The following is a 72,089-nucleotide window of genomic DNA, read 5'->3' on the forward strand; positions in this document are numbered from 1 at the left end:
ATGAATTCTTAAATGTAAGTATGTGAACTTTTGACATAGGTATAAAAATGATCGCATTACTCGGTTTTTCCCTAAGAGGAGCTCGTGGATGATAGTGGTACACCATATTTCTAACTTTTACGTACTCTTGCATTGCGCTTTTTATGTATTGGAATCGAAATGCCAAGTCTCTCCATTTACAGTTATTGGGATTCGCGGTACGCCCGTAAAAGAACTCTTTAACTCTCTTCCAAAACATTGAATAGATTTCATTCGGACGTTCACGGAATGTATTAGCAAACGATTTAACCGGATACAAATTTTCAAACGGTTCTCATTCCATTTTATAGGCTAAGTATGTGATGTGGGAGTGGCTCAAAGAGGTTGTCCTTATGTAGAAGAAGGCTCAACGGCTATTTTTTGTTGAATTCAATCACACAATCGGATTTAGAGACGACAACACAGACCGATTTTGTCCTTACAAAATCATATAAAATATGCCTCTCATCAATCGGGCTTTTGTAATGCACATGTAATCCGATTCTTGGGAAAAAAAAAGTTACAGAACTGTTTTTCATAACAATGGGATTATATATATGTACATGAAAACCAATTCTTAGAAGAAAAAAAGTTACAAAACTTTTCTTCATAATAATCGGATTTCATAAAGATACTTGTAAACCGATTCTGAAACTGAACCTTTGGGAAACTGTCAGAATCGGTTTACATATAGGTACATGAACGTACATAGTTTGGCAGATTCGATCTTATTTGGCTGCTTCATGCTCACACACTTTATGTGGCCGGCAAAACGCACGTTTGGCTGCTTCATGCTCGCAAACTTTTCTGATTTTTAAAATTTTGTAACCTCGCTTTACTGGATCACAAATTAATCAGTACTTTTTTCTTTAAAAATTAAACATTTTACGACAGTTTCGTGAAATCTGAATATGGATTTATAGTTATAGACCAAAACTAAAATACTAGGCGACTACGAAACTGAACTTATTAAAGCACAGTTAAACTGAATGCACCGATATGGCAGTTTCTGGTTTGACCTCGCCCATGCAGACAATTTTTGTTGTACTGTTACGCGTAAAATGAACGTAAGCCACTAAATTAAATGCCTTTCTTATCTTTCATGGTTTCTTGTTTGTGTTTCCTTCTTAAGGTTCGTTGAAAACTTAAGACTCCTATTCGGTTTTTGATAGGCAGACTTGTAGTAACCTTCTTTGTCTGATAACTAACAATCTCATTTTCGAAGTAGTTGCAATGCGTCTATAGACTATAGTTTTCATAGATTAATAAATTTCTTGTGCAAAACTAGCGTTGGTCATGAATACGAGAATTATCTTACTTACAAAAAAAGAAAAAAAGGTCATGAATACGACTTTTCTTGTCATCTTTGTATATTAATGGTGTACACAGATATATTTCGTAGAGATACTAGCTACTAAAGGAAATTCCGTATAAATTTAAAGCTTACATACATATTATATCTTGACATGATACCTAATTTTTGGGACGCAATTGTAAGAAAAAAACGGAACTGGTCATATAACATAGTTAATTATGAGATGTTGGAAAAAATATTGTAACAAATTAATGAAATACACGTTATCATATGTTAATAGTGTTTGAAAATTTTGATCTTTCTTTCTAGTCTCTACTAATGAGTCATAATGACTAGACTATTGACCACATATATTCATTGTTTAATTTCTCAGTAAATCGGATGATATGTACAGAAAAAAAAGGGAGGCGCCACCTCTCAGTGAGAAAAAAACAACCAATTACATCTTCTTCCTAGGATCTAGTCCATTTAGAGGCTAAATTCGAGCAACGATCTTAATTTTTTTGCGTTTTAATTGTAAAATAACAAGATTTTTTCCTATTTGTGTTTTAATTTTGCTTTGTTTGTCGGCTACGGCTTCTTTTCTTCACCTTCACGGTGATTTTTGCCTTCACCTTTTGCAGATTACTCCTATATCATCGGAGTATTCATCAGGAAAACGATTTATCAAATGGTCCATAAATATTATGAAGTCCATCTTCTCTTCGATTCAATCCGTTCTTGCGTACTTGTATTGGGTTAGTATTTGGAAGTCCTTCTTTTTCGTTGTTGGAATTTTCAATCTTGTACTGCTACAAGCATGTTGTTTCTTGTTACTTTTTGAAATTGATGTACTCGAGATCCATGTAATTATGTTTCCATTGTTAAAAATTGAAGAAAAAATTGGATAATGTAACCACACCCAATTAGACAAAGGGTGGCTATAACTGTACAATAAAAAAAAAAAAGGAATACGAAAACCTTACTCATTTTACGTATAAAATGTATTCAAAATAACATGAAATTTTGATTAATTTTTGATCGCTATAACTAGATATAGAAGAATAATATTAAGACTAGTATAAAATTAGTAGAATAAAGAAACGAAAAAGAGAAACAAGGACATTTCCTAGCAACCCAAATGTGGGAACCTCCTCTACTTGTCAATCCACTTCTTAAAGATATAAATGTATTTTTCTACATGTTTCCTTCGAAAATTTTCCTTTTAGATAGTTTTCTTTCTCCGAAATTAAATCGGAAATATATTAATTTCTTTTTCAAGTTTTGGAGAAGTAGAAATGCGAAACCTAGATTAAACAAGATAATGTAATCATATGTAACAAGAAAAAGCTATAAAACGAACATTTCAATTTAATATAACCTTTTTTTTCGAGAATAAAGGTTATATTAAAAGAAAAGCAAATCCAGTGAAATAGAAATTAGGATCAGTTCTCTCAGCATCATGAGAATGGACTGCAGCGCCATAATCAATGGTTACAAACTGACTAGACTGCAAAACAGTTCAGACTGACTAAACTGCAAATAGAACTGCTGCAGTAAACAAAACTGCACAGTGGCACAAAAACAAGCTTACTGCACCACTCTGCATAAGAGAGTAACCAAGACTGCCAAGTCTGCAGACAGGTGAGCAACGGAAACTGCACACTGTAGACCCAAAACTAGCACTGCAGACGAAAACATAGTTCTGTTTTTGAAATTCTTCAAACAGGAGACCGTATACTGCACAACCAAGATGAAAACAAGTCCACCCATTTCAGAAACAAAACGCCACACTGTTAACAACAGAAGTCCTCCGTCTAACAAAACGCCAAGCACTGCAGTTCAGAGATTGCAAGCAGGTCCACCATTCCATCAGCTGCAAACTTGAAAAGACACTTTGGACACTTTGTAAATTAGCTTCTTCCTTCGCACATGAGGTCCTCCCAACTACTCCATACAAGATTTGGGTCTATATACTTAAATATTTTATTATCACATGACCACAAAACAATAAGAAGTTTAACATGATCAATTAGTTCAGCTACAGTTTTCTTTCTCCCTCCGAAAACCCTTCCATTTCTCTCGTTCCAAAATATCCAACATATTGAATAATGTGTAATCCTCCAAACCATTTTATCTTTCACGCGCAATACGTTCGTAGACCATGCTTCAAACAATTGAAATAGGGTTCTCGGTATAGGCCATGACATTTTGAAATATTTAATGAAGTAATCACATATCTCGAAAGAAAAGGAGCAATGCATAAATATATGATCAGCTGTTTCTCTTTCCGTATTACAGAGAAAACATTGATCACTTTCAACTCAATGCCTCTATGATTTAGCACATCCCTCGCGGGTAAAGAGTTATGGAAAGTTGCCCAAATAATGAAATTAACCTTGTGAGGAATGTTGCTCTTCCGCAAATATTTCTCTAAATTGCATGAAGGGAAGTCCCCTGCTAAAATCTAATAGCATTTTTGTGTGATGAAATGTTCCATAATCCTCATCTCATCGTCTTCATTCACCAAAGTCGGGACATCACTAAGTTCCCTTCTTAGTAAGTCCCATTCAAGTTCCTCATTCGCATTCAAAGCTTTCTTGAAAGCGCAATTCTACATGTTGTCCTGTATCATATCAGCAATTGTTGCATCTTTCTCTTTAGCGACCTTAGACACCACCGGAAAAAGATATTTCAAATACCCTCTATTGAGCCATTTGTCCTTTCAAAATCTTATTCCTTTGTCATTTTTTACGGTAAACTGGGAAATGTTTTGAACAGCTAGAACCAAATTCACGACTTTCTTCCATAAACTCCTACATTGGGGTTGATTTTCTACATTAGGAATTAACACTTCTCTATTTGTTTTTGAACTTTTAGTGCATAATTGTTCTTGTTCTTCGAGTATCTCCAAATCTATTTAACCAGTAAAGCTTTATTTGTTTTCCTTAAACTTCTCACCCAGGCCATCTATCCTATTTAGGCATGCATATCTTCAACCAAGAAACTCACACTAACTTCTTCCTTCCTTCATCGAACCCCACAAAAAATTCCTCATGATCGTTATCAATTTCTTCTGAATACTCATTGGAAGATGAAATAAGGATAAGTAATATATAGGTATGCTACCAAGACAACTATTAATAAGAGTTATTCTACTAGCTGGCCAATATTCTTTTCTTCCACGTAGCTAACATTTGCTCCATTCTCAGTAACACATGCTCGCAAATTGAAGTACTTCTCCAGTGCGCACCAATTGGCATTCCAAGATAAGAAAAAAGTAAGTTTTATGTCTCACATCCAATTTCCGTAGCTAGAAAATCGATGACATCATCGGCTCATACACTAATCATAGTGTTTTTATCCAAGTTTAACTTCATACTAGTAATAGTTTCAAAGACTGCCAAAATAATTAACAACTTTCGAACTTCTTCCACACTTGCATCAATGAAAATTAAATTGTCATCTGCAAATTGGAGATGGGAAATCATAGTTCCACTTTCCACCACTTGGGAACCGGAAAGTTGACCTATAACTACTGCATCATTGATCAGTTTAGAGAGAATTTTCACAACCAATAAGAAAAGATAAGGAGACAAAAAATCACCCTGTCTTAACCCCTTGCTTGGCTTGAATTTCTTTGTAGAACTCTCATTCACCAGGATGAACATATGAGAAGTAGAAACACACCACCTTATCGAGGAAATCCATTTGTTACTAAATCATGCTTATGCAAGATGGTGAACAAGAATTACCAATTAACATTGTCAAGAGCTTTCTCCATATCAATCTTACATAGGATTCCAAGCTTCTTCGCTTTGAACCTACTATCCGCCCACTCATTAGCTATACGAACTTCATCAAGGATTTGTTTGTTGTGAATAAAATCTCCTTGAGAGTCGGAAAAAAGATCAGGCATCACCTTCTTCAATCACTCTGCAAGTAACTTTGGAAGAATCTTGCACACCGCCAATAAGACTTAGAGGTCTAAAGTCTTTAGGAGTACAAGAATTTTCCTTTTTCTGAATTAGAGTAATAAAAGAACAATTGAGTCTCCAATCAACAGATACTAACCTACGAAAATCTCTAAAAAGATTCATGAGATCATCTTTTAGAGTGTTCCAATATCGTCTGGAAAATTCTGTAGTGAACCCATCAGGCCCTCGTGCCTTGTTGCTACCCAGCTTCTTTATAACATCCCAAACTTCCTCTTCTATGAACTCTCTCTCAAGCCAAAGTTTATCCTCCTCCTTTAATTTAAGAAAGTAAAGGTTGTCCATTTGAGAGTTAACCTCATCTCTTTTATACTAAGGTTATACTAAGTTAGAGTATACCCTATTAGTATAACCATGTATAACGTTCCCTCGTAGTCATACTTCTGATCTTACTTTTTTTTTTTTCTCGAAATGAGAAAATTACATTGAAAAGGATAAAAGGTCAGACAAAGCCTGTTATAGGAGTTACATGAAATGGGCTTGCTATCCCATTCTGATTTCCAGCACCAAAGTTATAATTTTTCACCGTTTCCCAACTATGAAGCACACCTGACGATTATTACCCCCTAATTATGGGCGGCTATCAATCGACATAAGACAAATGAATCATTACCATTGGATGTCTCATTGGATATCCCCTGGTAGCCCTGTTGACAGGGCAAAAATCATTTTTTAAGTGATAAATTCATGAAATACGATAAGTTTTCACCTCCCTGTACCAATAAACAAAAAAGAGAATAATAACTAGATGACCATATCCAAGTCAAATGTCAAAGGTTTTATAGATATTATAAGGCTTCTTATTCTATTGGTTTTATATTTAAAATTTGAAGATACTCCTAATCTTCGAATCTGTTAGGGAAAAAGAAAAAAAAAAAGAAAAAAAAGATCTTACTCGGGTTAGGAAATCTTCAACACTATTTGTTTGATTCCGTTTGCATTTGGAAAAATGATTCAACTCTATTACGAAACCATTACCAGTCCCCGTTTGGTGGTAAAAAAAGGTCTAGCTGAGCTTGAGCTTCACTTCATAGTAATGAGAAACATTTTATCATCTTTACAGCATGCACAAATTCCAGCCTCTGAAGTTAATTAAAGGTACAATGAAAACACAACAAAAGGACGTAGTAAAAGTAATGCGCGTCATTTAGCCATTAGTTGTACGTGACGTCCGTTTGTGTGGAATCTACCATTCACCGTCTTATTTCTTACAGCAGCCATTTCAGTCCTCTGTTTTACCATAGCCAACGGTAACATCAAACAAAATCCCTAGAGATTTGCTACACTTTTTTGTGTATTATTATAAACGTTTAACGTTTTCTTATGAATGATGAGCAAGAAGAAAGTCAATATTCAACTTGATTGTAAATTTGTAACTCCCACTTGTCATGTGTCCCTTGGAGCCTGCAATCTTTATATAATCCCATCCACAACTCTCCAATCTCAGAAAAAATTAAAAAACTCGTAACCAAACAATTTCTTGCTCTCATCAATCCGAATAATAACTGTTCTTATCAGTCAGCAACGCTTATCATCAATTTGTAACTCTTTCTAGCTATTACTTTTCAGTTTTTGATCTCATTTAGTAACGCTTTAATTTGTTCCCAACTAAAACTGATATAATCATGAAGCAGACTAACAGAAACAAAGGAGGATTCAGAAATATATTTTCTTCACATTCAACATCTCCTGACAATTCAATATCAAGATCATCAGCACACTCAATTTCATCATCATCACCACCACAATCACGTCCATCAACACCACTCCACACATTCTCCGAATCAATGATGGAAGAAAACATTGATAACGCAGAGCTATTAATCACCAAATGGAATCTAGAAACTAGCACCGGTTTTGCTGCTTCCTCTTCTTTGTTTTACGATGATCGGAAAGAAGCTAAGGATTTCATTTCATGTGTGAAAGATTTACAGAGAGCTATGAGATTCTTTATTTTACCAGAGAACTCAAATTCAGTTTTACTAGTCAAATCACAGAACCTGATGGAGATCGCAATGAAAAGACTAGAGAAAGAGTTTTATCAGATTTTATCAGCTAACCGTGACCGTCTTGATCCTGAATCAATCTCCGGTCATGGTTCGGAGAGATCAAGAGGTAGTACTTCTGATGATTACGATGAAGAAGTTGATCAAACATCTGATGAAGATGAGATACAAAGAGTGAGTAATTCTATCAATGAAGTCGAACAAGTTGGAACAGTGGCTATGAATGATCTGAAAATGATATCAAACTGTATGATTTCATCTGGTTATGGTAAAGAAATTGTTAGCATATATAAAATTATCCGAAAATCGATTGTCGATGAAGGTTTATATAAATTAGGTGTAGAGAGATTGACTGCCGCACAAATCAATAAGATGGACTGGGAATTGCTTGATTTCAAGATCAAGACATGGGTTTACGCGGTCAAAATTTCCGTGAGAACTCTGTTTCATGGCGAACGGATTCTCTGCGATTACGTGTTGACGTCGGAGATGAGCAGAGAATCTTGTTTTACGGCGATTACGAAGGATAGTGCTTTGGAGCTGTTTCAGTTCCCTGAGTTGGTTGCTAAAGGGAAGAAATCACCTGAGAAAATGTTTCGGATTTTAGACCTTTACGATGCGATTTCGGAGCTATGGCCTGAGATTGAGTCAATTTTTTCTTATCAATCGATGTCAAATGTTCGAGCACAAGCTGTGTCGTCGTTGCTTAAACTCGGCGAAACGGTTCGAGCAATGTTGACGGATTTTGAAGCGGCGATTCAAAAGGATTCTTCAAAAGCTCTTGTTCCTGGTGGTGGAATTCATCCACTGACTAGATATGTTATGAACTACGTTTCTTTTCTTTCCGATTACACGGTAAGTCTTTCAGATATTGTTGCGGATTGGCCGTTGCCGGAGCATACTGCACTACCGGAATCTTTCTTTGACAATTCACTGGATACAGATGACGAAGGTACGTCGTCGATAGTTGTGAGATTCGCTTGGTTAGTACTTGTTCTTCTATGCAAACTCGACGGCAAGGCGGCGCTTTACAAAGATGTTCCGCTGTCATATCTCTTCCTGGCGAATAATCTAAACTACGTCGTCTCGAAAGTTCGGGGTTCAAATCTTCGGTTTTTACTCGGTGAAGAATGGATTAGCAAACATGAACTGAAAGTAAAACAGTACTCGATAAACTATGAGAGAATGGGGTGGAGTAAAGTTTTATCATCTTTGCCGACGAATCCGACGGCCAGCATGTCCCTGGACGCTACGAAAGAATGTCTTTCTAGTTTCAATACTGCATTCGAAACAGCGTACCGGACGCAGTCCTCATGGGTCGTGACGGATTCGAAACTTAGAGACGAGATTAAAGTTTCGATTTGTAAGAAAGTTGTGCCGGTTTACCAGGAGTTTTATGATACCAATCGAGCTACATTGAGCGGAGAAAGAAATGTTGAGGCGTTGGTGAGATACTCGCCGGATGATTTGATGAATTATTTGTCCGATTTGTTTTACGGGATCAAAGTATCGGGTTCGGGTACTTCAACTGCTAATTCTTCCCGTCATTCGCATTAAAAATAATGGTATATATTTTTAGAAAAACAAAACAAAAGGCTAATAGTAGTATTTATGCACGAGTGATATTTTTATATCCATGGGATAATTGTGTTTATTTTGGATTTTGCTCCAAGTGATCTTTGTTGAAGCTAAATCATAGCGTACATGCTATAGTTGAATGTTAAAAAAACTAGAATAAATCCTATCATAGAGGCTCCAAAGGATTTGAGTTTGAGGGCTCATATAGATTCAACTATCATAAATGTGGAAGAGAAGGACTTATTTTACTATCAAAAATGTAAAAAGAAAAATCTTACCCGGATTAGTTTTGAGACAGTCCTAACTTGACGCTAGGCTTGTGAACTAGCCTAACAAGAGGCTAGGTTTGAGAACCTGCATGGTACAATCGACTCATCATGGGAGTTAGTGACTGACTTATGAGAAAGCTAATCCGAGGTTTAGCTCCGGTCACCCTCCCCGTCCACAAACCTAATTTTTCCCGTTTTGACCAAAGTTTATGTTAATCATGTGTATTAGTCCGGATCTAAAATGAAAAATACGGATCCGTCATTGTTTAGCATCATGCTCGTCCTCAGATATAGTTCGTGAAAAAAAGGAAAACCAACAACAAGATTACTAGATTGGGTATCAATGAATTTATTCAGCCTCTCGTGGTCCTTGGTTTTGTTTTATAATCCTTGCGGTCCTATTGAATAGCAAATAGGGAAGAAAAAAGATTGGTGCCAAAACAAAGAATCCAATGCTAATATATATATATATAATATAAAGACAAGTCTCAGTATATTGATTCTTTGATATTAAAAGAAATTCATGTTAGGTTTGATTGAAAAATCAGAGGTAGATGTAGTTCTAATTTTCAATCATAATCATATACATATTTTGTGGCAAAATTGTACTAACGAAAATAACAAGTGACAGGGACAAGTAGTTAGTTGATTTTAGCTTTGGCGTTTTCCCAACTAACAAGAGAGGAGAAAGGATTAGTTGCTTGAGAGTTAGGTTGGATGTATGTCAAATGGTGTTTGACAGTTTTCTTCTAGGAGTCATATTATTGGTTTCATATTTCTTGTGACTAAGGTATTTGTGACAGGAGCACAGTCAGGTATGGACAAAAGATGACAGTTGTCCCCATTTTTTAATGGGCTTTCGGTGGGTATTTATGTATATTTTCATAAAAGCTTTTCAAAAAAGTTGTCTTTTAATTCACTGTTTGTTGTGTCCAGTGAAATTTTTGCTTTTGACCCTTTTTCCTGAGGCAGACTCAGGTCCGGCCTAACTTGGTCCCAGCCGTCTTTGAAGCCCAAAATACTAATACTTTCACTATTTATTTTAAAGAACGGTATTTTGTGAACCATGGCTTTTCTGGGGACTATGATTTTATTTTGGATGAGGCATTTTGAAGTAAACTAATCCACCCTTTAACCAAATATTTATGCTAATACCACTATTACTCTTCCTATTTAAGTTTGTATAATGATTAGTTAGTGTACTTATTAGTTAATACAGTGATTAGTTGAATGTTTAAGTTAAATTAATCAGTGATTAGTGAGGATAAATTAATAAATTGATTTTTTTATAAGAAGAAGAATTACTGAGAGAGTAAAGTAGAAGAAGAATAAGAGGAAGAATATGGGAAAAAAAAAGACATTTTTTTTTTGAAATGGGTGAATAAGAATTGAGTGATTACAGTGATGATAGTTGTTGATATATGAAAATAATTATCTTTCAACAGAGCTAGGGGGTTCCCAAAAGAGAGGGTAAGCCCATTAGGAAAATGGAGACTTGGGGACTAAAACCCAAGTCCAATAGAGTATGTCGATGTAGTAGCAAGGATAAGGAGGAGATTAATGAGAAACTAGAGGTCAGATTAAGAAGAGTGACAACAATAAAAATAAGAGGGTTCCACTGACATGTGGCATGATGGCATGAAAAAAAGGGATTTTGTGAAAAATCTATTAAATGAGAAATATAATTAGAAAGGGAGCTCCTTCTCTCTCTCTTGCTATTCTATGAAAAGGTGTAGTCATTGTTGTGACTAGGACGTGCAAGACTTAAATCGTCTTTACCCTTCAATAATATCTCCCTCGAATCAGAACCTTCATCTCCTAGACTATTTGTTAATATTGCTTGAACTGGCCGAAACTTCCCTAAAAATGAAATTTTTTAAAGTAGATTTTGGCTAGGTCAACCAAGTTCGCCTACAATATATGAAGAATAGGTAGCCGAACATATCTGGAAATGCAGTTCGGAAAATGTTTCCGGAGACGCGGGTAGCAGAAATTTACTCTAATGGAGTTTTTGCTTTGTTCGATTATCGGGTTCCGAGACATATGGCCGAACATTATTCTAGAGTATACAAAGTAATGTTTGGATTTCAAGGTAATTTTTTCGGCTAAACCTAACTCAACTCAAGAGTTCTTAGAGTGAAGTTTGATTAGGAGAAAAAATTGTTGAATATAGCGAACTCAGTATATGTGTTTGCAGAGTAGAGTTTGGTTAGGGAGAAAATTTTCCAACTAACCTAACCAAACGAACTCGACATATTGGTTTTCAGAGAAGCGTTCGGTTAGAAAAAAGGAAATTTGTGGGCCAACTTAACTCAACAGTTGTTGTTCTATACAAGAGTTCGGTTAGGAAAAAAAATTTCCTACTAACCTAACCAACCAAACACAACATATTGGTTTTCCGAGAGAAGTTAGGTTAGAATTCTTTTTTGGGAGTCAATCAACTTGCCATTTATTGTTCTACACAAGAGTTTGGTTAGGAAAAAGAGTTCATAATAGCCGAAGTGTTCTTCATTTTTGGTTTCAGAATGTTCGGTCAGCAATCTAGGGTTTTGTTTAACTACTCCGGACCGAACAAGCGACTGTAACTTCCAATTAAATCATATTTTGATGATTTCTACTCACTTTTTTTAATCAAAAAATTAATTAAAAGCGATGGGTTTTTCAATCAGATGAGGGGCGTCACGAGAATAGGGTAAAAAAGAGAAAAAAAATTCAAAACTAAGATTTCTGGTTTCTCTCATTTCTTTCACGTTTTTTAAATTTAGGTGGTTATTAAGTTAGTTATAATTTAGATTAGAGTAAAGGGTAAATTAGTATTTCCTTACCTTTAAGACACCCCTTATAAGCATACGGAAGTTAATCCAATCAAATCATGATCCCCAAAAAAAAATATGGTCCCAAAAAATCGTTCACTTTAAAATGGGACATCAATGAAATGTGTGAATTTTAGGTTTCAATTATGGATGAGTATTTGACCCGTAATTCGTGGATTTAACCGAGACCAACTGTGTTTTTATGGATTGATGCCGGGACCGTTCGCTAATAGATTAGATGCGGACGGGTTTTTTGAAATCCGACGGATTACGGATTGGGTCCGGATGCAACCATGAAAATCCGTTGGACATCCATACCCGTTAGATTAAGGACATTTATATAATTTTAGAACACACACATATATATAATAGTTTAGGAATTCTTAAGGTGTTTGTTTGGAGTGTTGCTCATGACACTTTTATATTTTAGATACATATATAAAATGTGTAGTAACGATAAGAAATCATCTATGTTGGCTTTATTTCTTCATTATAAATTTTAACTAAACCAAATCCATTGAATTATCCGTATCCAATCTGTTCATCCGTGCATCTATTGGATACAAATTTATTGAATGTTTGATTGGATTCGGGTACTAAATTGGAAATCCGTAATGTATTGGATTGGATACGGATAAAGTAAAAATCGGATAGATAAGCCCATCTCATGTTGATTTTCTAGTTCAGCCACCGCCCCTCCGATCTCTATTCTTGACTCCGGTACTGCTATTCTTAACTCCGGTACTGTTTTTTACTGCCCAGCAATTCTTTTTTGCTTCATGATAATAATATCAGAAATTGGTTCCACTTTTTACGCCACTTGTACAAAATTCTTGAGTGGATTATTACAACAATGGGAAAGTAGTGGACCGTGCAGCCTGTAGAAATATTTGGATCCACTGACATTGGATCCAATGGGAAAGTAGTGGGCCAAGAGGCATATCTCTTTCAATTTTAGAATAATACCCATTTGCATGTTACAAGTTACAACGATAGCATGATAACAAAATGATGATGTTGATCGAAGAAAGTAAAGAAAAGACATCACTTTTCACAAATATCTTCATGCACCATTTGTATCCCAATGGTCAGGGTAATTGCCGTTCAACTCCCGGCAAACACATTTTTCAATATTCATAGTAACATTACAAGAATTTTCTATGGAAAAAGATAAAAGCTGTTATAGGCCAACTTGGTCCGGTGGGTTAGGTATTATGGGAACATACTAAAAATTCCAAGTGATGGCTGAAAAAAACACGACGAAACCGGAGACAGGAGGCTACCACCACTTAAGGCATCAATAAAAAGCTTTGTGGTCCTGTTGAAAGGTGGAGAACAGAGGAAAATAAACGCGTTCTTTTGTTCAGACACAGAAGGAATTTAATGGATAGTTAAGTATGGTGGTGGAAACATCTGGAAAACCAAAATGAAAAGGGGACTAAAGCTGCTTTTCCTTCTAGTCATCATCATTATTTTAGTATGAACATGTTTCTCAAATATTTGACTATTTGATGGATAGTTATTAGATAATGTGTTTGTGGTTAGTCAAATTAACCTTAGCTGACTTGACCTGTCTTTGTATTGTGAGTGTGTGAGGAGTCCGTGTGTTTGTAATAACAACATTGGTTGTGTCATTAAATAACCAATCATCACTCCTGTAATAGTTATCTAAAATCAATACAAGTTTTATCAACTTCTCATGGTATCATTCGGTTCGATCCGGAGGCCATAATCTTCATCTGCAACACAACTTTTTCATCAATAATTTTTCATAGCAGAATCTTTGAATCTTTTAAACAATTTTTCATACAATTTTTTGATTCAGCATCAATTTTTCACATACATCAAATTTAGGTCAAGATTTACAGTCAAGAACATCATCTCAGTTCTTGGTTTCAGTTCATCATTCTTTTTGAAGAATTTCTTTCATGAACTTGATTGTTTACACAAGAAGACGCGATATGGCATCCACTTCCGCTGCTTCTGATGGTAATTTTACTTTGCCTTCTCTAATATTGGAAATTTTGTTTCATCAAAACTCGATTCAACAAATTTTCTTTTATAGAGCGGTCAATTTGAGTCGATTTTATATTCTACATCATTGTTTGGGTATGTTAATGGAGAAGAAGTAGAGCCACCAAAACAAATTTTTATTAATGGAGTACTTAGTCCTAATACAAAGTGGGTTTACTGGAAGAAGGTTGATTCTTTTGTTATGAGTTGTTTGAAGGATACTCTTACTCCTTATGTTGCTGGAGATTTGATGGGGTTTGACGACTGCACATCAGATATGGTCTTATCTTGAAGTTAGCTTCAAGAATCAATTCATGGCTAGACAAGGGATGTTGAGAAATCAGTTACATGGTTGCAAGAAAGGTAATTCATCTGTTCTTGTTTATCTTCAAAATTTAAAGTCAATTGCTGATTCTTTGGCTGCCATTGGAGAGAAATTTTGTCAATCAGATTTAGTCATGTATGTTCTGAATGGCTTAGGAAGGGAGTATGATAATTTTGTGATTTCTGCACAAAATCGTGAAGTTCCTTTCACTTTTGCTGAGCTTAAGCCTAGATTACTAAATCATGAGCAGTGGCTTATTGATCAACAAAAGAACTCTGGCTTAGTTTTTGATGCTCAAAATCCCACTGGATTTTATTCTAAGAATGGTAATTATGGGAATGGTAATGGTAAAGGAAGAGGAAAGAATTCAGGGAGCTACAACAACAATAACAAGATTAATGGAAATGGAAATTCTAGGTCAAATGGTTCTTCTTTTGATAGTCAATCTGATGCTGGGAATATGAGAAGAGATTTTTCACAGGTAGAGTGTCAGATTTGTCGAAAGAAAGGTCACTTTGCTAGACGGTGCCATTTCAGATATTATCCCCCACAATTTGCTTCAAGTTCTAATTCAGCTCATGGGTCAGCTAATGTGGCACAACAACAATCTGCTTTTAATTCAATGGGTGGAGATATACTTTTTTCTGGTGCATCTACTTCTGAGGATCCTCCTCAATGGCTTACTGATTCTGGTGATACTGCACATATGACAGGGGATGAAACTCTACTTAAAAATACTTCTGGTTATAGAGGCAAGGAGCAGGTGCAAGTAGGAAATGGTAAGTCTCTTACCATTACTTACACTGGAACTTCTACTATTCAGACACCTAAAACTAGTTTTAGGCTAAACACAGTATTACTTGTTCCTGATATGAAGCATAATTTGCTATCCATAGCTAAATTCACAAGGGATAACCACTGTTATTTTAAGCTCACTCCTACTGGCTATGAAATTAGGGATTTAAGGTCTCACGTTTTGCTTGCTAGAGGTACTGTAGTTAATAATCTATATCCTATTCATAATTATGTTTTACCATCTTCTGCTTTTTGCTTGTCTGCTGTTGTTTCTGCTCCTTCTCATATATGGTATAGTAGACTAGGTCACCCTTCAAATCAAATAGTCCAGAAGTTGTGTTCAACAAAACAGATTTTGCTAAGAATAAAAGATTTCCTTTCCAGTTATTTGATTCCCATGAACATAAACCATTATCCCTCATTCATTGTGATGTGTGGGGACCAACTATTCCTTTTTTGAATGGTTATATATATTGTATTTTCTTTATAGATGACTATAGTAGATTTAATTGGATTTATCCAATGGAGTTAAAGTCAGATGCTTCTCAGTGCTTTACTCATTTTAAAACTCATACTGAAAATGTGTTTTCTACAAAAATCATATATTTTCAAGTAGATGGTGTTGCTGAGTTGGTTAAGGGGCAGTTTAAAGTTATTCTTGAGCAGAGTGGTATTCATATTAGGATTTCTTATCCACAAACCCCACAACAAAATGGTCTGGCTGAACGGAAGCATAGACATATTGTTGAAATGGGGAATACTTTGTTGCTTAATTCTTTTTTTCCCAAAGATTTTTGGTATGATGCCTTTCTAACAACAACTTATCTCATTAGTAGGACTCATACAAAGATTTTAAACTTTAAGTCTCCTTTTGAGGTTTTGTTTGGCTCTGCTCCAGATTATGCTTTTCTTAAAGTCTTTGTTTCTATTTGTTATCCTCATTAGCTCATGCTAGAAGTGATAAACTCTCTCCTAAAACTGTCAAATGTGTTTTTATAGGTTATAGCACCTTACATAAGGGTTATAAATGCTATAATCCTATTGCTAAAAAGTCTTATATCTCAAGAAATGTAGTTTTTGATGAGTCTCAGTTTTACTTCCATGATTCTTCTTGTTCTGTATCTAACTCCAATGTTTTGCCTGTTGAAATTTCATCTACTCCTGATACTGTTGTTTCCTCTTCTATTATGGTTACTAGAGCTCAAGAACGTATTTCAAAACCTAAACTATTTACAAATCATGTTTCTGTGAAATATCATATTTCTACTGCTTATGATTCCTTATTAACTACAGTTACTGAACCTAAAACCTTTAAGCAAGCAATGTAAAATCCTAAGTGGCAAGTGTCAATGAAAGATGAGTATGTAGCGTTAAGAAATAATGATACTTGGGAATATGTAGCTCCATAACCACATATGAATATTTTGGTTTCAAATGGGTTTATAAGGTTAAACAGAAGCCAGATGGAACTATTGAAAGGTTAAAGTCTAGATTGGTAGCAAAAGGGTACAATCAACAGGATGTCATTGATTATAATGAGACATTTAGTCCTGTAGTCAAATTCACTACGGTTAGAGTTGTTCTACAGTTACTTAGTGGATAGATAATGTGTTTGTGGTTATGCTGTCTTTAGTTTCTGTTTCAGTATTTCTTCAGTTCTTCTGCCAGACTATGCTTATAACTGTTACATCTACTTTTTTAGATAATATGTTTGTGTCAAACTGTTCAGTTTTTAGCTTATGCACAGTTTGAGGGGGTGTATTAGATAATGTGTTTGTGGTTAGTCAAGTCAACCTTAATTGACTTGACCTGTCTTTGTATTGTGAGTGTGTGAAGAGTCTTTTTTTTTGTAATAACAGCATTGGTTGTCATTAAACAACCAATCATCAATCCTGTAATAGTTATCTAAAATCAATACAAGTTTTATCAACTTCTCAATAGTTAAGTATGGTGGTGGAGAAGAAGGGTTCCTATCTCTCATTTCAGCTAGTCTTTTTCTTTTGAAAAGTACAAGTTTTTCTTGAAGAGGTCTATTATACCTCTTTAATCTCTTCTACAGAGACTTCTACTGTTGAAAGAGCCCTTAAGAAAACATGCCTTTGAATTTTCCAAAGGTACTTTTTGAAAACCATGGTATCCCCCGCAAAAATACTAACGGCACACATTTATCATCTTTGTACCTTTTCTAAATTTATCTTTGACCATAAAAGTTAGGCCCATTTCACCATTCATTGATCCTTAAGCCTCAAAACACTCCACACCGCTGCCATGAAACCATTTTCCCTATATTTTCTCTAAATTTCTTGTACCAAATTTTCTCTGGATCAGCCATTTTCAATTCTTTGGATTCCTTTGTTTTCTGTCAGCAACTTCTACCTTCAATTCTGGTTCCGCCTCTTCCAGGATGTATCTAAAGTTTCCAATAAGGAAGGTGCTGTGATGTTAGTGACTATTTTCATTGTTTCTTTCTTGGTTTGAATGAAGTTTCAATGGGGAACGAGAAGATACGGTTAGAAAGAGTTAGAGTTGAATTCCAGGTCTCCATGCATTGCAAAGCATGCGAGAGAACAGTCGCTAGAGCAGTATCAAAATGCAAAGGCGTGGAGACATTTTCCACTAACATGGCAAACCATAGGGTCATTGTCAAAGGCAGAGTTAATCCGATTAATATACAAAAAAAGTTGAAGAAGAAAACTGGTAAAAAAGTAGAGATTATAGTTCCTAATAAAGAAGTTGTTGCGAAACCTAATGAAGAAGATGATTCTACAAACGGTAGACAAAATTCAACCACCTTGATTTGTGACGATTGGGATGAAGGTCAAATACTTACAATGTTTAGCGACGAAAATCCTAATGCATGTTCTATAATGTAGTTTTAGAAACCCATGAATGCATCTTTCAACTCCCAGAAAAGATCTTTCAGTTATATGCATTAGTTGTATAATAGTCATCGTTGATAGAAATCAAATCATGTACAGTGCCAAACTTCTCTTTGTATAACGATGAAAATGATTCATACAGCCAAGGTCCCTTGTAAGATGAATCCCCGGAGCAGGGCGTAAAACATACTTGGATAGGCATATCTGCCTCTCATACAACTAAGCGTTTGTAGTCCAACGGTTAGGATAATTGCCTTCCAAGCAATAGACCCGGGTTCGACTCCCGGCAGACGCATAATTATGTTTATTTGTTTTTCCACTAGGTTGAGAAAAAAATAAAACAATTAGGATTCGCCCAGCTTCGAACTTGGGACCTACTACGAGTGAGGAAGACGTGATAACCAACTACACCAGGAAGCCTTTTTTGTCTTTTCTGACAGAATAATTTCTATTTAACGAGAATCTAGTTTTACATATATAACCACAGATGAGGCCAGCTTATCTTTTACATATCTTTTGAAGCATCAGCTGCCACAATAATAGGGTTGGCTGCCACCAAATACAAATCCCCCTTGAGTTTTCAACATTGGGAAAATGTGCAAGCATGTTGTAATAGGCCTATGAGTTGGAAAACAACAATCTAGAGGTGAAGGAACAGAAGTTCCTTCGTTATGAGAACCCCTAAGCGTTAGATTTGATCGAGTGAATCTATGTTTTTATCTGCTTTTATAATCGATGGATTTTGATTCCAATAACAACTCAATTGAAAAAACCACAAGTATAGCAGATTCAGATTCAGTAATAAAACACAATTGTCACAGTTAAGACCATAACAACGTGTAGATACTAGTCACAGAAAGTAAAACCGAAAAAGCAAAAACCATATCAATCAAAACAAAAATTTAAAGCAGCAAATTAATGTCTCTCATCATAAAAATGGAACCTAGTAAGCAACAGCAGCTACAACTGCAAGAACGACGAAAGCAAACTTTCCGATGAGACCCTTAGAAATAGTCACAGCACTGCTTTTCTTTGGTGAAGGAGCTGGTGCAGATGGTGAAGGTCCTGAAGAAGGTGTAGGAGCGGAAGGAGAAGAAGATGTTGGTGTTGAAGGTGGAGTTTGAGTTACATGAGTAACAACCCTGATATCAACTTTCTGTCCCATAGCACAGTGGCCGGGAATTCCACAAATGTACCAGTAGTGTCCCTTGCGGTTGATTGGGATTGTATCTTTGCCGGAGGTGAAGGTTCTGATTGGTGATGCAGCGTTGCAGTTCTTGTAGTCTGTGTAGTTTACTTGGACCACGTTGTGGATCTGTGGTGGGTACTCGAAAACTATACAAAAAAAAACAATTCATATTAAAATCATCAAAGAACAAAATCATCAAAGATTATGAATCTTTAAAACTGTCATTAATACGGATCTTAAATTGCAAAAACATCGGTCGAGTTTAAACGTGCACAACTCGATCATGCACGGTACAACAACAAGAAGGCGGCATATGATCCATAAACAGAAAACTTAAAGATTGAAGAAATGAAAGAATAGAGAGAATTAAACATACCGATGGAGTCACCAACTTTGAAGGCTTTAGAAGAAGACCATTTTTGGTAATCAGGAATGGGGGTAAGAGTAGTCCATCCCTTATCATCACCAACCTTGTAAACTTCAGCAGTTGAAGAAGCAACACATAAAACAGCCAAAGCCATGAAAAACATAACTCTCTCAACTAAACCCATGACCAAAATTCTTAAGTGATTACAAGATCTGCAAACAAACTTAGAGTGAGAAGAACAAAAGACTGACTAGTGGTTTTAAAGAGAGAAAAGGAGTAGAAGACAAAGGAATTTCAGAGTTTTTTCTGACAAATAGGTTGTAACGCAAATGCTATTTGGTGTGGTAAGTCAGGTTATTAGCCTGCCTTATATAATCTTTGTAGAGTGCATATATGGAAAAAAAATGAATTTGAAAATATTTGAATCTTAATTACTGGATAGTAATTAATTAAAATCGTTCACAAATCCAAGAAATTATTACTTTCCAAGTTTGAACGATTTCCTTGATTTCATCGACGTTATGCCGATACTTTTTAGTCAACATACTATTTAATGTTTTTTCTGGTAGATGGATTTTGATTTGGGAACCCACTACTGCAGTGGGATTGTGTATGCAAATTGTGATATGTTTGCACGATCATCTTGCTGGAAATCAATATTTCTAACGTGGGTGCGGGTACTAGTAACATTTTTGGCTCTTCTTTCTCACGAAGTTTAACATTTTAGCCAGGGATAGGTCTATGGTGATGCCTTTCATTGTTACATTTTAGCCTAATAAGGTCACCTATCGTACATCTGTCCGAAGGAAAAGAAAAGTCATCTATCTAATAATAGTATCTGTTATTGGTTACAGTTCATGCCTAAAGTAATTCAAACATAGAATTGATTGTTTATAATATCAATGTTTCTCCAAAGGGTGTTTGGGTACCCTTTTTGTTGATAATATCAATGTTTGGATACCGCATTAAACATAAATCAATCCCAAAAACCAGAAATATAAAAAAAGAAATCTCAAAAGCCAGAAATTAAAAAAAAATAAAATAAATAATAATAATGAAGAAAACAGAAGTTTTCCAAAAGTTAACAATTTTTGTTTATAGAAATCATTTTCAAATTTCACTATTTGGCTTTCAATGTCAGAAAAAATTACTTAATTACTTAAACGCGGTGCAAGTATTTTTTTGACAAAAAATTGTTGATATCACCTAAGGCCGCAACCATGTCACTGCAAGGGCCAAGTATCTCTTTAACTTTTTAGAAAATTTTCTACAGTTGAAGCTAACTACCCCAAAACATAGGAGGGAAAAGCTCCTAACATAGATTTTTTTTTTTTTTTAAGTTGTTACCCTCAAAGTTGAGAATAAGTTAGGATCTTGACAGTGATGAACAGAGCAGATAAGACTAAGGAATTAGTCAAGTAGGAACAGCTTTTTAATGTTCTATTATCGCCAAACACTAGAACTGTTCAACCATGATATTTGCAGATATCATATGCTTGAGAAAAAAAAAATTGGTTACTCAAAATTTTACTTCCTGCAACACATCAAAACTGCCAGTTCCCATTTTTACAGGCAAACCTAGGCATATCCTTGCTGAAGCCGACTCTAAACTATCCACCTCACCATGATACGCGGCATCGACTATGAACTTCGCTGCAGTCTCAAAAGTCATTTTGCTAAATGGGGATATAGATCCTGCCAGTCCATACCTGCTAAAAGGTCGTATGCCCCCCTCGTGAGTCATGTAATTGGCAATCAGAGATAAGTGTCGAATGTCAACAGCAATACTGTATGCCTTAAAGACACCTTTCACTTCATTTAGAAGGGTAGCCCTAGCGGCCTCCACCCCACATGTTCGAAGAAGTGCCTGTATATCATTTGTGACAATGCGATTGACATCAATATCATCTACTAAATTCCAGAAAGCACTGAAATCCACTCCAACTGGTTGAAGTGCAGGTTCTCCTTGATAGTCTTTTTCATTTGCATAGACAGGATCCTTGTATTCAAACGCGGAACATTTCTGTATGGTTCCAGGTCTCCTGATGTAGACATTCTTAGCTGCCTTCTTGGCAATTTGTACAAACATTCGCAGCAACATTTAAGTTAAGATATCTTTTTATCCGTGGAAGTTAACAACAATAAATAATACAGTAATAACAAGGTAAGATGCAATCCGCATCTAAAAACACATCACATGCCTGTCACAAATATGATTGATCAAGAATACATACCTGAGACAGTAGAATATGAGGTTCTTTTGGAGAAAATTTTAAACGGACCTCAAAGTCCAATCCCGTTGCTTCGGTGAAAATGTTTCTGTCAAAGTTCTTTCATACCCCCCTAGCTTTGGCCACCTTTTTGGGGTTGCCATCTGGTTTTGCCCTCTTTTCATCTGTTTTTGACTTTTTTGGTATGGGTATAGACTTTTGTTCATCTTTGGCATCAGAAGCCAGAGCTTCACCAACCGAACTATGCTCTTCTCCTTTGTCCCTATCACTTTCGGTGTCTAGATTTTCAACAACTGAAGCCTCTGGTTCCATGCCATCCTCATCATACTCAATCTCATCTGTAGCTTGCTGTTTTCTTTTCTGTGCATCACCATCAAGATCTTCTGTTTCTAAATCATCATCATCCTCTCCATTGTCGTCATTATCTTCCCCTACTTGCTGTGATTTCTCACCTGACTCATCCTCATCTTCCTTTAACTCTGTTTCAGTAACAAATCCAGATTCACCACCATCTATCTCATGAATGCCACTAATTCTGGATAACAGTTTCAGATGACTTTGTATCATGTCTTCCAACTCTCTAACATACAGAACGTCTATGGTCTGCATGCAGTCCTCTAGCTTTATATCCATATAAGGAGGAAAATCTTCAGGTTGATGGACCTTAATCTTCAGCTTATAAAGAGTTGAAACTTGATCATTATGAGTAAAACATGGAACAACATGGACATCCATACTCTCTATTATATCTTCCACGGTGACCTTCTTGAACTTCGCAGCCAGGCTCTGAACCTCCACACTGTTTATAATGTTCCCCACAGTGGGAATCTCATTTGACGCTGCTGCCAGCTGATGAGTAATATATCTGAAACATGTTCCAAAAATTTTATAAGCATAAAACATTACAGTGTTTCCCCGGGAAATCATATTCTTAAAGAACCACCCCAAGCTCTGAACCTCTTCATAACACGCCATGGAAGTACAGACTACAGAATGTGAACTTACTCTGTCTTTTCCTTTTGCAAGGGGCAGATCATAGCCGGAGACAAAAATTTCGCTGAAGCCCTCATCAAAATTTCTTGCAACCGAGGAACACCTAGTGTGACATTCATGTCACCTCGCCCAGCATGATGGAAAGTATTAAGACTGAAAAAGGAAAATTTACGAATGAGTACCCATTGGCATAGTAGATAACACATTACAACTTTTTTTTCGATTCCCAAGTAATTTTTTATTCATTAAGAGTGTTGTCTTTCAAATCATACCACAAAAGTTGCCCATACATCTGGCAAATCTAACAGTAATTGGATGGATGCCAACTGGAACAAATATGTACTGAGCTCATGCCGATCCTCAGTGAAGGGCCTCCCTCTAAATAAGCCCACATGTGAACACTTATATACTACACATTTATTAGTACTCTTGAGTCTTGACATTATTCCTAGAGCTGTGAAGATTAATAAGTTTGTAATTAAATGAGAAGGGAAAAGAAAAAGTAACTCACGTCATTTGGGTTGATGGTTCTCCAATTGACGGAGCAGCAATGACACCAACAGGTTCCCCGGGCTGAGCAAGACTAGAGAGGTATTTGAGCTTCATTAACTTCAAAAACTCTTTTCTTTTTATAACCTGTGAAGAATCCCGCTGCTCTCCTTTTTTGAAATCAGATATAAAATCATTTGTTTTCGCTTTAAGTGCCGTCGGCATGTCCTTGGCATAGTCACCACATTCCATTAGTTGTGAATCTTCAAACTCACCACCAATGTTTTCTAATACAGCCTTCTGATTCTGAATATACAAAAAACCCCGGAAAAAAAAATATCAGAAAACAGAGTTCATACTTCAGATTTTGAAGCAGATAGACAAAAAGAGCATAGGAATAAGAAAGGGGAAGGAAAATACTTCGGCAATTATGTTAAATTCAGAAATGAAGCTAGTCTTGTGGGTATCAACACCATCTTCACCGTAGCAAAATTGGATAACAGATCCATCTGCATCACGTACGGTGAGATCATAGCAGACTTTCAGAGACTCCAGACTTTTTATAAGGCATCTCTGCAGGTATCCACTACGAGATGTTTTGACTGCTGTATCAACCAATTTGGCACCAGAATTTAAGTTAGTCGGTATACACAGCCCTGAATATATTAAAAACATGGCATTTCATTGTGTGGGTGTTTTCTTGAAATCAGCAGAATCCAAACAGATAAAAAACTATGCTCCGCGTGAGTGAAGCTAGATCTTCCGCAATAAAAAGAAGATTCTTTTATGTCAGATGGTTGAAAGGAGCTATATTTACCCTTCACGACCAGCCATACAATGAAAGTAATATTCCTGAGGGCGAAGACCAGTCAGAAAACGGTCGCCAATAAAGCCTCCAGACCGTGATGCAGGATCCCATGGGTGAAAGCTAGGTAAGGTCTTCCCGGAGATCATTCTAGGAACTCGCTTGCCTTCTAGCTCTTGCTGGCCTAACAAAGAAGATATTTGCGAGAAGTTGACCTAGATAAATACAAATGAAGTCAGCCAATGAAAAATTAAACACCTTAGATCAAAAATAAATTGGAATTTCTGAAAATAACTAATTTTTTTCTCAAAAGCAGTGTTGCTACGTAATCAAGGTCAAGGAGTTATGTTTATAGTGAATGCATTAGCAAGACAAATAACCAATTTTTTTCTCAAGAGCAGTGTTGCTACGTGATCAAGGTCAGGGAGTTATGTTTATAGTGAATGCTTTAGCAAAACATATTTATTTAAAATCGTAGCTAATTTTTCTCATGTATGTTTCCATAGGTTTACCTATAGCTGGGCTGGGTAATGTTTATGAAAAAGCTACAGTAATAAAATTTTGAATGCGATGTTATTTGATCAGCCTCATGAGGCAGAAATAAAATACTTATTCAAACTCCAAAGCACCTCATTAGGATTAATATTTTGGAACAACCAAGTTTCCAATTATGTGCAACATGCTCTATATCAGGCATATCACGGAGCACATATAAAAGTGTCAACTCAGCTAGAATATATAGTAGCGAAGCCTCGTACAAATCAAATAGGACACTACACAATGAGCAGAAGCCAGCATACCGTACTTTATAAGATAAAAAGTCGACGATATATAAAGAAAAAATTGTGGATCATGTCTATGAAGTTTTCAGAGAATGGCAATCATACTGCAAGAAAAAATATACGACCAAGAGAGAGTGTTAACTACTCACCGTACTACCTTTGGCTCCCGAAATAGTCATCACTGAAAGGCAATTCTTCGGGAAGGGTTTCTGTAACCCATTGGGGAACAACATGTCGTTCACCTCAGAGGTTATCCCGTTAAGGGAACTGGACATCATTCTATCCAAGCGGGTTGTTGCAGTTTCACCATTGGTGCGTATGGTTTTCTCAATCTCCTCTTGTAATACCATCGGATCTACAAAAGAAGCATGGGTATTCACTACAAAGATCTTGGTGAAACACCTGCGAAGGTGAGTAAAAGCTATCTGTATGTGCTAGGAAGGATGAAAGGATACTAGTCATGACACCAAATAAAGACAAACATGTATCTCCATCATCTGAACCAACAAATAAGGAGTGTACTTTTTCACCCTTTGTTTCACTCTCTCCGAGTTTTTCTATCCTTTCTTTGTCCGCATTTGGTGTTACAAGAAGGTCATCAATCCCACATGTAAAGCCATGCATCTGGATCATAAAAATCGCAGTAGTATATTTATATTAACTGAAGAACTGATAAAGTAACATTCACAACAAGTGAAAAAAACATAACTGGAGATTGGAGAAAACGAAGAAACCAATCTAACCTGCAAATACAAAGTAAATAAGCGACTTAAAACCGAAAGGAAAATGCCTGCTATGTTTGAACCATATAGCTCTTGGACCATATGAACCAAACCGTATGAACCAAATTGATTCTTGTCGATCACCCCATGCAAAAACTCGTTTTTCTGAATCCGTAACTTCAGTTCTTCACTTATCTTTCTTTTTTCACTTCCCTTTCCTTCTTTACTCTCGTCCACAAAATAATTATTTGGTATTTTTACGGACTTTTCAACAGTCAAAGGAGAGAGTCCTCTGGTTTGAGTTATATGGTTAAGAATTGATGTTATAACCTGCAAAACAAGCACAAATTTGCAAACTATCACTATTCATACTACTGAAGAAAATAATAAATTAGGGCACCAGATATGTCCAAGAAGGCTTGAATTAGTAATCTAGCCCGAACCTGTTTCCCCGTCCATAGAGGCTCTGGTCTCCAAATAGCAGGTGTAATATCTTGTATCTCGTCTTCAGTGCTTATTACCGAAATTTTCTTTCGGGGTCTACCATTAATTGAGCATCGAACAGCAGCAGAAACACCAGAATCATAGAGAAGGTAGTTGAAGTCATCTCTGGTTAAAAATGTGTCCTTCTTTGTAAGAAGTACAGCGCTTACGATATGATCCTGCAAGCAATGCAGTTCAAAAAAAGAGGCTTTCATGTTCTAATACATGAAACAATTTCAGACAACAAAATAGTAATTGACTAGAGAAGCCAACTTTTTAGAAATTATCAAACCTGGATCAAACCCCTTTTAGGTTCACCACTTGTTGGAACGGTGTATTGGTTATTTGCATTCACTATATTATAAGCTTCTGCTCGGGAAATTTCGTCTCGTGGAAAGTGAACATTCATTTCATCTCCATCAAAATCAGCATTGTAAACACTGAAAAAGGAAACGTATAGTTTTAGTCTAGTAACTAAACATTATGCAATGCAATTTCGAAGTCACAACTCACAACTAATAATGAACAAAGGTGAGAGAAACCTGCAATTTGCGTAATGCATGCGAAGTGTTTTCTCCCCTTCCAAGACACGTACAATATGAGCCATTATACTTGGCTTGTGAAGTGATGGCTGTTGATGAAAATAAGAATCTTAGAATTAAAAGCTAATTGATATAGATTTCGTAAACAAGATTCCCACAGACAAATTTAAACATAGATTTCAATAAAAAACTGAACTGTCCCTCCATTTCGTTACCTAAATGCAGCATATCAACATTTGCATCATCCTGGTATATACTATAAACTACCCATTAAAACAAAACAAAATATGGTACGCAAAAAGAAAAAAGGAGAATCCTTCTCCAGCACAAAACCAAAAACAAGTACAAAAACCAACAATGGGAAGAGAATCCAACCGACAGTTTACCAGTTGAGACTTCTCTTATCTTTTTTTTCTCTGGGAAATTCGAACCCAAAACTCAGCAACGAAGACGGTATAAACTTTTTCAATTTAGCCAGGCTAAGCATTATATTAAATCAATCACATGAACAGGAAAGACGAAACAAATGATAAGATTTTTCAACATTTATCAGTACCTGTCGATTAACGAGTACAACATCTCCATCTTCCAAGTGGCGAAATACCACTTTTCCTTCAAAATCTTGGTCTGTACTCCTCCCAGATTGAGTAGCAATTCCTCTTGAGGAGGGTAACTTCCTCGCATATGGCATACGGCTTTTAACATTTTCTGGATTTGGCTTCAATCTCACAGTTCTGTCATTTTCCACGTAGTGTGTAGCATTACCATTAACAATCGCATCCCTCAGTTTGTTCACATTCCAAGGTATCACTCTCTGTAAATCAACAAGAGAAGGATGCATCAAGTTCAAGCAGGTAATGTTAAAGAAATATCACAAGTTGAGTTAATCATGTCAAATTCCTTTTCCAAGGACAGGCTAAAGAGAGAATTGAGTCAAGGGACAGTAAAAATGATCAAGAATCAAATTCCAGTATTGAGACAAAAGCATACAATTATAATATTACATGATAAAAATGATGATGTTTAGGATAAGCATTGGAAGGACATAGAAAGGCCAATCTCTTCAACCTTACCTCTGGATATGTTAACCCTTTTGCGAATGAACGAGGAATCCGAATTTCATTGACTGCTAAATAGGGATCAGGAGAGATGACTGACCGACATGTGTAGTCAACCCTCTTTCCCATCATTTGTTGGCGAACCATACCGTCCTTCTTCTCTAACAGCTGACATATTCCTTTAACCGACTTGTTTGAACCTATATTAACAGGAAAGTTCAAATCCACAATGCTCAAAAATAGAAGGAAAAAAAATGCAATATAAGATATTCCAGCAAGGTGAGACCCACATGGAGGAGAAATATACAACTGGCGTAAAGAATGGATAGAGTAATAGCATTTGAATCATGTGCCAGAAACTAAACCGTAAGTATGGAAACACTCATCTGCTATGGTCAAATGAAGAGATAAACGATTTAGAAGGGTGTATGTGAACAGGAAGAAGAGAGCGAGTTCAGGAGAAACCCATACCTCCAAGAAGGGTGACAATTTCGGGTTCTAAGCCAGATATAATTGCCTCAATTTACAACCAACTAAATATGCTAATTCTACGAAAACTAAATTCTAATGCATCCATCAAAAGATTGTACATTTTCTGGAAAAATAGGAAATATCAATAATCATTGTATGAAATTTAGAGAAAGAATAATTCAGTCAAGAAACAATGTGATCATTAGAAAGCACTATGACCCTCAAGATTGACATAGTTCTCCTGTGTGCGAGAAAAGATGAAATTATTCCCATGGTTTTTCTGACAAAGATAACATACAGAAGGTACACTACACAACGAAAGTACTTCTACGACTATTGAGCTCTGCGACATGTACGTTCACCAGTTAATTCCCAAAGATACGAAAATTTGAAAACCACTACAGTCGCGGATATTAGTTCCAAAAACCTCAATTTTAATTCAGTTAACAATAATGAAGTCCAGAATATGACATGGTTTCATCTGAAAAGCTGACGTTAACCTAGTGGGCAGCAGAATCGGAATTTATCAAGTGGGCACCATAATGACGAACAGCAATATCATACCTGCCCAACATTCTGAGAAAAAGGGACGCCAAGGTATAAAGAAATCAACGATGAGTATAAGAGAAGAAACTTTACCTTTGGGTGGCTTGCTATCAAATAAGACATTTACACTATTCTGAAGTTTCTTCCAACTTTTTGTAACATCTTCGATTAATTTTTTGTTGGTAGCATCCACTTTGTCGAGATCAGATATTAAACCTTTATTGCATTTTAAGACTTCACGTAATAATTCAGTGTGAGGATGCTCCATCTCCTAAGAGAAAGATCATACCAAAATGTGTAAGCACATTACATCATAATGGAAGCATAAGCATTTAAAGACTTAAACCCAGAAAATGTAGTTGCAACTTGCAAGTAATACGCCATGTTGTAAAGAATAAACAAACGGGCATCATTGCCCAGAAGGTAACTAGAAGAGCTGCATCACTAGAAGAGCTGATATAAAGACAAATATAAGATACAAAGGTAACTAGAAGAGCTGCATCACTGATTAATGATGTTAGCAGAATATGTTATGGACGGTGGCAATAGAGTATGGATCTAGTCTAATATATAAACGACTAGAATTACATACAGAAATAGGGGGAGAAAATAGGGACTAAAAAAACAAGAAAGGAAGGTAAGCCCTAAGCGAACAGATCAGCAATTATTGGAGTGTTATACATCGCACATTAGTGGATAGGGTCAAAGAGACCCTGTTCTAAAACTGAAAACATATTCCAGTTTGTTTCTTTCATGGAGGTGTTATATTATTGAGAGAATGTAAATATGTAATAAAATATTTAAGGTATATTTTGGGTTTGTTTGCTAGCTCATTTTCTGGTTAGCTATCTCTGTCTTGTATTGATTTTTCTTACTATATTGTTTCTTTATCTGCTTTGTCAAAAAGAAAAAAGTACATGAAAGATCAGCAGTATGAGATTCAAATATTGGTCTACCAAATTTTACAGAGTTCCTATTCTGCTTTCAAAACCAAATTAAGTTGACCTGTCTTGTGTGTCAGATCAGAACCACACTTTTAAATTATCCAAACCTATTTTAACTTATATATATATATATATAAATTACTGAGTCAACCAGTTGTGGATCTGTGACTCGCAGATAAAGCTCATATACTGCTAAGAACTCTATAAGAAGTCCCAAGGCTATGACAGCAAAACAGCTATAGGTTCAAAGTTTGCTGCAGCAGTATTTTCTACCATTGACATACGCATTTGGGACCCCTAATGTAAATGGAAAAACAATTAAGAGGCACAGAGAGTAAAAAGACGTATAACATGAGAAGAAGAAAAGAGGTGTTGGTGTACACTTTAGAATAGGTAAGTGGTAACTCACTCTACCACCATCACCCTTGGTAGGAGGACGAAACTTGACCGGAGCAACTAAAAGGGCATCTATGAAAAACATTGAGTAGCTATATTTCTTCTCAGGCGTACATAATCTCTGTTGCTGAATGTCACAAATAAGGGAGCAGATTCGACTCTCTTTTTCCCATACTTTCTTCATATGATCCTTCACCTGTTAGCATATGATGTCGCAAGGAAACATTAACATGCAATACAAAAAGAATTTGCAACAAGAGAATAGCATTTTGTAGTACACAGTTGAAGATTTACTAGATCAGGAGACTATTCCTACTGGCCAGAATGTAATACTAGGTAAGGTCTACCTGTTGTGGTGAAAGTTCTCTATTACAGGGATTCTTTTGCTTATTGTATTCAGCAGGAGGTGCAGATCCTTCTTTGCTTCAAACTGAACCCTTAGCCGAACTCGATGTTCCATTATCCACAGCTCCAGGTGATTCTTCATCATCGGACGGTGCGTCCAGCTCCATTCCAAGAATAACATTTGCTCGAATAGAATGATTTGCCATTTCCTACAGGAAAAAGAAAAGAAAAAAAGGTTACATCATCATGAGAATAAATAGAAGTCTTATACGTGAGATCTGATTATCTTCTAAGTGGTGTATGATGTACAAAAGTGCCACAAGTACTTATAACAATGTAATACATAAATATCACTCAAGAGATAAACTGAAAAAACAGCATAAATAACAATGATACAAGTATTGGTCAACTTTATGGAGCAACATCAACATTCATACATGCATAAAACAGTTCTTAGTAAGATAAGTTTCTGACCATTTCTAAGATAATAGAACGATAATAACAAACATACCGCGTGAAACAACCCAACACTGGGACAGGTGATTTTGGGATTTTTCTTTTCACACCTAGAGCATTTTCTGCTTGTCTTAGCCTTAAATAAAACATCCAATGCAGATATAGCCTCTTTATATTGCAGACACGTCCAGTTGGGTAGCTCCAAATACTGGGAGTTTAAATATCTCTCCTCGGAAAGCTTGGTGGTGCCTCCCATACTCTCAACATCACTTTCCTCTACATACATTCATCCAATCCTAGAGCTTTTGCCCCGGTAATATAACCTTTTTTGATGAGTTCCAGCTTGTCAACACACATTTGAACCTAAAAAAAAAAAGAATACATCAAAATTAAAAGAGTGAATAGATTAGATAATCGAGAAAGATCACCCATAAGAAATTCCACTTTTCAGATCGCCTTCATCAGTGTTTATGACCTTTGTTTCCTTAAAAAGAAAAAACAGTACTTAGCAACCTTTACACAGAGAAACAAATCCATTGTAGAAAATATACCTTTGCTTGTTCTACCAAAAAATGGTGGACAGAAGATGCAAGTCCCCTTCAGGAATTGAAAAAGAAATTTGCATAGCAAGGGATTGTAAACTGGCAATGGAAGTTCGATATGACCAAAATGACCAGGGCAAAGAAATGAACGCTCGCCACATGACGGACAACTGCAAGGAAAACAAAATAAGCTGTTAAGTAACTATCAACTTCATTATCACGTCACAAAAATAATCAATAATATACAATTTACCAAATATATTATTCAACTGTCTATCATTCATGACAAGCAATATAGTCAACAACTTTTGTACAAAGATAAAGAGAACTTACATTCCGGCGCCCTCTAACGGACCCATTGCAGGATCATACAATCCATTAGGTATAGCTTTACCTTTAAGATCAATACACTGGTGTTGTAATCCTCTTCACACTTTGCTTTCTAACCTCTTCAGCACTATAAAACCTAAAACTTACTGATTCTGTTGCTCCCTACAAATTAAAAAAAAAAATAAAACCTTATATAATGTAAGTATGTAACAAATACATCATCAATTACAGCATTGATTAAACATTAACTAAACTCACCTCTGTAGTTGCTCCATAGAAAAAAGTACTTCGAATAAACGATATTACAATTCTTGCTTCTACGAACCAATATCAAGCAAAAACACCGATCAGAAGGTTAATCAAACTCAATTGAACTCGTTTAACTCTTAATTTAGCAACAATTAAGAGCTACATTTAGCTTAATAGAGCTATTTTTCACTTCCGAAGCTAAATTGAGTTCAAGTTAAACCTACACTAGGCGGATTGATCCGCTGAATATCAACATTAAGAACAAAATTAGAGCTACATGATGAAGGAGATTGATGAAAACATACCGTAATTTTTCCCGTGGAAGGACAAAATTGATTTTAGCTCGAGCCGATTAGTTGGTTTTTTAGGGCTAGAAGGAAAAAAGAAAGAGAGAGGTGGAGGTTTGATCTGTTTGGTAAAACCGCCTCAAAACCCTGGAGGGAAAGCTTATACGTTTTGTACGGGTTGATGGGCACGTGTCGGTTCGGTATGCATATATCGCGGAAGCCTTGGTTTTGGCGCAGAGTAGATTCCTTCGCGAGCAACATAACAAACATTGCATTCTCGGTCCGGCGACGTGGTATAATTAGAGCGGATCTTAAATAAATTATTATGTTTGTTTCGAAAAAATAGATTTTTATTGTGCAAATCGCACATTAAACAAACCTATCTTCTTAAAATGCGGGGAGTAGTTATAAGCACTAGTGCTGAACCTAACTGGCACATAAAACCTAATTGGCACATAGATCCGGTGCAAATAATAGTTTCCTAGAATAGCAACATGGCAAGCATTTGAACCTATGGGGATTAGCCCAGTTCGTCAGGGCTCGACCTCCCAAGCTAGGGTGCTGTCTGATCAAAAAAAAAGTAAAAATAAAATAACAAACATTGCATTTTCGATCTATCCCTGTTAGCAAATCAGAATTCGGCATGCATACGAAACGGCAAACGTACGAATATATGCTTACATACTGCATAATTCGAATAAGAGATATGGCTTCGGCATACAAAATTCGCCTACATTACATTAAATGAAAAGACAATTTGATCATAAACCATATAGAAACTATGGAAAGCCAATTTGAACATAAATCATATAGAAATTAACTATGATATATTTAAGGGAAATTTAGCGTTTCCTCTCATCGTCAAGTATTCCATGCATTATTCAGTTATTTAAGTCAGCATAAACTTTCACGTGGCATTATAGGAGTGATCGATCATTTGGCCCGTAATCCACGAATTTAACCGGACCAACCGTATTTTCGTGGATGTATGCCCAAAATGTTTGCTAATATGGGTTGGATGTTGATCGAACTTTTGAAATCCTAACGAATTACAGATTGGGCACCGATGTAACCTTGAAAATATGTTCAACATCCATAACTGTTAGATTAAGGACATTTGTGGTTTTTATAGAATATGTAGATAGTTTAAGAGTTCTTAAAAGAATTCTTGTTAAATCTGATCATCGATGTCGTCATCCCATGTTATATGTTTTATATAAATTTATATATAAACGTTTTTCCAATCTTTGTTTCCTGATGTGACCATGTTCCCTTAATAAATAAAGAAGAAGAAGAAGAAGGCTATATATTGACCAACACGTGAGTGTCCATTAGATTTTCCGAGGAAAATTCTTTTGTGTCCACTACCTCTTTCTTTCTTTTGAATTCTCTTCTGAAACCTCATTCAACCCTCTTCTCGGTTCTCTTTTTCAGATTTTGATCATGTTATTCGGTGTTAATGTGTTAGAGCATTGATTGGTCAAACTCACAAGTGTTTATATATCAAGCTTGTTGTCAAATTTAGTTGTCAAAAATATATCTTGATTTCTAGTCTACAATTAGTTAATTCTTAGTATAGGATAGTGAATTTGAGAAACGAATCAGTCTCATTGCATTCTGCCGTTTGAAGACGAAGACCAACCGAATATTTTGGAGAACTTCATCAACAAAATATGTTAGAGCATATCTCGGTTGAACCCACCAAGCGTTGGTATGTCAAGTTTGGTTGTCATATTTTAGTGAATCAAAAACTCATCTAAGATTCGCTTGATTATTTAATAGAGACAACTTCGTATAGGTTAGACTAGAAAGTCTAGGAATTTTAAGACATACAAGTATTACTCGAAGACCTGAAGAACGTGAAGAAGTAACGAGCTACAACGATGACATCATCCTTCCTCTTGGGGTTAGTAATATTGACTTGAACGGCTTCATTCCTAACGTATCTTTCAAGTCGTGCTATATTGAAAACATAACTGCAAAGCTGTGAATGAATATTTTACTCTAGTAGTGAGACATGATCACATGATCATAGTATTAAGGAATTAGACTGCCAAGTATAAAGTTTATCTTTTGAACTTCGTATATATGACATCGACATAATCTTATGAATGCTGTTGTGATTATGTGAATGGGTAAAGGTGAAAATTTCATCATAGGAAACAATGTTTTACATTTGTTTAAAGGAAGTACATTTTTTTTATGAATCGAAATGGAAATCGCTAGGCTTATTGGCATTGTTATTCATTGCATATCTTTGGATTACCAATATGTGTGAGATGGTATAACCGATCGTAATCTTTTTATGTATCTTGGTACAACTAATAATAATGCCTGACTTATGATTTGGTATGACTAGTTTTGATTACTGTAACCGATCCTAAGTAATCACCTGAGATGGTATGATCGATATTTGTAATTGGTGTGACCGATCACAAAGGAATTGTGTAATAGATATTTATAATCGGTGTCACCTGTCCTAGTAATTGGTGTGACCGGTCTTGGTATATGGTAATTACTGTAATACCATGTGTATATGGTAACCGGTCATGATAATTGATGTAACCGATCCTGGTAACTGATGTAACCGGTCTTGGTAACTTGTGTGATGGATCACAAGTGTTTTATATTGAGCGTATAATTGATCCCTGTGATTGGTGGACCCATGAACCCATAGTTGTCCATGAATACATATGAACCAATTCTAAACTTGTTTGGAAGTGTGGTATAATCGATTCCAATATTGTAAATATGAAAGAGGATTTACAAAGAAAAGATATCAACATACTTTGAACACGATCAGTAACTCTTATCTTTTATTGTTCAAAGATATTCCTTATTACTCAGTGCGATCTTGTTCCGAAATAAATTAAGAATTTTTTAATTAAGGTTGTTAGTTTTATATGCTTTAATTATGAGGAATTAAATGTGATTTGAAATATTCTCGAATAACATATTACTGTTCCAGGATGTTTTCGAATGATAATCTTGAATCACTATTTTTATTGCGAACAATAAATCATTCTTAACCGAAATTCATCAAGTATGAAATGTTCATTAACACTAATCATATCTCGAGGAATAATTTCAAGAAGATCTTGACTCGAAATTCTTGATATGCTTACGATAGTCTAATTTGTTATGTGGCATCCTCTCAAATAAATAGAAATATTGATATAACTTGAGATATATGTGGTCCAATCTTAACTTACCTTTTGTTGAAGAAGTTATCCAAGAGCTTCGGTTGATCTTCGTCTTCAAACCGTAGAACGCAATGATGACTGTCGTGATGTCCATTTCTCAACTACATCTTCTATCCTAATCCGAGACTTAACTAATTGTAGACTAGAAATCAAAAAATAGTTTTGACAGCTAAATTTCACGACAAGCTTGAGATAACAACACTTGTTAGTTCGACCGACCAATGCTCTAACAATCTACCTCTTTGTCATTTTTAGTTAAGAACTATCAATACATATGGATAAAAACTAAAGTTATAAAAACTCCTCGAATCCATCATGCCTTGATTGCCTTCGTTTCTTTATCAACTCTAAATCTTCGCTTTTTCAAGTTGCAATGATTCTGAACGTGTTCAACTCAGCATCATTGTTGTAGAAGATTAATATCCATAGCTATAAAAACTTTTAAAAATAAATATTCTCAATCGTCCTTATACAGAAACATAGTATTATTATTATCTTCCTCAAATTTCAATTGTATCTCAACTTTGAAGTAATACTACGTACGGTGATATGTTTCTTCCGGCCTTAATCAATACTTACATCTTTTGCATAATAGGTGAAACCTATATATTATTGATTCACTCCCCCTTATAAAATGATCAGTGAACCATATATATGTGGTGCGAAACTACTAACTAATTCCTTCCCTTTTTGTCAACAAAAATTGGCAAATGTACGAAAATCTTGGGATTGTAACGAATACAACCAAAAGATACTTCAGGATTCAAAGGTGGTTATATATCAACTTTATTTAGATAATACCATATAGTAAGAAAATAATTAGCGCTCATCTAGGAGATTTAAGATATAAGCATCCCATGTAAATTCCAATACAATACCATGTACATTTCTATCTAACTCGCGATCTGAATCTGACTTGGATGATTCATCTGAACCAAAACTATGTGAATCGGATATAATTATGTATCTGAGTCGATGGACACATACTTGACTTGAATCAAAAATTCGTAAATTTTTAAATCAAATATAAAAAGTCAATTTATAAGTCAGATTCAAATTAATAAGTCAGATCCAGTCATCCAGATGACTCAGTTGAGTTAAAAAAAAAGAAAAAAAAGAACGCTAGTAAGCATTATAAAGTCAAAATGACGCATCCTTGAGCATGAAACGAGCAATGTGTTCGCATCATAATGCATCCTCGGGTAAGCAACATTGGTAGGCTAATGCATTCCTTCTAGTGATGCATCAAGACTACATAATATTTTTGCATCATCAAGTTCTAACATGACGCATCACTCTGATTAGTGCCGCATCATAAAATACTTCCCCTATGAATTTAGGGTATGTTGCATAAAGTTGACGTCAACCAATAGATTTGGGTCTGATTGGTCAATCTAGTGATTGGGTTACAAGAGTCAATTGTAGCGGTCAGAATTTACAGGTCAAGCATTATTAATGCATTGTTCTTTTCTACTTGAGGGGTAGTTATTCCATATACATAGCGCCAACTTGGTTTTCAAGATGTTTAACACTTCTATTTATTCATCAAAATAAATCTTTAAAAAATAAAAAAAAAACTTATGTTTGGATGACACAAGACAATAAGTGTGGTCAACAATATTCCATTTTTTTCTTCCTTTTAACGTTAGTTAAACTGTCAGTTACTTACAAATTAGCGCTGATAAACCGAATTTCATTTGAATCATATGTACATTCTAATTAATCATTAATATTGGTGAAATTCTTGTGAAGTTTCATAATATAAGATGATTCTAAGTCACACAATTATCACAATGTTTATTTCTTCTCCCCTTTCTCCGACCTAGAGCTATATATATCTATACGCTAGTGGAAGATGAATAATTGGATGTTGGAATGTACAATTTTATGGAAAAAGAAAAGTTTTAAGACATGGGAGAAAACTGATAAATAATTAAACTAAAAGTAAATTCGAACACTTGAGATGGGGTTTAATGAAAATTATGAAATAGAGCAAAGAGTAGTTATAGTTAAAGGAAAGACCTCAAATGACAAATGATTCTACCAAGTATAATAACTCATCTTCATTATAAGTATCTGTATTTGTTTTTAAGATCAAATTCATATAATACTTTAACGTGTTTCTATTGACGGAGATATCATCAGAACCCTTCGCTACAAATATCAGTTTAGCATTTGGTCGGATTCCTATATATTTTCTTGTAAGGTTTCTGTTTGTTTCTTTGGTTGGGGTCTTGTTTGTTTTCTTTTGTAATTGTCCTCTTGTAACTTTATTTCTTTCATATATTTTTTTTATCAGACAAAAAAAAAATCAGTTTAGTTTTTATTTTCTTAATTTTTCAACAAAATAAAGCTTTTTATGCTCTATCATTCTGGTAAATACGCTTCAAAAAAAATCATTTTGGTAAATTTTTTAAAAATATACTGTATCTTTCTCTTTTGGGTAGTCCCCGCAAGCATAATCTTTTATATAACCACATAGAAGAATAAAACATAATTGTTGTTATAAACAGAAGTTTATTAGGTAGGTGCCCACTTTAGTGGAACCCCATTACTTGGGCACCAAGTATGTAAACTCTATAAATAGAATTCATAACCTTTGTAAACACACGTACATATGAATGTAATTCTCTCTATTTCTTCTCCCTATTCTCTGTCTCCTTCTTTATTCACAACACGTTATCAGGCACGAAGCTTTAATCACCAAACATCTCATGATAAAAGACGTCAGATATAAGCAACCTCCAGAGATTGAATCCATAACAAAAATATACAGTTGATGGATATGCAAAGTCGACTGCATTAAAAGGACGAAAAAAAGGATTTTTTTCCCGACACTAACTACATTTTTTGTCTTTTATTTATTGTTAGATATATGATTCATCACTTTTAAAGTTGTAACTACTTTGATGTAATTATTGTAGGAATTATATGAACTGATGGGTGTTGATAAAACCTCAGGATATCAATCATGCAGACTTGTCTACATAAGTCTCCTAACTCACGTCAGTTATTTAATTGCCGACCAACGATGATTTAGGAGCAGCAAACAGGTTACGTAATGCTTTTAATAAGTTCTTAAATTCGATTTTCTGTATATTTTTTTTTTTTTGAGTTTATAATACGTACACATGATGGTTTATTGGTTCGCATATATCAATTTAATCTACCACGATCTCTATAAACGTGGTAAAATATCAAAGGTTAATGGATTTTGTTTACTTATTATCCACCTCCAAGGTTATTATCATAACCATACTTTTTTTGGAGCAATGGATATCCATTGGTGAACCCGGAATAAGCGCGAGTGATCAATTTTTAGCAAATAAATTTTATTTCCTTTTCTCTATTTTTTTTAATAGAAAAAAAATAATCTATCAAAAGATGGTTTACAGTTTTTATTCCCCTAATGAAATTGTAATCACCAAAAATTGGTGTTATGAGAATTTGACTATCTTTCAGGTTAATTACATGCATGGTTGAAAACCTACGGCCAATTAATTTTGGTATCTTCGTCCATTCGATGGAGATCATGTGATTTATAAAGCAAACTCAAAACGAAGTGGATTTTCCATATTCGGTGACTAGATTTTATCTTTATTCTTTAAATCGTCGATACGATATTGGTATATTGATTTTCTGTCAATCAATTATATGAGATGATATGTAAACAAATTGGCATCTAATATGTTTTTATGCCAATATGGTTCTATTCCTTTAAAAAACCTGTTCATCAACCACTAAGTTGATATTTGTTTACAAAGAATAACTACAATGATTTCTTTATTTGTTTCAAAAGAATCATTTAAACCAAATTAAAATTGGATTTTTCCATCGATCCTAGAAATATGTTGACGCTGTTTTGGTTTAAACTAATTGCAAACACCAATGGTCCAAAAATTACTGCATTCTTGAGGGATGTTATGCAAATTGTCTTCTTACTAATACTAATCTCCTAAATTAAGACCGATCAACTACACAAAAGATCAATGGGTGTGCACCCGGCTTGTTATCCAATGTTATTAGTATTTGTAGTGACTTGTTTTAATTTTTCGTTTGATAAAAAAGTGTTCGTAACTTAAATCTAAACCATTATCTCGCTGGCCCTTGAGGTCACGAAATTATTGGAGATTTGTTTCCATGTTTTTGATGCTTTTGGTTTTAACATATCATCTTTATTTTATTTTATTTTATTTTTGTTTGTATTCCAAAATTAATCCATGGTTGATGGTATATATGTATGTCTTTTAAGACTACATTTATTGTGTCGAAAGATATATTTCATAATCAGTATATGTCTCGAATTAATCGGATAATACTTTGCGAAAATTGAAGTTTTCTTACATGAGATAAAATAAAATTCCACCATGATTTGGGGGAGAGCATACACTATCAGAAGATTGTGTTAATTAACTCAAAAGTTATATCAATTTTTTTCCAACATGATTAAAATCGAAAAAAGAGTGTCATTATTAATTGGTGTGAAATGTCTTATTTTGCTTTTATATAAGCTTTTTCCTTTTGAAAGGCAAATCCAGTCACATATAGCAAAAAGTAACATTTTAGAATAAGCTTTAGATAGTACTTCAATAGGTTCTATCAAAACAAGATCCACATTCTCAGAGTTCATATCTCCTCACTGGAAGATGAGGAGATTATAATGCCCGCGGGCGTTGGTACTAGTTGATATAATTTTTTCAGGATATGTTAACACTGGAAAATTTTGTGGATCTTTGTTAGTTAATATTGTCGAATATTCATTTACAGTATCTATTGAAATAATAAATGATGGTGGTTGTTAACCCCTCTGCAGAGAAATATCGACATATGTGATTGGCTGGGATGCAATCCAAATTAATTTGGATTAATATCTCGAATGATGCATTTTTGGATACAAAACTTAACAACTTAAACATTCCAAGCTTATTAATTATAGGTTGGCATAGTTATAATGCGTCGTTATACGAGAAATTTGTACGTTTTTTAAAACGATTTCATGGTATTATTTATTTTCATACGAATGATTGATTTACTAATTGTTCTCTTCATACAATGCATTTGGTATGCTAGTCTTTGAAGGACTCGTATAGCATTCACACAAGAAATGTGGTCGGAGAACATATTAAATTTGTAATCCTTAGAGGATCAAAATTATATTTAGGCAACCACCTTATTTGCTAAATAAGATTTAACAGTCCTTTATGTGTTTTTAGAAATTTGGTGCAAACCCAATAAATCGGATTAATTAGTTGATGATTTCATCGTCATAGGTCTTTTGAGGAGTCCTTAAAAACACAAAAATCCATGCTTAAGCAGCATAAATATTATTTTTCTTAAATATGTAGTTAAAATATTATGCTTGCTTAAAGCTTGTCTATAATATAGACCATAGTTATGATTTTGGTGCTTGTTTGTATAGCATTCATATAGTTGAGTTGATTAGCATCCATATTTACGTCAAAAGTTGTACTCTTTTCCCTTCATTTCAGGTTTTTTCCCATGTGGTTTTCCTGACAAGGTTTTAACGAGGCAACATCTCGTTGACGTTTAATTTTCTTTCAAAATGTTGATATTTATGCTATTTTTCCTTCGTCCAAAATTTTTTCCATTGTGTTTCAGTGGCAAGGTTTTAGTGAGGCAAACTAATTCAACATGGTGGTCATCCAAGGGGGATTTGTATGGATTTTGGTTATTTGGTGGATTCCCACCATTAAATAGGTCATTTTGTTAGACCACATAAGCATAACCATCTCATATGAATTTGTATATCATTATGATCCACAGTATGACTACAAAATTCGTAAACCCATGGTACTGTAACTGCGTATTGACACTTTGTTGAATAAATTATAGCAACTACTTCTACAAATCACCTTTTAGAAGCTAGTAATCCAAGAAGAAAGTCCTCAATGTATTTAAAGAAGCATGAAGACTGGAGAACACTACCATTAGAAGACTGACACAAAAGAAGACTTCATCAATTGGGAAATTTCTCACGAAAGCATTGTTATCTCCAGTATTCAAGAAATTCGTTTGAAATTGGCTCGACTCGAAGATTTGCAAGCCAAGATTTAACTGAAGTACTTATCAGGGGGAGTATCAAATTAGAAGGTATTGGACTATCACGTTGTACTATTTTTCCTTCATCAAGGTTTTTCCCATTGGGTTTTCCTTGTCAAGGTTTTAATGAGGCAACATTTATGTGTCCAAATCTTTTCTAATTAAGTTTTCTCAATTGTACTCTTTTCCCTTCAATCAAGTTTTTGTCCTTTTGGAATTTCCTGACAAGGTTTTAACGAGGCAATTGCTTAGATATAATGGTCATCTAGGGGGAGTGTTATAAACGGAAGTTTATTAGGTAGATGCCCACTTTAGTGGAACCCCATTACTTGGGCACCAAGTACGTAAACTCTATAAATAGAATCCCTAACCTTTGTAAACACACATACATATGAATGTAATTTTTTATACTCCTTCTCCCTATTTTCCGTCTCCTTCTTTATTCACAACAATTGTAACCTTAAATTTACCGATTCCACTCTGAAAAACTACTAAGTGGCCCTGAAATATATAACATTATGCAAACTCTTTATTAAAATCTAATGCAAGATAAAACTTTAAAAAGTTCTGAAAAGAGAACCAAATCTACATTTCATCTACGTAAGTTTTAGAATATCTATTGCGTTATCAATGAACAATCTTTTTGATACCTGAGGAATTGGCCTAACTTTAATTGACTATGTAGGAAACACAACACTGAAGCGAGGGAATTAAATGCAAACTGTACTAGAAGAGAAAAACTAGAGTAAGAAGGTGCAAATGTGGCATTCCAATGGGCAACTGAATGAAGTGGTCATAACGTCATTTTCCAAAGTAACTTTAGGCGAACCTTGCAACTGCTTATGCAACAACACGAGAACATGGAAATACTATAAGTGTGGACTATGGAAATGAAATTGATACTATTATTAATTTCAAATGTACTATTTTTTGTTTTTGTTTTGATAGGTAAAGAAAAAGATTTATTGATCAAAACGAGTGTATTAAATGCTTATACCACTCGGAGAAAGTACAAAAAAAAAATATCTTGGGCACAAGACTATCCAAAAAGAAAAACAGAATCGATTCCTTTGGATTTGATGTTTGATGAGGAGGAAGATGAAATTGTTTTTAAATTATTGAGCAGTGGTTGTAAAGTGCATCTTACTGGTTACGATGATGGAAACGGTAATGATGGAGATCAAGGTGAATCCTATTTATCAATGTGAATCTATTTTTGTCCTTTTCTTATGTCTTTATAGCTTATGTCATGTATCAAGCATGAGTATTTAGGGATTGCTCTTAGATGTTTTCCACTTTTACATATGGCATGTTGGTTTAGGATAAGCAGAATCATTCTCATGGTTAGTGTCATATTCTGGTTGCAGTGTGATGTAGCAGCATCTGAACCAAACAAGGAAAGTGATGATCCCAAAGTAAGTAGGAGAAGGAAGTCGAGGACAAGAAATACAATGACGACAAGGTACCTAGTTCACCACATTTTCATTGAACTGAGAAGGCCATTGCAATGAGCAGCCACTTCCAAGGCTTACAACACCAAAAGGTACTTATGGGGAAAATCATCTCGTGCAAACGGTTAGATTTTCACTTGCATATTAAATGCAGATTACTTGGGTCATGCTTTTGCAAGTATTCAATATTTTATACCATTTAATCTGATGCTTATGAATTGTATACTGCCACATTGGGGTTAATGTGTATGGTGTACCAGGTGGTTCGAAGTTCCTGCATTTGGACAAGTACCATGGATACTGCATGTATCTACAATAATGATTATTGGTATAGGTGGATAGCTTGTCCTTGACTGGTAGCGTTTAAAGTTCTGCAAGTTTCACGTATTGTTTAATTCTTGTTATGTTTACTAATACCAGATAGTTTCTGTTGCAGGGAAATCATATTAGGAGAAGACACTTGGACGTTGTGGAGTGACAAGTGACAACAGTAATGGTGGAGATCAAGGTGAATCCTATTTATCAATGTCAATTTTTTTTCTAAATTATTTTCTTGTCTTTAGCATATGTCATGTATCAAGAATATGTTCTTTGAGATTCATATTTGTTTGGAACATTGCAGGTTCATTATCCACTGAAGGGTCATATAAGCAACCATAAGCTACAAGATGTCTCCTGAATTCTGAAGTTGTGTATCACTCAGGAAGTTGGGCTTTCTCATGAAGTGATTTCTCTCTGGTATGCTTGACATGAAATAATCCTTGAAAAAGAATAATCTTAAAACTTGGCCTTAAAAGGTTTCATATGTCTCTTCCTAGTAGATTCCATATTTGTTATGTTAGCTCTTTTAATTTCGTTTTAATTTCATTTTGTACAATTGGTTATCTTTCCAAGGGGACGAGAAATGGGGATACACGTGATGAACTTGCCCGACACCTTGTAGCTCCCCCTGCGCACATGTGAGTTGACAACATACCTTGAACCTCCTTTGTGATTTGAATTTGCTACTTATTTGGGTCAGATAGCATGCCGAATCTTGGGTTATAATCTGTACCTCTTATATTCCACTATATATATATAACCTGTTGGATGTTGATACGAGCTTGAACATTATTCCCCTGTGATATTAGTATTTGCATACCAAAAGCATTCCACAAAAGTAATTCCTTTATAGTCCTTTTCTTTTCCTGAATTCCCTGCTTTCTTCATTTATGTTTTCACTCTTGTTGCATGATTGTATACCTGCTACTGATGAGGCAACTGTTGTTTACATGACCTAGATCTAGGTTTAATCTCTCAAATTACCTCACACGTGCTTCCAACATTAAAAGAAAGAATATAAAGTATACTCTAGTAACTTATTTTGTTATACCGTGTATTATGAACTGAACGAAGTCATTGTGTTGTTGTTGATTTGCTTTGCAGGAACGACGTTCTTTCTTTGTCGTATGTGAACCAGGGACACAACACATGGATTCTCTACTTGATATCATTTATGAAGTATTGGCTAAGTTCATCGTCGTCGGAGGAGCTTATCGTTTTGTTGTTTAACATGTTGTTTTTAGCTTATTTTCTATTAGTTTAGCATCTTGTCGTTAGAACTTACTAGCTAGCTAGCTTGGACATGTATTGTCTTGAACCATAATTTCATCTTTTTTGTGTAATTTTAAACCGAATGGATAAAATGAATGTAAAATTCTCAAGTTTGAGTTTAAATTTGAATTTCAGTTTGGGTTTAATTTGAGTTCTATTTGACTTGACTTTATTTGAGTTCCATTTGACTTGACTTTGACTTGAGTTCCATTTGACTTGACTTTGGCTTGACTTCCATTTGACTTGACTTGACCTTGATGTAGTCAGATTATTTCAGATTTAGCCATTCAGGCATTTCAGCAAATCTGAATCAATATTTTTTTTATATTATAATTTAAATCTGAGACTCACGGCTTAGGGTCTGTACCTCGTTACTCTTAAAATCAGTCGTTATTTTAAGACACACGGATAAGGGTCGTACAAAACAGCTACGCTTTATCAGAGACGGTTAAAACTGGTCGTATAACTCGTATATATGAGTTGTCCTGACGGTCGCGGAACTTCTGTTTTCCACTAGTGCCAATTACTATTTGGTGACTCTAGAAAACCCCCAAAAGACCAAGACTTTTTAAATCCCTATAATAGAATTCACAAAAAAAAGTAAACTTTGTACTATTGCAACTTAGGGATGGTCTTAGTTGTTGCCTATGTAAATGAACAAACAGATAAATCACGGGCCATGGTTATACACAATAGAAAAAAAAAATGAAGGGAAGAGTGAAGATTTCTTTTATTTTTCTATATGTGCAGCATATAACGTCTCTACCTTTTCTACCGTACTATCAAAATAAGCATGTATGGATTAAACCTCTTGCCTCCAAAAATAGCCAGTTGATCTTGAGTTGGAAACCCATACATCTTAGGAAGCACAAAGTGAGCGTAGAGAGGCATCTAGCTCCGACCCTGTATATTGTTGTACATATAAGATAGGCATGCATCTATTGCCTTCCGCAGAATTTAAATTTAAGGAAAATTCCTACGGAATGAACAAACTTGGAGTTTGTTCATTTTGCTCCCACTATGGAATGAACAAACACAGAAAATGGGTGTTCAAATGAACAGATCTGTTCATTTGAACATCGAGTCGGAACATCAGGCGCGCGTCTATTGTAAGGACGCGCGCCATCCCTACTAACGCTGGCGTCAGAAGAAATGACGCGCGTTCATGCAAAAAAATCCAGCGACACTTGGATTGACGCCAAGTACAATCGCTGATTATTTTACTACTTTTTAACCTTATTTTATCTCACTTTATCTTATTTTATCTCACTTCATCCTATTTTATCTCACTTAAATATTATATTTTATTTTTCATCTTTATCCTACAAAACATTTTGTATTAAACAGAAATACTAGTGGGGCCCTAGAAAACCAAATCTGTTCATTTTGCCCTACTTTACCATAGTGGTTTGACCATCCACGTGGCTCAATTTTTTTTTGAGTTTGAACATTACCATAGGAACCGCTCTAAGGTTATTCAGAACCTTTGACGGATAGAGTTAATGAATGAAAAAGCTTCCAAACGGACCGCAACTTAGTATTATGGCAACAAAGACGCAGAAATATATTTTTGAGTCTAAAAAAAAATATTCAAAAAATTTCGAACCAACATAAGAATTAGAGCATAACTTTTATTGCGACGAACCATTAAACATCCAATGTTAATATAAAAAATTAATGTAAATGATAACTAAGGGAAGAAGACTCGATATAACTACCTCAATTGTTTCCACTAATTAGCTCCTTCAAGATTCATTCTTACTCCTTCAAGTTCTATTCTTAATCAATTTTTCAAATAAGTATTCGATTTTGTAGCATCGAGCAAGAGAGGAAAGCACAGGCGGAAGCAAATAAACGATTACATTGATAATCAGTTTGGTGTACAATTATTCATGGCTCACTAGCCTACTTATAGTCTCACAAACTTGACAATCACTCAAAATACTTTCCTAATAAAAACAAATTCTAAATAAAGCACACTTCTAGAAACACAAAGAAACTCTAAATATAGTAAAACTCTAAAATAAGCAACCGACACAACTTGCTCTCCTAGTTAACTCGAACTTCCAAATATCGCACAGTGTGTCAACAGTTCCTATTGATCCAACTTGACTGCATCAACTACAGCAGTTGATCCATTCGGACTAGATCAACATAAGATGTTGATCCACGAACCAAATCCATATCTTGGTTTAACTTCCAACAGATTTAACTGAAACAAGACTCTCCACATAAAACTCCACATCCCTGCTCTTATAACTATCACGGACGGGCATGGCCTTTCTAACTTTTCCACTTCTCGGGTCATATATAATTAAATCGGAGTATGTATCTAGTAGAATCTCACCGTTTTCGAAAGACCAAATTGGCTTACAACACAAATGGTAGTCTTCGTGTGAGGTAATGGTAAATGTAAATCGTTTAGTCCAAGAGTCTGGCATTCCATAATCTTGCATGACCCATATATCGACGTGGTCATCTGTATATTCAGTTGTTGAACAAAGGCAGTCGTTCAGCACTCCTACAGTTGTAAATACTTTCTCGTTTGTATTTTTTTCAGGAAAAGGCAACTGCACCAGCCTTTCATTGCTCAGTTCGAATGACACGATAAAATCAGAGGATGTTCCTAGAGTGGTAAAACCTAACCAGTGAAGAGCTCCATTAAAAAAAGGCAAACTATAAGTCTTCCCTTGCAATTGAAGCCAGTATGGTATGGTTTGAACCTCATGCCATGCATCCGACCCCATCGTATAAACCTGAATAACTGAACTCTCAAAATCACTGTCACACGGAATACGTACCACCTTGTAATCATCATTGTCTTTATCAAAACCAAATCCATAGCTAGCATATGACCAGTTCTTGTCGGAACTTGGAATATCACATCCTAGAATTTCTTTATATTCTTTTGTCGATGGGTTCCAAACATAAATTTTTGTAAAATCGGAATCAGACGTTACACCTAAGCAAATCAAGCCGTTACAAGAACCCAATATTCTAAGGAACTTAACTTTCTCCTGCCGAGACGGGTAAATAGGGTAATTCACAGGAATATCCCCATCACATTCATACTCAGATGGTAATGATAATTGCAATATTGAAGCATAATCTATAGAACTTATTGCAGGTTTTGCATCGTCTGGCCGTGTCGAGTCGTAATAACTAAGCATGAGTTTATGATCACTTTTTCTTTGAATTGTTCGATGAAGGTGATTCTTGACAAATTCAGGGTTAGAAACTAGCGTAAACCAGAGTTTGCATACATACTTACTTGTTAAGATGGATTTGGCTGGTACTTTCATTAAGATCTTAAGTTGAATATCCTCCGGCAGTTTTGAGAAAGACATAGCTAAATAAATTGTTATGCTCAAGACGGTAGCGTTGATGAGTATATATATGGAGAGAGTTTGGTGTTAATTTTGGTATTAGTTCGAGAAGAATTTGGTTCGGAATTTCTAAATATAGAGTTCTATACATCCTTCCCCGAACTAGTCCGAACTCTATACGAATACGTCCATGCAAGGCCCAAATAGGCCTTGATTGGGCCGCTCTTGGTGGGTTTGGATAATCTTGGAACCGTTTTTTGTGGACTACTCATAAAATGGGGGAACTACTCTTAAGTTTTTAGGGTGGATATTAGAAGTAATATGAGTCGGCCTTTATCTAAATTTCTTTTAATACCAAATTTTCCCTTGGTAATTATTATGATTAATTAGTGTAAGTGTAATGATTAATTAGTGATTAGTGATTAGATTGTTTTGTTAGAAAAGTATAATTATTGAGAGAGAAGAAGAAAAAGGAAATATGAAGAAGAAGTTGGGTGAACCCAAAAAATCTTTTTTTTCAATATTTTTAATGATCAGAACTTTAAGTTTACATTGCCGAAGTTGGGTCATCCTCAAAATCAGAACCCCCTTCATCTCCTAGTATATTTTTCAATATTTTTAATGATCCGGATATGAGTTATTTGTTAGATGATGAAAGATTTTTTCCCCAAACTCAGGATAACGAACCAAATGATGGATTTTATCAGCCACAACCTGAAGATGAAGATATGGGTACTCAGGTGTGGCTCAAATTTAGTTAATATAGCTTGAATTGTGCAAAAAAAAGGCCAAACTGAAAATTTCAAGAACAAATTTTGGCTAGGTCATCATAGTTCGGTTACCTATTCTGCTAAACTAGGTAACCGAACTTTTCTAAATGTGCAGTTCGGTTACTTAGTTCAGCAGACACAGGTAACCGAACTCTATTTTAATGGAGGTTTTTGAGAGTTCGGTTATGTTTTTCCAGAAAACGCGGCCGAACTATTTTTATAGAGTTTGCAGTTAATAGTTCGGTTTAGTCGAGTTTACTTTTTTTTTTGTCGAACTTTAACTTCGGTTTAGTCGAGCTTACTAATTTTCTTGCCGAACTATACCATAAAAAATCCAAAGAACAAGTTCGGCAAGATCGCAAAAATTTTCTAGAGACTACATAACCAAACTCTCTGTTCGGCAGGGTCGATAAATTTTTTTACATTGCCGAAATTCTAAGTGTTTCTTGTTTGTGGTTGGTATTGACGTCGTGCTATTACTCGTAGGTTCGATGTGATCCAATAGAACCAATGGAAAATCAAACTCCCCCAGTTGGTATTTTGTACGATGACACATCCCATCACTACATGAATGACTTGGTATTCAAAAATACGTTATAGGAAAATAGTTGGGCTAGACAACATGCACAAAAATACATGAGCGTATTAGTATTGAATGAGAGAGAAAGCAAAACTCTCTTTGAAACGGTTTGTGAGAGAAGCGGTGATCTCGAGAAAATACACAAGAAGATGGGTTATGTTTATAAAGGAAAAACAAAAAGGAAGAACAAAACTTTCTCAAAGAAGATTAAATGCCCATTCAGGCTTGCATTTAGTTACAACGAAGATTTGGATGGATGGGTTCTCTACATCTTTATGGAAGGTCCTCATAACCACCCTCGTCCGGAGCATCTTGAAGGACATTTCATGGCGGCAAAGCTAACTCCTACAGAAATGGACAGGGTATTTAAAATGAGGACAATGGGTATTTCACCGGTTCAAATACTCCAAATAATAAAGGAGGATGACAAGGATAACCACTCATCTTTGTCCAACATTTGCAATGTAATTGAGACAATTAGAAAGAAAGAATGAAGAGATACACAAGTGATGTAACAATTGTTGTTTGTTTTTTTGCTAAAGAAAAAGACTATACGGTTCAGAAGGATGTGGATTCGAACGGAGAGATAACACAACTGTTCATTGCGTATCCAACGAGTGTTCAATTGGCTCAATGCTTTCATGAAGTTCTAATAATGGATTGTACTTATAAGACGAACAAGTACGAGATGCGATTGTTGAATATTGTTGGGCGTACTTCGACGAAGTCACCGTTACTGTGGCATTTTGTTTCTTAAGGGATGAGCAAGAACCTAGTTATATTTGGGCACTACAACAAGTTAAGGAAGTCTTCCGAAGTGATGATATTCCCTGGGTTATAGTGGCCGACAATGAAGTCGCACTGATGATTGCATTAGAAGAACTGTTCCCATTAACACATAATATGCTTTTTACATTCCATATATGGTGTAATTTGATTAATAGGTGCAAGCCAATAATTTTTCCACCCAAGAAAAAAAGGATATGATGAGTTTAAGAAGCTACCGGAAGATGAACGAGCGGGTGCAAAAGAGGAAGTTGAAAAACAATACGAACTAAATTTCGCTAAATGGGTTTCTTTCAACAGTAAATGGGAGGCATTGTTTTGGTCTCTTCCCGAGGAAGAGTATAATCTGAATCTTGCGGAGTTTATCGCCCAATGGGATACTCCCGATTACCTCGATGTTGTATCGTATGTTCTTCGCCGATGGTTGGAACCACACAAAGAGAGGTTTTTTTAGGCTTATACCAACCAATATAAACACTTGGTAAATCAAGAGACAAGTTTGGTAGAGTCGGCTCACCACCGGTTGAAGAAGAATCTCTTTGGATGTGTTGATAATTTCGTAACTGTGTGGAATGCTATGGAAAATTACTTCAAGCGCGACTTTGGTAGAATTAAAGAGAAGTTCCAAAAAAGTCGTATATTTAATTAAAATGACCGGAGAATATGCTAATCACCCATTGTTCAATGGAATCCATTCCAACGTATCTCGCAATATATGAAGTTGTTTATTATAGAAATCGAGTTGATTGATAAGTGGCAAACCAAACGGGATGAGGTGTGTGTTTCTGACATGAAGAAGTCTATGAGACTCCCTTGTCACCATATGATAATCAAGTACGAGCATGGCGGAATTCCTTTAAGCGACATTGATCCATTTTGGAAGCATCTAAGCATTTTAATCCCTTTAACACACATTCTTTCACCTTCGCAACAAACTCGGCACACTCATATTTGAGATCCCATGTGGACACCTTTTGACGACGAATAAGACGAACTGCATCATTATGATCCCACAAAAATAACATCACACTATTAATACTTAACGAAACACATGTCCAAGAAAAAAAAACTTGTTTAGTTTGTTAAGAATACCGTTGTCGCATAGATCTTCGCAACCCATGAATATTTGTAGCCAAACAATGTTTCCCCCTCTGTCCCTTGGAGTACTATAAGTTGCGCTCTTAGGTGACAAACACAAATCATTATTGGGAACGTGTGAATATCTACGCGGACTCGGATTTCTTTTCTCTTTAACAGGAACAATTTCTAGAATTTCTTGTTCTTCAGAGTCATCCTCTTCATCCTCCTCATCCCCCTTTTCCTCTATTTCCTCTTCCTCTTGTCCTTCTTCTTGTTCTGATTCTTTCTCTCTTTCTTCTTTTGAATCTTCCTCATCTTATCCCTTCTTCCCTTGTCCTTGTTGTTCTGCCTCTTCCTCTACATCCTATACTTCTTCCTACACATCTTTATCCTCTTGATTGCATTGATCTTCATTTATTTTCTCTTCTTCATCATCTTGACTGCCTTTCTCTTCATTTCTTTGCTCTTCTTATCATATTTTTCTTCTTCAACAACATGATCAATTGTATTGTCCATCCTTTTCACTAACATCTTGGATTACATTACGAACATTCTCTTGGTTGACTTCCGGTAATGACCCCCTCCATGTTTAGCATTTTTGGCACCACAGTTTCAGAAATCTAAATGTTTTCTACCACGAGGGTGGGAGTTTTCAAATACTCATGTAGGTGTTGATTAGATCTTTTTCCTTTGTTCCTAATGAACAAAAACCAAAGTATTAGCTATACAAAATAGAATAGTGTGTTATCAAATAAAATAGAACTAAAGAATGAAGTTAAACACAACATTTGGAGTCAACAGACTAAAGTTCGGTTACCTGATAGAAATTACAAGGTAACCGAACTACCTATTTCAAAACACTACAAAAAAAACTCATCAAAGGCTACTTGACCAGTGTCAGTAGCTTATTCCCTTCTTAATTTGCTAATCACTTTTTGCAATTAATGTTAGTTGCCCAGCCTTAATGGCAGAAGGGGTTGTGGTCTTATGTTTAAGGACACAAGTGCGTAGTGGTCAGTTGGTAGCCACATCTTGAGCTACTAGTCTGGATAGTTGAAAAATAGTGATCTCCTAATAGGTAAAGCTATTATCTTTTTAGTTGTAATGTTATTAGCGAAAACATTAAAGCAGCTATGATCTTCAGGGGATTAATAATTTTTCCGTTAGGAGGTCTATGTAGTGGCCAACAACATAAAACCCCTCGCTTTTGTAGTAGTTTGTTTTATTCGCCTAATCATTTGAGCCACTAATTCTTTTTGTCTAGCTGTTAAATATGACTGAAACATATAAAGTACTGTTTTAGTGGATTGACTTTTAAAGCCACCAGTGTATCTTGCAGGCTAGTAGTTAAATAGTTGGAGCTACTAACATCATTTAGTTATTACCAAACTTTTTGCCCTAACTTTTGTGATTAATAATATTTTATTTCCAATTTTACAGATCAGGATTACCATATTTTTGCCGTAATTTTTGTGGTTAATAATATTTTAATTTTAATTTGACAGATCAAATATTTTATTTCCAATTAGACAAATCAGGATTACCATATATTTTACCGTAATTTTATTTTTAGCCGTAATTTTTGCAATTAATAATATTTTGTATCCAATTTTACCGATTTGTGCAGTTATTATCATTAGCTAATTTTGCTACTTTTGACCATAATTTTTGCGGTTAATAATATGTTATTTCCAATTTTATAGATCCAAAATAAATGAAATTTCAACTAAAAAGGAAACAATATTTATATAAAGAAGATTTGAAGTATTTTGGTCCAATCCTTAGAAACTCCAAAATACAAGACAAAAAAAAAGATAAATTTGATTATACAACGTGAAAAGGAAAGAAAAAAAAATCTCATTATAATTTACGCAACAATTACACAAAAAAAAAACAAAAAAAAAGTTACATTAGTACATCAAGTGGCAGCACGACAAACACATGACAGAAACCTTTTAAAGTAAACCAAAAAATATAGAGGTGTAAAACGTGCCGGCTCGGCACAGCCCAGCCCACAAAGTCACGTGCTTAGCGTGCTACTTGTTGTGTTGGGCTGTGCCGAAAGTTTAAATGTGCTGTGATGGGCTGTGCTTTATTAGTCAAAATCTCGGCACAACACAGCCCATTTATTCGCGTGCTGGGCCGTGTTGTGTTGTGTCAGCACACGTGTTATACGCAATTGTTTGTGGGTCAAAACTGTGTATGCTGATTTTGGTAATTTTGGATGTGTGCCTGAGAAACAAATCTAAACCCAAAACAATGTACTGCACGGGAGTACTTTTGATTCGAGATATCAATCTGTACAATCCTGGCCTAAACCAAGAATGGCCGTTCCAGGCTTGCTTCAGTCACAAAGTTAAGGAGAAGGGTTGGTCTTAGGGAGGGAAGCGAAGAGAGTGTTGAGACCAGAATCGTTGATTCTGAAGGTGTGGTTTTTTATGACTTGTATCTGAAAGTAGAAATGGCTAGCAGAATGGAAAGCTATCAGGTGATTTCTAGATACTGTGTTGTTTCCCACCAAAAACTTGTCGTTTGGTGAAAACAGGTGAAGCCTATTTGTACAAGTCATATTGAAACGTATCCTGGTCTTGTAGGTAGTGGAAACGATTGAGTGGTGGAAGAAAAGAGTAACGTTTAACCGTCAGACGTTATGCTTCCATGATGAAGGAAGTGAATTCGTGTAACTGTCAGACATTATGCTTCCATGATGAAGGAAATGAATTCGTTTACACGTTACTTTTCATCACCACTAATTTTCCCGCTTCATGACACTTTCTTGTAACGGGCGCATTGCACGCCGCACGCTGTAAACCGCCAGACCAATACCCTGATGAGCATCCCCCAGTTTATGATATGTTTGATGTCTCGAGTGTTTTCGTGGAAAACATGTAGCACTTCGCAAAGTGAGGCAAGTCAAAGTCAAGGGACTTACCGTAGTAAAATAGCATGTAATGCTATTATGCTCGTTTTGGCTGGTCACCTAAAACTTTCCACAGGTTTATCAGTTAAGTGGCGAACTTCGATGTCTGAGATCGCATCTCATGAAAGAGGGTAGCCGTTGATTATGGATACCTTGTGTTGGATCCTGATAATGGCACGATGGCGTTTTGGCATACGCCAGTGGAAATATGGCATGGCTGGCATGGCTCGTGCATGCCAGTGGCACGGTGGTGCAAGTGGCGCCTGGCGTAGCCATGACCACTAAATTTAAGCAGCTGGTTGCCTGAAACTCGCCACAAGTCTGTCAATTTGGTGGCGAACTTGGGCGGCTGAGATTCCATCTCATGAGGAAGGATGACCATTGATTATGGCCGCATCTTGTTGTATTTCGAAGTGGCACTTTTGGCATAGCGGCGCCTGGCAGCATGCCAGTGGCATATCCATGGAATAGAAGCATGTTAGTGGCGTATCCGTGGAATGGCGGCATGCCAGTGTCGTAGTGACATGGCCACGCCTGTGGTGTTGTAGCATGACCAAATCTAAAATTTGTCTCTGTGGCCAAAGTTGGGGCTTGGCGGCACAGCTAACTTTGCTCAAATTAGGGTTTGGCATGTCGAAACCCTAATTAGTGCGCGTGGCATGCGGTCGCGACATGGCGCCATAGCTATGTCAAAGGAGTTATGGCAAGGCCATAGTGTGGAAACGGCCACAGGAGTAGGGATTGCTGTGGGTGGCCATGATGTGGGGCCAACCCTATGGCTTCCTAGGTCCCACACGGCTCGTGGAATGTTGCGGGGCCGAAGTGGCATAGTTTCTGTCACGACTGGAAATTAGGGTTTTGGTTAATGCAGAGTCGTGTTTCGGACTAGAAAACCCTAATTTAAGCTTTTCATGGCGTTGGCCACGAACAAGAGGTAGATTAGCACATATGGCGCTATTTATGGCAGGTTTCCACGAAGTGGCATGTTGGCATGTTACCGCGGCAGAGTGGCATGTTGGCATGTTACCACGGCAGAGTGGCATATTGGAATGCTGATCAAATATGTTGTTGTGGCAAGGCGCGTTTGGCTTGCCAGTTAATATGGTGGCACAGTAGGGTGCATTTGGCCTTTAATGTATGGTGGCAAGTTTAGAGTGGTTTGATTGGCTAAGAAAAGGGGTCCGGCCAAACATAAGGCGTGGCTATACTTCTGGTGAGAGTGTGGCGGCTTTAGAGCGACCTGCTTGGTCAATTAAAAGAGGTCCGGCCAAGCATGGGCGTGGCTACACTTCTGGCGAGAGTGTGGCAACTTTAGAGCGACCTGATTGGTCGATGAGAAGTGGGGGACGGCCAAGCATGGGCCCAACCACAACTTATGTGCACGTGGCGAGTTTAAAGAGACCTGATTGGTCGAGGAAAATAGGTTCGGTTTAGAATGAGGCGTGGCCAATGGCAAGTGGCGCCAGCTGGCCTAAGGACTGGCTACGCCTCCTTTTTTTGCTGCGGCTCCCTGTTTTTCCTGATTCTGGGTAGGGTTTTGCACCTACTAATCCATGGCGGATTAATTTCCTAGTTTTCATAGGCTTACTTTCGTCAAGCAAGGTTTGGTATACTGCGCGAGGCGAGAAACCCTAACTTCTGCAAGTGAGTCAGGGCAATTGGTTGAATTCAATGTGCTGACACATAGTTCTTTTATGTTCATTGCTAGAGAGAAGCATGCTTTTCTGATTGAATACCTTATGCGAAGACCTTATCCTTGATATTTGGAAATTCGTGTTACTCTGCTGCGAGTGAACACAAATCGTCATACCATATCAACATTAAGGGTTCATCCGGGGAACATACCATAGAAGACATTCAAAGGAACTTATATTAAGTGAATATAGGCAAGGCGTCGAAATTTACAGAACATCTGGGATGGTTGCTACATTCGCCAGTCTGGATAAATTTCATGTAGATATACTGAACGTCTCAATAGATATGCCAGAGGAGAGGTTAGCACTCACGACTTTGTTTCCTTACAGAGTGACGTCACATCAGATGCAAGGTTTTACGATTTTAACCCTAAGCTAAAAACCACCATCATTGGTAATATACCAAAATATATATATATATATATATATTAAGATAAAAAAACATAGGGAACCCACTAGTCTGATTGGTGAACCACCAGTCCAGCTTACAAGTTAAAGGAACTGAGTACACCCCATTAACTAAACAGAAAAAGAAAAAAAAAAAGAAAAAAAAAAAGAGAAAATATTCAGCAGAGAACAAGCTCTATACATCCAAAATATGCCATTTCACCATACTGAATAAAACCTTGTAGTTATAGGGCAAGAGAAAACATCTGATAAATGTACATCCAAAATATAGCTTTACAAACTAACTACATCCAAAATATATCTTTACATAACTGCACATTCCAAGCATAGCTAATCAGCAGCACAAAAAGTATTTGTAAGCTTTCATGGATCTGCGAGATCCATGTCAAAAAAGTGGAATCACCTGTCGAACAAACATTTAGAATGAATTCAATCAAAAATAGAAGTGAACAATGATTTATAAAATTGATGGAAAGAATGACTTTTTTTTTTTGTTTAAAACCAAACATGCTTTCTAACTGACTGTCAATGCTTGGAAGTATGAACTGAATTTCCAGGTTAACCATTCACACAGGCAGCCTAGCTAGGTTAACCATTATGCTTAAGACCATGTTCACATTTACCCAATTCTAGTACTCTACAAAGTTTCTATTGATTTAAGCTAATGTATCTTAAAAATAAGTAACAGTTGCAAGAACTAGAAAAAAACAAGAGGTACTATCTTTACATACCTTCCAGTGACAATTTAACAATCGAACCTTGAGAAGACTTCCTCATATTCATCATTAAACTCCTGTCTTTTCTTCCGAGCGTCATTCCAATCCTTTGAGCACACTAGAGCATCCAAAATATCAGGGGAAATTCAGCTCCTTTTTTTGCTCAAAATTCTCCCACTCAACTAAAACAAGACTCTGAAGCCACTGTTGATGCAGGTGGAGTCAGTAAATCACGAGCCATAATCTGCAAAATCGGAAAACTATTTCGATGAGTATTCCAAAATTGCAAAATATCAAAATTACTCCCCAATTCATTACTGCCAAGGAAAACAGTGACATCCAACTATAAATACTTAACAAGTTCAGAAATTGAATTGGTATTAGATGTGCCACTTGAAACAGTGGTAAAACAAGTATATAACAATCTTTCTAATGGATCTAGTTCATCAAAATCAGATTGAGAAGGGGCCCCAGTAGTTTTCACATTACTACCATGAGTATTGGAATAATGATTAAACAGTTTGAAGAGCATCTGATGCACAGATGCAAAACTATCAAGAGGTACTCCATCAAAGGCATTAGCAATTCCTTCAATGAGCACAACTGTTCCAATAATTTTCTTCCTTGGATCCATAACAGACCCCAAGATAAATAGAGGTGGAATTTCCTCCCAATATTTTAGATACCTATCTTCCATCAACTTAATAACTCCGCCATTAAGCCTATTATCTCTATATTTTTTAAATGTTACTGCAATGTTATACAACTGATTCAAAGCAATGCAAGTGGTGGAATAGTAAACTCCGGGTAACTTCTTAGTAGCTGTATAAAATACACCTTACAATTTTCAAATTCAATCATGTCAATCTCATAGTCAGAATCAATAAGGGCATCCAATATTACAGTTTCATAACCTTCAATGGCTTTCAACATCATGTAAGTAGAGTTCTATCTATTATGCACATCTAATGCAAATGATCTAGGTTTAAGAGAAAAATTTAGGCAAGACTTCTTAAATTCTTATAACCTGGAAGGAGCATGAGTAATGTAAAGGATTACACTTCTAATTTTTCTAATAAAGTCCAAGTTATCAGTTTCGTTAATCACCTTAATAGCATCATAAACTATCAAATGAATGATATGACATGCACATCTAACATGAAATTTTTTTGAAAATTCAGGATATGGAGGCACAATATAACGCTGAAAACAGTCAACAACACTAACATTTGCAGCAGCATTATCCAAACCAAGACTGAAAAATTTACTTTCAACACCATACTCTTTCAAAATATTTAAGATAACTTCATGAATATGGCGACCAGTATGAGGATAAGGAATAATGCGAAAATCAATTACCTTTTAGATTAGTATCCAAGTTTTGGAATTAATATAATGAGATGTAGCATAAATATAAGGAGATCCATTACATCATGTCCACATATCCGAAGTAAAAGCTATACCAGTAGCATGTGAAGCAAATTCAGCAATCAAAAGGTTTTTCCTTCCATCAAATTTCTTCAAAATATCAGTTCTAGATGTATTTCTATTGACTTTTTTATAAGCAGGTTGAAGATAAAGTTGAATAAACTCTTCAAAATCCTCATCTTCAGCTAGAGCTTAGGGTTTCTCAGAATTTGCGATGAAATCAGCTAATCCTTCAGTCATTCTACTTTGACTATAAGTAAAAATACCTACCCCTGCACTACCTAATATGATTTTAGCTTTCTTAGGATCATTTTCATCTAAGTGTAAGGGCAAACATTTTGCTAAATGTCTAGTTAAGTGACTAGTCCCTCTATTAATCCCAGGTTCATTACTAGTTTTGTAGTCAGCCATACAATGTTTGCATACATCCCTTAATGCCAAGTTTCCCTTAAACATAACCTCTTTATTTTCAAAATGAGCCCAAACTTCGGATGTTCTTTTTCTTGTTTTAGGAAGAGAGGAAGGTGTATTCTCCTGACCAGCAGGGACTTCCCGGTTGGCCTCAAGCATATCTAAATCTATAGTACTCAACGGGTTAGTAGATTGACCAACACCAGATTCCATAGCTTATAAACAAACCTAATATAAATTGGAGAAAAACCGTAAATTTATAAAATAAAAGGGAGTCAAACTAGAGCGATAGGCAAGATTTTAATCTGTTGAAATTGATTTAATAGCTTTCTTCACCAAGTACACCTGAAAATGTCAAAAATAAATGGTGTTAAACCAAGCACATGCAGATCAATAACCTAACCAGGTAATATGTTAGGAAAATCAAAAAAATAATAATATACAAGTTTAGATCAGTAACCTAAACACGAAAATAATAATAGGACTTGATTAATCTGCATTGAAGGTTTCATCTTGTTTGAAGAACACCATATCTGAAAGTGCGAACAGACACATAATATGTTAAGATGAAACCAAAACATAAATGCAAATTAAACATTTTAACAAACAATTCATGTTCGCATTCTAAAATTAAAATCACAAACACCTCATCCCAAAAAACGCATGAAATCTCTTGAAACATCACAGATCTAAACAATACAAAGTCCAGTTGAGTAAATTACCCAACCAGAACTCAAAAAACTAACTTAAGAAAAACAACACATACCTTGATCATCAAATTGCTGAAAAATCCTACCGAAATCAAATCTTGTCAAGATGACGGCAAAGCTAACTCCTAAAGAGATGGACAAGGTAGCTAAAATGAGGACAATGGGTATTTCACCGGTTCAAATGCTCCAAATACTAAAGGAGAATAACATGGATAACCACTCATCATTGTCCATAATTTACAATGCAATTGAGACAATTAGAAGGAAAGAATGGATAGATAGACAAGTAATGCAACAATTGTTTTTCTTGGCCCAAGAGAAAAACTACGCGGTTTAAAAGGATGTGGATTCGGAAAGAGAGATAAAACAACTCTTTATTACACATCCCACGAGTGTTCAATTGGCTCAATGCTTTCATGAAGTTCTAATAATGGACACTACAACAATACACACGTTTAGTGAAAAAATCTTATGCGACCAATAAAATTTTGTCTAGAAAACTAGTGTTTAGGGAAGAATATTTTTTTGGTCATTATATATATTTTTTTTCGCGAGAAACGGTAAATTTTGTCTTTAACATTGTCACTGAATTTTGTTGGGCGTACTTCGACGAAGTCACCGTTTACCGTGGTGTTTTGTTTCTTAAGAGATGAGCAAGAACCTAGTTGCATTTGGGCACTACAACAAGTTAAGGCAATCTTATGAGGTGATGATATTCCTGGGGTTATAGTGACCAATAATCAAGTCGCATTGATGAATGCAATAGAGGTAGTGTTCCCATTAGCACATAATATGCTTTGTACGTTCCATATATGGTGTAATTTGATTCATAGGTGGAAGCCAATAATTTGTCCACCCAAGAAAAAAGGATATCAAGAGATTAAGAAGCTACCACAAGATGCAAGAGCGGATGCAAAAGAGATAGTTGATAAACAATACGAACTCAATTTCGCTAAATGGTTGCTTTCAACGGTGAATGAGAGGCATTGTGTTGGTCTCTTACCGAGGAAGAGTATAATCTAAATCTTGCGGAGTTTATCGCCCATTAGGATACTCCCGATTACCCCGATGTTGTATTGTATGTTCTTCGCCAATGGTTAGAACCGCATAAAGAGAGGTTTGTTTATACCTATACCTGTTAGAGCATTGCTCAGTCGAACTCGCATGCGTTGCTATCTCAAGAATGTTTGTCAATGTTAGTGATCAAAACTATAATTCTATATTTCTAGTCTATTATAACTAAGTCTCGGACGGGGATAGAAAATGTAGTTGAGCTCAAGGACTTCATGGCGATTCATCATACAAGTAGAAGAACTACTCAAGGAACCGGTGGAACTTCTAGACAAAAAGGTATGTGAAGAATTGAACTTATCTATCACTCAAAAGTATATTTACTCTATCTCCTACTCTTTGAGACAAGAAGTCGTATGCTATATATATAGACTTGGATTATACACATTTGGTATTTCAATCTGAGTATACCTCACCTATCTATATCTCGAAATATGTGTTGGTAAGATTTTCTCTTCGATCAAGTTTATCTTTACCATGTAACGAAAGTCATGATATGTTTCAATGATCTTGAAAATTGCTTTGACGAGAAATGGTGTAACTACTATATAATGAGAGTTTAGATTACATAACCTATGGTGGACATAAGCATTGTTGTGGAAACACATTTATGTATAAGTCCTATTCCTTGAACCAAAGTTTGCGAACTTTGTTGATCAAGAGAACTGGAAGAATGACATGAGCCAAGTCCACGAACTGGCGAAGTTCTCAAACCCGAGAATTTCTTCTGGAGTTGAAAAAATACTTGCGTGAAGCTAAGTCCGCGAACTCAGTCCGCGAACCGGAAAAATTCTCATACCCGAGAATTCCTACTGGAGTTTGTAAACTCTGCCCGGTAACTTAAGTCCGCGAACCTAGTCTGCGAACTTGAGAAGGTTATATATCTAAATATGATTTCTGAACTTAAACTTTAAAAGACTAAGGAATGCAGTTTGTAAACCGCATCTATAAAAGTTCATGAACCGATTCAAGTGAATCAAATCATCTTTGCTTCAATTGTGTCTTGTGTAGTACATAAGATTTCCTTGCAATTGAACAACTCTCTAACTAGTTCATTTGAAGTCATTTGAACTAGTTATGGTGTAGAAGAACATGGTTGATATGAAGTGCTCATATGTCTAACCATTTGGTTAACTATTGTTGAACCAACAAGTGCATACGTTTGGGTACGGTTAACAAACCTAGAGGAGTGCATTGTCAAGTGTGTGTAACAAGCTAAGTTTTCGATCTAACGGTTGAGAAATATTAGCTTGAATCTAATTCAGGTTTTCATCTAACGGTGAATATTGAAAGCTTTGTTACTAAGCTAATATTGATTGCAAACCCTGATTTGAAAGACTATATAAAGGAGACATCTAGTATTGTGCAAAACTAATCCCCACCTTACGTGTGATACTAGTTTGCGTGCTAGAGTCGATTCTCCTTTAACCTTTGGTTTTCTTCTTCTAAAACCAGGTTAACGACTTAAAGACTTCATTGGGATTGTGAAGCTAGACCGATACCACTTTTATCGTAGTTGTGTGATCTGATTTTGCGTCTTCTATCGTACGAGTACAATCATATTGATTGGTTTGAGATTGATATCTCCAATAGGAAAAATATAAAAAGTAATCACAAACATCTTCGTCTCATTGTTTGTGATTCTGAAACATCTTGTTTCGCTACCATACGATTAAGATTGTTGTGAGGTGATTGATAACTCTAGGATGTTCTTCGGGAATATAAGACCGGATTATCAATTGGTTCCTGTTCACCTCGATTATTATCAAAAGACGGAACAAAACCTTTAGGGTTTGTCTGTGGGAGACAGATTGATCCTTTGATAGACTTGTCTGTGTGAGACAGATTTGTTTATTGTCAAAGCCTGCGATTTTGGGTCGTAGTAACTCTTAGTTGTGGATGAGATCAGCTAAGGGAATAATGTGCGCAGTATCTTGCTGGGATCAGAGGCGTAGGGAGTAAAAATGTACCTTGGATCAGTGGGAGACTGATTGGGGTTCAACTACAGTACAGTTCGAAGTTAGCTTGGAGTAGGCTAGTGTCTGTAGCGGCTTAATATAGTGTGTGTTCAATATGGACTAGGTCCCAGGGTTTTTCTGCATTTGCGGTTTCCTCGTTAACAAAATTTATGGTATCTGTGTTATTTCAATTTCCGCATTATATTGTTTTATCTTTATAATTGAAATAATACAGGTTGTGTGTTTAGATCATCAATTAGAATAATCCAACCTTTGGTTGTTGATTGTCATTGATTGATCCTTGGATATTGGTCTTTGGTACCATCCAAGTTATTCCTTGTGTTTTATTAAAGACTCGCTGATTTATATTAGCTTGAGTAAATCAAAACAACAGAGAGATATTAACTACTTGGGATACTTTTACCTTGATTGAGTCTGACTGTCTAGTTGATTCTCCGGAAAGTATTTCGTAGTTAGTCTATACAGATTGCTAAGATAAATATTGGGTGGTGTTGTTAGACCACCGCTTTTTCAACACCCACCAATATAAACACTTGGGAAATCAAGCTACAAGTTTGGTAGAGTTGGATCACCACCGGTTGAAGAAGAATCTCTTTGGATGTGTTGATAATTTCGTAACTGTGTGGAATGCTATGGAAAATTACTTCAAGTGTGACATTGATAGAATTAAGGAGAAGTTCCAAAAAGGCCGTATATTCAAAATGACCGAAAAATATGCTAATCACTCATTGTTCAAGGGAATCTATTACAACGTGTCTCGTCAATGTATGAAGTTATTGATTATAGAAGTCGAGTTAATTGATAAGTGCGAAACCAAGTGGGATGAGGTATGTGTTTGTAACATGAAGAAGTCTATGGTACTCCCTTGTCATCATATGATCATCAACTAAAATCATGGCATAACCCCTTTAAGCGATATTGATCCATTTTGGAAGCATCTAAGTTTCATCTCTCCTTTAAAAGGAGAAGAAGCCGGAGAAGAATTTGGTGATAACGAAATGGGGAGAACCGTATTACAGATGTATCGAGGCATGAACAAACTCCATAAACAAATCTTTTGGGATGACATGAGGACAATCATAAATCCATAAACTTCGGAGAATGTTTATGAACCGTCAAATGGCAAAAGCAAAGGTAGGCCAAGAAAAAAAGAAACTAAAAAACAACTAAGAGAATATGCAAAGGTGTTAGGTAAGAAGAAAAGTGAGAAAGCCGCAAATACTAGAGATCCTTGTGCCCATGAGTACACCGCGGCAAGTTACTTGGAGAACGCAAAGAAAAATGGTAGGAGTATTGAGGATAAAGGCTAAACACGTGACCGATATTTGAAGAAAAAAGGTCTGATGTGTCCATCACAACCAAGCCAACCATCTTCCGGCAACGTGAAGCTTAAGTCTCCAATTTGCCCCATCCAACCATCTTCCGGCGACGTGAAGCTTAAGACTCCAAATAAAGATTATTTGAATGAGCTACCTATATACATTAGAGAATACGTTACATCCACCGATGACGTTCCTCCGGATGGTAATTGTGGTTTTCATGTTGTCAATCAACAACTTGGTCTTTTCATCGAAGGTGCGAAGCGAAATAATGGGTGTGCTATCACTAATATAATGCAAAGGTTGTTGTCCAAACTAAAGGAGAATCGTCCTTTTACAAGACAATGTTGTGCGATAGGCAGGGTAGTCTCAATGAGCAATTTGTTAGTTATCAACTTCGTCTTCATAGGGTCCATCCGATGACATCGGATTATTGGATGAACATGCCTATATGTGGACACTTAATCGCCGAGGAATTCAATTGTGTGGTTCATTATTTCTCAAAATATGCTAGTTTCACCTTCACCCCGAAAACAACCGTATGTGTCGAGAAACTCAGACGAAGGAGATGTGTGATGGCATTGATTAACTACAACCACTTTATAGGCCTCCGGTTAAAACTCGATTGTCCATTGCCTCCAATATGTGGAACCTCTTATTGGCATGCATTTAATCCAGATAGAATGTTGGGTTGGTGTATCATGTATGAGCCTAACATGGAGATGTGGAATGCTTTGAAGAAGTCGGAAGAAATTGTACATGAAGGTAAAATTTCACTTGAAGATGATTAAATGACACATGTAATGGAACTAAGTATGCTTATCAATGGAATACTATGTTTTTCGAAGAGTGGTATTAATTATTGAGTAAATGTTAGTATTTTATGGAGTTGCCAGATAATAGTTCGGTTGGCACATATTATTATAGCGATTGGCCGAAGTCATGTTCGGTTAGCTGCCCAAATATTTCAGGTAGCCGAACACCTGTTTTTTTTTAACACTTTTGTTTTTGCAGTACCATTCAGAAACCTAAAAAAAAAAAACAAGGTAATCGAACATCTTGTTAGGTTAGGTTGATGAATATTACCAGGTTGCCGAACTGTAGTTCAAAACCCTAACATATTAGCTGTTGAATTTGACATTGAATTTCGGTTAGGAAATGAAATTACAGGACAATGCCGAACTGTACCAGACAGAAGTTCAGTTCGGTAACGAAATTACAAGACAATGCTGAACTTTTACAGGACTTTCCAAAATAAAATTACATGACATTTAGTATCCGAAACGCGTTATGAAAAAGTCTTTAAGGAGGCGGAAATCATATTCATATTTGAAATCCTTTCTCTTCCATCTTTGTCATTCATTTTTTGATGTTAAAATGATTTCGTCGAATCCTTCACCCCTAAGTCGACACCGCCTTACAATACGAAATAAAGCCATAAATTCCACAACTCTATCTCTAATATTTCCAAATCGAATGAACAAGGCTATATGATCACGGTTATAAGGGTTTGTTGTGTCGGAGCAGAATTTCTCATGAATTTTCTCCCAATAACTTTGACTCATAATACCATTCATTCTTCGTTCTTCACCCCTCTTTGGATAGTATAATATGCAGTTTCTGCAAAGAGAAAGATCTTCATCTAGAGTAAATTTAGGACTATTAGCTGCCATTTTTAGGAGATTTTGAAACTAAATGTTAACTATGAGACACATATATATACCACTTAGGTGTATAACGGCTATAAAATTAGCCGTTACTTGATATTACATTCTAATTTCAAAATTATGTACTATATTTGTGTCAGATAAAAGACATTTTAATTTCAAAATTATAAGTTCGGTTAGGAAACAAAAACTTGCGACCAAACCGAAATCCTAAGTTCGATTAAATGATAAATACATGTGGTAACCGAACTTTGTTTTGAAGGCTCACAGACAAACTGAACATATATATGATACAAAAAACACTCCAAAATAAACCTAAGAGTTGGTTTCTGTGATTTCTGCATCAAGAGAATGACTTTTCCAACATGTACAATAGCAAAATTTTGAGTCTCCAAAGAATAGCTCGGTTACCTAAGAAATTATGCTCTGGTAACAGAACCTCAGAGTTCGGTGACATGGTAAAACATTAGGTAACCAACTTTTTTTTGAAGGCTCAGACACAAACTGAACATGTATATGATACACAAACCACTCCAAAACAAACCTAAGAGTGGAGTTATGTGATTTACGCATCAAGAGAATGACTTTTCCAACTTGTGCAATAACAAAATTTTGAGTCCCCATAGAAGAGTTCGGTGACCTATCATATTATATTGTGGTAACCGAACTAATATCTTCAGCCTACAGACAAGTTCGGTAAACAATGAAAATATTGCGAGGTAACCGAACTCTATCTTCGGCAATCTGGTAGGATTTAGCAGGTTGCCGAAAAATCAGTTCGGTGACCTTGAATTTTTCACAGGTTACCGAACTTCAAGTTCGGCTAGTTGTGTAAAAATTACAGGTTGCCGAAAAACATCATGTATTCCAAATTTTTAGGCTTATTAAATTAAAAAATACAAACCCAATTAAAATTGAAAACACAAACAAGGTTCTAAAACAAATATAAAAAGTGTTATACATACCAAACTACAAAATCCTTAAGTAATTGTTTAAAAACCACAAACACACGAAATTAAACCCTACGAAATCCATAACTAAGATGTTTTTTGAAACTAAAACCATACGAAATCACTAACGACCACTAAGACGACCCCTTTTACCACCTCCTTGTTTACCACGAGTTTTAAGTCGAACTTCCTCATCACTTGGGGTATCATCTTCTCGACCGTTTTCCTCCACAACGCGACTTGAACCTTGTCCTTGTTGTCGACCCCTTTTACCACTTCCTTGTTTACCACGAGTTTTAGGTCGAACTTCCTCAACACTTGGGGTTTCATATCCTCGACCGGTTTCCTCCACAACGCGACTTTCACATTCTCCTTGTTGTCGACCCCTCTTCAATTGCTTAGACCTAATTGGCTCCACCATTATTTTAGTTATAAGACTCTCCCACTGCCTTTAGTAGTCGGTTTGTTGCTTAGTCAACATCGGCTCTCCACTACGGATTTTATCCATCCATTTCTTCAACAATTTCGTACGCTTCAACACCTAATTCCAATTTTAAGCACAAGTAAATATATTTTCAATACTTTTAAACAACCCAAAAGTATAAGATAAAGAATTTTTCTTACCACATTATCCCATAACTTTTTTGCTTCTTCTCCACAAATAGGCATCTCCTTCTGAGCTCTCTTAGCCTCTCTATCCTTTGCCTTCGCCTTCGCCGCATCAGTCATAGCTTGTTGTTCTTTATTTATCACAAAAGGATGACTAATTTCTTCATAAAACTCCATATAGTCATCATCACATGCATTTACATCTCCTTCACAAGGTACACAATCACCTAAAGGTAAGTGGTAGTTAGTAAGTGCATTCCAATGTGCTACCGTAGGAGTTGGTTGATGTTTTAGCTCAAAATATTTATCGGTGTTCTTTGTTCCTTCAACCAGCAAAGTGAAATTTTCATTCTCCACATCGGGATCCATTTGGACGCAACAAAGTTGTCTAAGTACTCTCCTTGTATTATATATTGCGTAGCCTTTATGATACCAAATTGGTCCACAGTAAGGCGAGAAGGTAGAGAAACCATTCAAGTCTTCTTCATCTACAGGGACATCATAGGGTACAACGTATGGGTGAGATACCATATCGTTCACCGTAAGTTTATCCAATTTTTCCTCAAAGAAGTTAACTGCTCTTCTTTAGACTTCTTTTGTGCATCCAATAACAACCATTTTCCTGCTGTAGGTTGGCCATATGGATAAGGTGTCTTTTCCTTAGACAATCCCAATGAAGAGAAGTGGTCGTAAATCCAAACCTATGCGAAAATATGAAAATATAAACCACATATATGAAAATTGAATTGGAAGCAGAAAAATTTAGCGAATAATTTGCTAATTAACAATGTAGAAGCTCACCTGAACAAGAGTTAAGTAACCTCCAATTTGATTTGTCGTAATCCTCGAACCTTTGCTCATCTCTCCTAGAACAAAAGCAAGCACCCTAGTGGCCCAAGAGGGTTTGTTCATCTCATCGAGATTCTCCAACAGCTGTAGAAAATGTGCAGCCACCATATTTCCAGAAGTGTCGGGCAAAATGACAGTCCCTAGATGATATAACCAATAAGCGGTGACACGATGCCTAAGGGTCTCCCTGTCCATCACCAACTTTCCTTTCTCCACCTTCTTTTTTATCCCTCCAAATGTTGCCTTCAACTTTATAAACTTTAATTTATTCACCTTCTTCTCCAATGCTCCATTTTCCTCTCTTGGATTATACTCATCGCCACGTTTAGGGGACCTCACAGAACGTCTAAACTCACATTGAGACTTGCATCCCATCCTAGACATTTTAGATCCAATTTTTCAAGAGCTTCATAAGACATCGAGGGGTTGTAGCCTTCTCGAAGACATTTACCTTCCACTGGTAAGACGGTGATATTATGGCAATCATCGGGAGTAATTCCCATATCGCCAAATGAAAGATGCATAGTATATGTCTCGGGATAATGCCTCTCGAGAAATGCGGATACGAAAACAGCGTCAAAATCCACATGTGCATACTCAATAACTCTCCATAACACACATTCTTTAACCTTCGATTGAAACTCTTCACACTCCAAAGAAAGATCCCATGTGCACGCCTTTTTGAAGTTTAATAAGACGAACTGCATTACTATGATCCTATGAAAAGAACATAAAAATATTAATACTTGACAAAACATGTCCCAAAACGAAAAACGTTTTGTTAGTTAAGAATGAACTTAAAGAATACCTTTGTCGCGTAGATCTTCGCAGCCCATGAGTGTTTGGAACCAAACAATGTTCCCCCTCCATCATTTGGAGTACCATAAGTTGGGCTCACTGGTGACAAACAAAAATTATCAGGGGGAATATGTGAGTATCTAGCACTAGGAGGCTTCAGCTTCTTTTTCTCTTTAACAGGAATAATTTCTTGCTCTTCCTCCTCTCCCCCTTCTTCCTCCTCTTTATTCTCTCCCTTCTCTCTTTCCTCTTCATCCTATTCTTTCTCTCCCACTCTTCTCACTCTCATTCCTCATCCTTGTCTTCCTCTTGTCCTTCTCCTTCTTTGCCCTGTCCTTGATCTTCTTCCTCTACATTTTCAACTTGTTCTCTTTGTTGTTCAACCTATTCATTTCCTTGGTCTTAATTTCCCTCCTCTTCTTCTTCATCATTCCCTTCTTCAATAATTGCATTGTCCATCACCTCTTGATTGACATCTTGGATTACCTTACAAACATTCTCTTGGTTGACTTCCCGTAACGAGCCCCCTCCATACTTAGAATTTTTAGCACCACGGTTTCGTAAATCTAAATGTTTTTCTCCACGAGGGATGGGAGTTCTCAAATCTTCATCTAGGTGGGAGTTAAAATTTTTTCCCTTTGTTCCTAATGAATGAAAACCACATTATTAGCTAAACAGAATATTGTCTTATCAAATAAAATTGAACATGGGATTATATCAAACACAAAATGTTAACATACTAAAGTTTAGTTATCTGGTATTGACATACTAATGTTGCGAAGTCACCGAACTACAAGTTTGGTGTTGACAGATCAAAGTTCGGTTACCCACAAGAATATGCGAAGTAACCGAACTATTTTATCCAAGTTCGGTTACCTATAAAAATTTGTCGACTACACAGAACTAAAATTTCTTATATAAATAAGGAGTTCGGTTTTGCAAAGTTTTTTTTGCGATCTTACCGAACTAGATAGTTCGGTTACCTAAAAATTCCTACTTTGCCGAATTGTTCTTCATATTGAAAGTTCATTTTCCAAAATCTAGGGTTTTCAAAATTTCTCCTAGCCGAAATCTACACTGTAACTACCATTTTCTATGGTTTTTGATGATATCTAATCAATTTCGTCAACAAAAAACGAATGAAAAGGAATGTGTATGAAGGAAATTACCCGCGGATTTTCATTTCACTCGAATCAGGCTTCTTGTTTGCTATTTGATGCTTGATTTGGTCTCTCAACTTTGTTTGAAGTTGTTTATTAATTTGAAATTGATTTGGGAGATTCTCTATAGTTGCAAGCCCCGGACTAAATCTTGGAATTCTTGGTGTCTGCTTAGAACGCATTGTTTATAAACATTGATTAATCGACGATGAAATTTTTTCGAATTGATGATTAACGTCGATGTCTACCAAGAAGAGGTAAAGAAAAATAGAAGAAGAAGATGAAGAAGAAAAGAAATGAATCAGTTTTTCAGTTTTTAATTTAGGTTTTATATTTTTAATTTAGTGGGTTAGATTAGTGGATAATGGTTAAATTAGTGGGTTATTAGGATTAGTTATAGCCTTAATTAGGATAAGGGCAGATTAGTCTTCCCTAATCTTTGAGGACACCCCTTATAATGTAGGGTGGACTTTCTATCACAAAGTAGTCCCCACCTTTTTTGAGTAGTCCCAAAAAAACGTTTCTATATTAAACATCCATTGCCCACACGTATCCTAATGGGCCCAATTTGTGCAAATTAACCCATTTGTTTTTCAAAGGCCGAGTCTCCTCTTAGAATACCAGTCACCAGAAACTGCCATTCTCAATCATATTCGGAATGTAAATGCTTGTTCTGCTGCCTGCATCTGTTTTCAATTGTGATCCATTTTCTGTTGGCGCAAAACAGTCATGATTCATGAAGGTTCAGAACTCATGAAATGGAAAATCACGTAAATGATGACTTTGATATGGTCTATCCATCTTTACAGTTTAGAACCACCAGAAATGGGGATTGAACTGTATACCTAGAGAATCTTTTTTTCTTTTCTTGATGCGAGTATACTAGATGATTGTTGGTGCAAAAATAACCCCAACACTCTTCGAGATGTGTATAGATGGATTGAATCTCCAGCGTAGATCCACTTCTTCCAAAATTTGTTGATGAAAACTGTGATTGATGCTGAAAAGGTGGGGAGTACCTGCAAAGACACTCCGATGCTAAAGTCAGAGGGAGTTCTAAGCAAGTGAATTGTGGAGAAAAGGAATAGAAATTGTGTCCCTTTTGAGTTCGATTTTGGCCTCTATTTATAGGCATAAAACCCTGATTTGGTTCCAGATTAACCTAAATTTGTAGTTATCCAAAATAACCACATGGATTTGTACTTATCCTTTAATATTTGTATCTATCCATGAAAATCCATGTTTATCTTGAAAGATCTTTGTATATCTTGACAAGATTTGAATATATCTTGGTAGATCCATATTATCTTCCCAAGATTTGTGTATATCCCCATAACATTTATATTTATCTTTGAAAGATCCATATTTATCTCTTCAAGATTTTATAACTATCATGGAAGATCCTTGTCTATCTTCCAAGATTTGTGTCTATCCCAAAATGACTTTCACAGTAAGTCATTTGGGCTTCTATTAACAAGCTAGACTGGGATTCCTCAATAAGCCATGTGGGTTTCCTCAATAAACCCACGGGTTGGTTTCCTCAATAAACCTCTGTACTTCCTCAATAAGTCCGGTCTGGGATTCCTCAATAAGCCCTGTGGGTTTCCTCAATAAACCCACGGGTTGGTTGAGTCAATAAACCTCAGGACTTCCTCAATAAGTCCGGTCTGAGCTCAATAAGTCATGTGGGTTTCCTCAATAAACCCACAGGAAATAAACCTCCGGACTTCCTCAATAAGTAAGTTCTGGGCTTCCTCAATAAGCCCTGTGGGTTTCCTCAATAAACCCACGTGTTGGTTTCCTCAATAAATCTCCGGACTTCCTCAATAAGTCTGGTCTGAACTTCCTCAATAAGTCCTGTGGGTTTCCTCGATAAACCCACGGGTTACCGATATCAAATAGGGCGGTTCACACGTATATTATTTTAATAGGGTACAAAAAATGATGAATACTGAAAAAACATGGTGAGATTTAGTGGTAGTATATACTTACTAGTAAGAATTGCATTGCCATTTAACTATCTTAGCAAGTGAAGTGAAGTTCTACGATATTTTTTTTTTTCAAAAAACACTTGATACATCGGAGAGAGCTAAAACATATGAATACAAAAATACTTTAGGGACAACCTCTTGGGATATAACATTAAGGGTCCGTTTCGCACACAACTTTTTCCAATTACAAGTGTGAACACACAAACCACGAAGGGGTCCAAATGTTCACAACTAATCATTATCTAATGAGATTGTGATGATGATATCCTGGTGTTGATTCATTGGCTCAAAAACCTTCGGGTTTATCATGGCTTCATCTAACAACTCCATGCGAGGCGTTTGCGCATG

At 35.9% G+C, this 72,089-nt stretch overlaps 4 protein-coding genes, 1 non-coding gene and 1 pseudogene across 5 annotated transcripts; 2 read left to right on the forward strand and 4 right to left on the reverse strand.

The window, feature by feature from the left end:
- Nucleotides 1-6,697: 6,697 nt before the first annotated feature.
- On the forward strand, nt 6,698-9,094 carry LOC113323902 (exocyst complex component EXO70H1-like). Its single transcript, XM_026572250.1, has one exon. It carries the CDS (start codon nt 6,933-6,935, stop codon nt 8,868-8,870), a length of 1,938 nt encoding a protein of 645 aa, XP_026428035.1. The 5' UTR covers nt 6,698-6,932; the 3' UTR covers nt 8,871-9,094.
- A 9,114-nt stretch (nt 9,095-18,208) lies between these two features.
- Nucleotides 18,209-18,280, forward strand: TRNAG-UCC. The gene has a single exon. It is a non-coding gene; the product is annotated as a tRNA-Gly (tRNA).
- A 468-nt stretch (nt 18,281-18,748) lies between these two features.
- LOC113325400 (mavicyanin-like) lies at nt 18,749-19,888 on the reverse strand. Its single transcript, XM_026573591.1, has 2 exons — nt 19,551-19,888; nt 18,749-19,320 (listed from the first exon to the last, which is right to left on the reverse strand). The coding sequence occupies exons 1-2, from the start codon at nt 19,723-19,725 to the stop codon at nt 18,929-18,931; spliced, it is 567 nt and encodes a 188-aa protein (XP_026429376.1). The 5' UTR covers nt 19,726-19,888; the 3' UTR covers nt 18,749-18,928.
- An 888-nt stretch (nt 19,889-20,776) lies between these two features.
- Nucleotides 20,777-32,902, reverse strand: LOC113322300 (annotated as a pseudogene).
- Nucleotides 30,364-31,079, reverse strand: LOC113320440. The gene is made up of 2 exons (XM_026568347.1): nt 30,860-31,079; nt 30,364-30,557 (listed from the first exon to the last, which is right to left on the reverse strand). Exons 1-2 carry the CDS (start codon nt 31,058-31,060, stop codon nt 30,429-30,431), a joined length of 330 nt encoding a protein of 109 aa, XP_026424132.1. The 5' UTR covers nt 31,061-31,079; the 3' UTR covers nt 30,364-30,428.
- A 13,809-nt stretch (nt 32,903-46,711) lies between the features above and the next one.
- Nucleotides 46,712-47,866, reverse strand: LOC113322304 (F-box/kelch-repeat protein At3g23880-like). The gene has a single exon (XM_026570369.1). The coding sequence runs from the start codon at nt 47,864-47,866 to the stop codon at nt 46,712-46,714; it is 1,155 nt and encodes a 384-aa protein (XP_026426154.1).
- Nucleotides 47,867-72,089: the final 24,223 nt, after the last annotated feature.

This window comes from Papaver somniferum, chromosome 11, assembly GCF_003573695.1.
Source record: "Papaver somniferum cultivar HN1 chromosome 11, ASM357369v1, whole genome shotgun sequence".
NCBI lineage: Eukaryota > Viridiplantae > Streptophyta > Magnoliopsida > Ranunculales > Papaveraceae > Papaver > Papaver somniferum.

What these genes read in the sequence shown, in the direction of transcription:
- LOC113323902 (XM_026572250.1), top strand. Translation starts at nt 6,933, where the DNA reads ATGAAGCAGACTAACAGAAACAAAGGAGGATTCAGAAATATATTTTCT.
- LOC113325400 (XM_026573591.1), bottom strand. Translation starts at nt 19,725, where the DNA reads ATGGGTTTAGTTGAGAGAGTTATGTTTTTCATGGCTTTGGCTGTTTTA. An exon ending in CAAAGTTGGTGACTCCATCG is followed by an intron (nt 19,321 to 19,550) that starts GTATGTTTAATT and finishes TTTTTTGTATAG; the next exon opens with TTTTCGAGTACCCACCACAG.
- LOC113320440 (XM_026568347.1), bottom strand. Translation starts at nt 31,060, where the DNA reads ATGGGAGGCACCACCAAGCTTTCCGAGGAGAGATATTTAAACTCCCAG. An exon ending in GTGTTGGGTTGTTTCACGCG is followed by an intron (nt 30,558 to 30,859) that starts GTATGTTTGTTA and finishes TTTTTCCTGTAG; the next exon opens with GAAATGGCAAATCATTCTAT.
- LOC113322304 (XM_026570369.1), bottom strand. Translation starts at nt 47,866, where the DNA reads ATGTCTTTCTCAAAACTGCCGGAGGATATTCAACTTAAGATCTTAATG.